Genomic DNA, 70,877 nt, shown 5'->3' with positions numbered 1-70,877 from the left:
CATAACATTTTAGTGAGCATGAAGGTCAATTGCAAAAAACTGTGTAAAGATCTGAGAAGACTAATAATGTCATGTTCAATCATCTGGATGCTTAAAAAGGGGTAGGAAAAGTTAAGACATTCAGTTGTTGTTGGCTACCATTTTATGTGAGTACAACAGTTGATGTTGGCCCTGCACTGGCAACCGATAAATATCATTAATCACTTGGTAAATTATGCACTATAAATTTCGATTATGCCTACCTTTGCTATATCATTCCAAACTTCATCAGTAAAGTTGATGACTTCAGATACTTTAGGATCTTCACGAACATAGTTGGGAACACCTGAACCATCTGAAGCAAACAGACTGCAATGCTCTTTTAGCACCTCATGGCTAATGAATGGATCATCTGCACCCACGGGTTGAAAGTCTTTAGATGGTGGCCTGAAAACCATTGAGAAACATATAACTAAAAAGATATTGTCAAAAACAATTACCAGCTAAAAAATTTCCTTTATGTAATCAGTTTTACACATGCTACCAACAATGTTCTAAATATATGCACAGTCTGTAAAGCTGTGAATTACAGATACAATATATGATCTATCCATTCATATCTCTGAAACTTGTTCTCTTCTGGAACTCCCTCAAGGGGGTGGTTATGGCAACAGTCTCCATAACAAGTGAACTCCAGTGCTATTTCTTAGCCTTTAGTGCTTTGCCCTTAACAGGCCACTGGCACAGGGCAAATCTAGCACAATGTTTATAGAGGCTCCTACCAAATAATCCCACTGACTACTTTAACCTAATTGCTCATGCTCAACATTACTATCTGCTACTTCTACCTCATACTCCTACCTAATTGTTTCAACCCACTTCTTTTATCTACTGCTTTTACAATTTTGCCAAAAGGCACTCACTAAAGGAAAATCAAAAGTTGTGAAGAATGAGCTGAGTTAAGTGCTGTCAAGTGTTAATAGTGTGTGTGACAAGGAGAGATTGTATGTTTGTGGACAGAATGTCAGTAGTCCACATGTGGGTGAGGCAGAAAAAACAAGACATCTACCTGGGTCACAGGAGTGCAACTTGACAACCACTGAAGTGCTGGCTCTCTATGCAGTTGTCACTAACCTTCAAAATACCCATTTGGGTAGTGCTGGTAATATACCTCCTGGGTCGTTGGCTGCCTACCAACTACTACCTATATAATATGATTTTCCTGCAATGAAGATACAGTAGCAAAGAGGAATCCTCCTCACAGACAGACACAACTTCATGTTAAAACAAAAAAATTACCTTACAAAGAAAGAGACACCTTTCACATGTTTATACACTAAAAAGTACACGTGTTTATACACTAAAAAGTAAAGTGTAAAAGTAAGGAATGTGAAGCTAGGGGTGTACTATAAGGGGCTGACAGGTGAGGACTTTGAGGGTGTAGTTGGTGAAAGGTGAAAGGAATGACACTGGTGTACAAGGTGTTGGAAAAGACAGAATGCAGCCAAACAATCCCTGGCAGCAGATGACTTTCATGCTAGCGCATCTTTATTATTGTTCTGGCAACTAGGTTAGGTTAGGTTTGTACACTGTATGTTCTGTTGCTTTTTACAAGAATATTACCTAATTTTTCATCTATTATCCTCACATTTTCTGAAACGAATATCCCTTATCATCCACTGAATAATGTTTAATGAAATGTAATGCTCAAATTCATGTTACCGTATTGTCTAAATACTACACAATCATTGTAAAACAAATTCAGTATCAAAGCTAAAAATGATGTGGAACTAAATCTGAGTCTTACCAATTAAAGCTCTAAATCATACACTCTCGGTCTAATTCAGTTTTACTAAGTGTGAGGACTCCACTGATATTTTTCATCTAAGTCCATGGTTATTTCCGAGTGTGTCTCTTTAAACAACAAATATCACTTAAAAACTTTCAATAAAATCTAAGAGGATAGAGAAACATTCCCTAAGTTTATTATGTATTCTAGCCTAAAGAATCGATATAGGTACTGAGAAGTTATATTAGAGCGTGGCATTTTCACTTTTTCCCTGAAAATCTATCTTTCAACATCAAATAGCTCATAAGTGGTAGGATTATCAGGGAGAGGGAAAATCTGGGCTCAGATAATACCTAAGTAATGCAAAATATCGAAAATTATACAAAACCTAACCTGCCTGTTTTAATGCTAAAAATGTCTTGTGGGTTCTAATTGGTGAAATTTCATCATTACCAAAACACAAATTTCACTTAACAGTGTCATGACTCATTTCATGCAGAAGATAAGCATTGAATTCAGGTGTTGCCAGAGATATAGGAAATCAACTGTCTGGGACAGATCTAATAGGTACTAATTATATCTACATAGATATCTACTATATCTACATGGCCATCTGAACTCACCCAACACAACTGATTCAGCTGGAGTTAAATGCTTTGAAGCATGGTGGCATTCAGTGGAATGCATCAATAATAATGGAAATTAGGGATTTCTAGACTCTGCAGTCATGTTTCTTTGCATTAGCTTCACTAATTTGTACATCAACACACAACCCAAATAAAGCTCTATAGGAGCCGTACAAGTGCCAGGTAAATGATTTTGTCTGCGGTCTGCAGGATGGTCTGATGTGTAGCATGAGGACATTTAAAAATCACGTAAGATAGCCACAGGCATCCCTCCTCTTCATTTACTATTTGCCAAAATTACCCAAAAGTACTACAAATGCATATTTTTCTCTAAATCATTAACTCTTGAGTGCTTTTACCCCACAATTTCCTTCTCTTTCATAGCTCTTCCCACTTAACAAAACTTAAAATTTCTGGAATGGAGGTGCTACATCTATTATCCCACACTTGTTATCAAGTTTACACATTGTAAAGAATCACCGGTAAATGCGCTTCAATAATCAAAATTTTATGATACACCCTTTTTTCAACTGCATCATTGAGCTGGAGTCACGAATTCTATTCTGGTTCATAAAAATACAAAGAGAAAAGTAATATAAAGTTAATATAAACGTGATATTCATTAGTAAACTGAGACTTCTATAGTATCACGTCACAACGTAATTATCTGAAATTTCAACGTTTAAGGACTCCATTTCTGAGAAGCCCCTAAAGTAGAACTTAAGGAAAATGACTCATACCTAAAGCTCGTTTCCGTGCATGGCCTGACAGATATTTTACCACTTACAGGTTACTAACGTCTTCCTGGCTATCACTCTTCAAATCCATACATGAACATTTACTCAAGAGATAAACTTTGCCAAACTCAGTCTAATACATTATGTGATTCATTAAACGAATGACAACTTACCTAAAGAGTCCAGGTATAAATGTTATCTTTTTAGGATCCATTTCAAATCAACAATTTCATATTTTCTAGAACTAATCATAAATCCACATGGACACGTAGAGCTTGCGGTTTTGTTTACGATTTGTGTTGTCAGTTTGTTGACATGGTAGCGCACATACAACGGGCAAATCCACTGGCGAGCACACAAGCGAACGCATATAATTGCCAGCAAAGTAACTTATCATCTTGGACCCGAGTGCTATCTGCACAGTAGAAAAAAATATGAACGGAAATGAATAACTTGTGGAATCGTCTGCTGGAAAATGACTGGAGACTGGGGACACCTAATATCATAAGAGAGACATACATGAATATACATGGGTGAATGAAATTAATAGTTAGCAGGCATTATTAGATTTTGTGCTACAAAATGCTAATGAGAGACTTTTGGACGATAAGATCCTTACTAGGAACTGATTAATCCATACTGTAAATTTTCTCACCGAGTACACTAAGGTTTGATTTTCTGTGACACCACGAACTCGTCGCCATGAATCATGGATGCAGCCAACAACGACACACAACCTCCAGCCTGTTCACAATCTCTGCCAATCGCAAGTCTTTCCTTCCCAGCTTTGATATTCACCCCCTGGGAAAATAGCGATCAATGGTGGGTTAGGCAAGATGATGAAGTTTGGTGTCATCGGTCCCTCTGACTGAGTTGGGCCTCACTTCTCCTATGGGAGTGACGCCTCAACACCACAATTGAATTGCAACCCCAACCTTCAGGACTTCGAACACGATGTCTTAGGATTTAAGGTCTTCCCTCAAAAGTAAGATTTGATACATGCATTCATCCTAATCCCATTGGAACCTCTTGACAATCCCAAAACCATTGTTCTAACTCCTGACTTTAGTCCTTCTTTTCCCAAATGCCCCGTGAGTAAGGGCCAAGCATCCCAGCGTCTTATGAATGAAGTTTTCCAAGATTCTTCCCTCCCTGGAACGCCTATTTTCACGGCTCAGGACCTCCGAAATCATGTCTGGTGGTGGAGGACGAGGAGGTCGACGCCATCAAGGAAAGGTTTCTCGTCGCAACGGAAGCTCTGAGAATCCTGCTGGGGAATAGCCATCTTTTGTCGTTGCTACGCGGACATTCGCTAACCTTTTCACTGCCACCTGATGATGGATAGAGAACGACCGTGGGTCCTTTGCGTGAAGCCGATCGCAAGTATCGTCACTGCAGTCAAACAGGTCATGAAGCACCTCATACGCCAGCCCTTCTGCAGGTAATCACTCCAGCTACGACAGATGCCTCCTTGAACCTTCAGTGGTGGCAGTCTTCATCGCTTTCTTTTGCCGCCACTCAACACCCACAACTTTCCTGAAGGCCAGGAGATCCATTTCTTCACCAGCTATAAGCCCCTGGCGTATGCCACTGTTGCCAAGGATATTTTGCGCTCCCTTCGATGTCACTCGTCAGCTGGGCTACATATCACAGTGCAGTACGGACTATCTGCCACATCGAAGGACCTGAAAAGGGTGAGCGCTGACGCCCTGTTAACACCACTTTTTTCAGTGCTGTTCTCCACAACCCAAGAGCTATTTGACCACTGTTTAGTAATAGGTGCTCGGCTATGGGACCTTGACATATCCCGCCAACAGAGAACTTCCTCAATGTTTTAGGTCAACTATTACCAGCATTGGGCCTGTTCCTTTCTCCATTGCCAGCGGTTCTCAAGTTCACTTTCGCCCGATAGTGTCATTCCACCACTTTTATTTACCCTCTTGCGGGTTCGTTGTGTGCATGTTGGTATTGCTGGCCATCATCCCCCGTCATATAGTCTGCTACTTCCTGACCCTCAGTGATTGTTTCTCTAGATTCCCCAAGGCTCTGGCAATGCTAGAGATGTCTGATGAATTCTTTACTTATACCTGTTTTCATAAATGAGTCCCTGTGTTCAGTGTGCCTTCTACCAAGGTCGTATAGTTTGAGTCCCCTCTCTGGAGGACCTACATCAGTCCTTTGACACCACTCCTTATCACACAGCATTCCACCCAGCCAGTGTTCCACTCCAAGAAGGAGAGATTTCTCTGGCAACTCAAGATCACGCGTAAGACGTACCCTCGTCCCGAAGCTAAGGTAGACAACCTTCCTTTTGTTCCTTCTCGACATCCACTAGACGACGATGGGAGACAGGGGTTGAACAGACCTATAGCACCACTACTACCCAGCCCTCTGGGAAACTCTTCTTTCTTTACCTACGTCTCCTGCTGCTCCTCCCGCACCTCCAACAAGCTTTTGTTTTCACCGTCACCCATCATCCTACGACGCCTGTCTCTTCAAGGCCATCCCTTGCTAGAATGTCCTGCCCAAGCTGTCCATCCCCTCCATGTTGGACCATCCACTCCCGACTGCAGTCTTAAAAAAAAAAAGATAAGAATAATCAAACTAATCCAGACAAAGAACAAGAAAGCCGAAATTGCTTACAAGTTTCGGCGAGGCTGCTCCGTGTGGCAGGACTGGACAGGTGTTCTGCTTTCACAGTGTTGCTCTTTCTTGCTGTCTCGCCCATTGCGCAGTTAACTAATATTCATCCGGAATATATAAATGTATATATATATATATATATATATATATATATATATATATATATATATATATATATGCCTGTGTTCACTGCTAGCTGGTATTTTACTTCTTTGCATAAAAACAGCGAACAATCTCTCCAATCAGTCTTGCTAAGCTCTCAACTTTTCTTTGTTTTGCTGTACCTCTGACATATCCCAAAGGATTACTTGTTGATTCTATTTGTCTTATCCACATTGCAAAGCTTTTAATGCCAAGTTCTTTATTTGCTGCCATACGTAAATTATCACATATCATAGTAGTTCCGTGCTTCATATCTTCAGCGCTTCTCTATTCAGTCTCGAAGAGTAGGTGACTTTATAGAACACAGCAGTATATATATATATATATATATATATATATATATATATATATATATATATATATATATATATATATATATATATTACCGAATATTCGTCAGCAGCAGTTTTGAAAGTCTCGTAGGAGAGAGAGAGAGAAAGAGAGAGAGAGAGAGACCCACCTTCCTCCAATGTACTGCAGCTTCTGAAAAAAAGGGGAAATCGATGTTTTCCCCCTAAGTGGAAAAAAAAAATAACATCAAACGCTGGCAGTCTCAAATGTCAGTCCCTCTGAAAATAGAGTTGAAAAATGGGTTCTCCCCTCTGAGAGCTCAGTCACACCGCCCTCTACCGAACACTCCCCGCAAGCACACATACCCTCACACCCTCCAACCCCTTGACGAACACACTACCCTGGATCACCTCCCGGCGGCTAGGAAGCAGTCCTCTATGAACTGTGCAACTCCAGTGGGTGAGGCGGTGTTAATGAAAAGAAATGGACACAGTATTTCAACCAGGGAAGGGAAATGGGTGACCTGTATTGTCATCTGTTGTATTATCTTAATGATTTTTGTGTCAAAATAGTTTGTAGAACACTTCTCTGGTTGGACATCTGGCATGTAAACAATATCGCCAGGGTTCCTACACTTACCACATCAGATTTGATCGGGCTACCGACGCATAAACGAGTCATTACTACAATAATAAACAGAATTATACCATTGCCAAGCAGACTGAGTAGTGCAGATGTAGATACAGAAACTTATTAAGTAACCTGAATCGATTACCAGAGAGAGAGAGAGAGAGAGAGAGAGAGAGAGAGAGAGAGAGAGAGAGAGACCGCCCGAATCAAAAGGGCAATGAATACATCCACCAACCGAGCTTAGTCGTTGGGGCCAACACGCGTCTCGGGTCAAGTGCAGAGCCACTTTGCTATGTAGTGGCACCCCTTTTGGCGAGAGGGAAAACAAAAAGAAATTGCCTGTGGCTGGAAGGCTGAGGGAACAGGTGAGGTGACCTGGTCAGCAGGGGGACGAGTGAGGGAGCAGGTGGAGTGACGTGGCCAGCAGCAGGAGGACTGAGGGAGCAGGCGGAGTGACGAGGCCAGCAGGGGGACGAGTGAGGGAGCAGGTGGAGTGACGTGGCCAGCAGCAGGAGGACTGAGGGAGCAGATGGAGCGACGTGGCCATTAGCAGGAGGACTGAGGGAGCAGGTGGAGTGACGAGGACTGCAGGAGGACTGAGGGAGCAGGTGGAGGGACGTGGCCAGGAGCAGTAGGACTGAGGGAGCAGGTGGAGTGGCAGTAGGACTGAGGGAGCAGATGAAGCTGCGTGGCCAGCAGTAGGAGAAGTGAGGGAGCAGGTGGAGTGACGTTCCCTGGCGCTCAGGGCTACGGGAACGCCGCTACAGACTGTCTACGGTGTGATCCATGTGACTGCGACCCAGGGCAAAACACTCTGAGATCACAGGTATCATGTGTCACGGGCCTTGTACCAGTCATTAAGAGGCTCAGCTGGTGCTGGATGTGCCACTGTCACACTGGATATGTTTTTGTTCGGGCCCTTTGATGCATATATATATATATATATATATATATATATATATATATATATATATATATATATATATATATATATATATACTAACCTTCAACAGCCAGGATCGAACCCGGGACCCCTGTGCAAGAGGCGGGAATGCTAACTGACTGTTGGAGGTTTGTATGTTCTATAAAGGTGCGCGTTTCTATGCACTATGTTCGTGTATATATATATATATATATATATATATATATATATATATATATATATATATATATGTATATATATATATATATATATATATATATATATATATATATATATATATATATATATATATATATATATATATAAGGCTTCATATTCAAGGGTTAGTCAAGTCTATCTGGTGATTAAGCCACATGAATCAGACCTGACATGTAGACCCTCGTAAGGAAACTCACCTCGACTTAGCTTGAGAAACCACATGTGACGTGTGTTCTGCGCTTCGCCCCGTCTTAGTTGCCAGCTAATTTAAGAAGTCTTCCTCTATACCCGGCATGAAATTCCAGCTCCTTGAACCCTACCGTGAGGAGGTGTGTCAGCATCAAGGATCTTCTGGCCGTCGAAACACAAGCGGCCCATCGTCTCTCTGGTCCAAGATGTTTCTTAGATGATGTCCAGGAGATTAGCTACGTGTGGCGTCTTCTAACGCTATATTGCCTCTGTCTTATATATATATATATATATATATATATATATATATATATATATATATATATATATATATATACATACACTATTTTTTTTTCGCAGTAGCCTACCATGGCTTAGCTCTCTCTCAAAGCGAGGGGAGATCCCCACACTACAGGAGGCCCATACAGCACAATAGACTGCGCTGATTGATCACAATCATCTTTACTATACGCTAACTGTGACCTCTTCCCCTTGACCCTTGGGAAATAGTAGCGCTCCTCATGACGTGGGTGTCCCATAAGGTACCTCCTATACCATGATAGCATTCCTGAAAAGGGCCATATCTCTCCCCCTTATCTCCCTTATCTCCCTTCCCTTTCAACACAACACAGCAGATCTAGCGATAAAAGAAAAACACTTGTCTCCTGTGTTATAAGAAAACCCAAGCTATACAACACACTCCTCACATGTTATACGACACAACCCTCCATGCTATACAACAGAGCACTTCATGCTATGCAACATAGCCCTCCATGCTATACAACACAGCACTTCATGCTATACAACATAGTAGCAATCCATGCTATACAACACAGCCCTCTATGCTATGGCACACAGCCCTCCATGCTATGGAACACAGCCCTCCATGCTATACAACACAGCTCTCCATGCTATACAACATAGCACTCCATGCTATACAACACAGCCTTCACATAATGTATTTGAACCTTTACAATAAGACTTTGCCCCTCTCGAAATGACGAAGCCACAGGAAGATTCCACGTCCCCCAGAACTTAACATATGTCCCTCACGGAACGTGATAAAGAATGGGGCTCCCACAAACACACCTTCCGAAGAACGACACAAGGCCACCATAAGTCACAGACGCCCCAGATATCACCACAGAGTCCCACAATCAACCATTACGATCCGACACAAAGACGTGTACAGCCCCACACACGACACGAGTGGAGTAGAGTCTCCCACAGTACGACAGGATCCAAGAAAATCCCTTCCCCTTTGCCAAGGCAAGACCCCGTACACACCATGCATGCAAATGACCCACACTGTGAAAGGACCCCATCTATGTTTTACTCCGCTTGACGTCGTTTTCCTCATCACGGCATAGCCCCCTCCCCACAGCATGACGGAAGCATAACACAACGGGTACCTCCTCACAGCATAGCTGTCACGCTTCCTCCCCTTCCCCTGCGGATCATTCTCCTCAATATGACAGTCTTCCAACAAGAGGACTAATCCCCCAAGAAGAAGACAGGTCCTCCTCAACGTCAGAGGTTCGTGAATATGACCATTACGCTCATAACATGAGCGTCTCTCATATGTGAGGGAAGAGTACGTCCAACATGACAGAGCATCGACGACATGAGCGTCCATCATATCTGAAGGAGTACGTCCAACAAGAATAAGCTTCGACGACATGAGCGTTCCTCATATCTGAGGGAGTACGTTTTACATGGCTAAGCTTCGACGACATGGGCGTCCCTTATATCTGAGGGAGTACGTTTTACATGGCTAAGCTTCGACGACATGGGCGTCCCTTATATCCGAGGGAGTACGTTTTACATGGCTAAGCTTCGACGATATGGGAGTCCCTCATATCTGAGGGGGGAGTACGTCCAGCATGGCTAAGCTTCCACGACATGACAGACGCCTCTTTAAGCGCGCTAGGTCACTCATTCTCAGCATCATAAAGGCTTCCTGTACGTAGTGAGAATACTCACTTCAGTATGAGGGAATCCCCGTGGCATAGCACAGCCCCCCGCCAGTGTGACATGGCATGACAGAGAGCCGCCCAGGGCATGGCGGGGTACCGCCGACAACACACGAGACTTCCCGCAAGCGTGACATAGGGCCTTGTGGGTGCGTGAGGTGGGACTACCCCCGGGGTATTTTTGGCCTGACGGGGGCGAACGTGTGAGTGTGAGGGACACCGTCCGAGGCCTCCGTGCCAAGGCGGCGCTGCGCAGTGCCAGCTTGGCCTTACCTGTGATGGGACCTGTGTCTTCCCCTTTACCGCAGGCGTCCTACTCGGTTGTTTATCCTCCTGCACCCAGACCCTGGGACCAGGTGAGTGTGGCGGAGTCTCTACGGTGCATGGAGGGGCTCCCCATCAGTGCTCCCAGCCCTCCCTCAGCGGTGTTGGTCATACCGTTTCTCATAAGCTCTCTGTTCATTTACGCTCTGTAGTAGACCCCTCGTTATGACCCCAGCGCATGATATCTCTGGGCGACAAGCGTGACGGAAGTCCTTGATGTCACAGGAGCGAACGAGTGACGGGTACCGCTTCCTTATTAGGAGCGCTGGGAGAGTGGGAGCGAGTAGGGTGTTCGTTGGGTGGCGGCGGAGGTGGCATGGCGCGGGTCGTCCGCCCAGTCACCAACACTCGCCCCGTCCGCATCCCATCTGTGCTGTGTGGTGTGAGGAGTGATCAGGCTCTACACGGTAATGTTCCTCAGGAAAGCACCCAATGCTTGCAACGAGTGAGAGAAAATATCCCGTACCAATGGTCGTCACAATCACAATGTGGTGAAGTCCCTCCCTCGCTGCGATATGCGCCAGGCTTGTCTCTCTCTCTCTCTCTGCCTTGTACGGCTCCTGCCAGTGATGCTGACCACTGACAGTGCATTTAAAGTACCAGAATTATTAAAAGATGACAGCAGGTCTTTTCGCGCTCAACGTGCGTGGTTTACCAGGCCGGTGCTGAGGATGAGAGCAGTTCAGAACTCACTCACCAAGCCTCGTCCCCGCCCCTCTCCGGTCTCACAGACTAGACGGAATATTTCTTAATGGACATACGAGAAGATACAGATGGGGTGATGCGGGTGTCCATCCTTTCCTGGTATGCTCTTGCGCCCGTGTACTCCACCTCCCTGAGGTTGTCTCAGATCGCGTAAGACAACAAACAACTTAAAGCCTCGAGATCTAAGAAAACATCATAATGAATAAGGCAATATTTACAGGGTGATTTACATATGTAAATTGCATATTCTCTCCGTTATCAGAGATTAATTGCTCGTCTAACAGAGCCTCGTATCTCAAATTTCAAGCAAAACACATTTGATTGCAGAGGAAATACTGGTTTTCTTCAGTAATTTTTTCATATATTCTAATCGCTGGGATGCGTCTGATTGTATTTCCAATCGTAGGTAGAACGTCCACCGCTAAGCACACACACCTGTATTTCATTCTTCGAATGACAGTGTCATCTGTCTGACGGGGAATAACAGCTGACAGTCACAGGTGGTGGTTGGGCCAGACACAGTGTGTGTGACATGGCTAACAGCTGAGTGGCTTGGTGGTGGTCGAGGGAGACACGAGACCAACACCTGGGTGTCGCAGGGAGACACGAGGCCAACACCTGGGTGTCGTGGGGAGGGTGAAGTCGAGGGAGACACGAGGCCAACACCTGGGTGTCGTGAGGAGGGTGAAGTCGAGGGAGACACGAGGCCAACATCTTGGTGTCGCAGGGAGGGTGAGGTCGAGGAAGCCTTACCTGACCTACGTTTACACAGATCCTGCCGTCCAGGTCATGACACTCCAGATATCCCTTGAGATTTCTGCGCGAGGGAGGCATGGAACCGCCTCGACTTGAGGAGAACCCCCGGGTCGCCTATTGTCACCATTCTCCCTCCCTCCCTCTGGCTGGAGGTAAGCATAAGCTGAGCACTCAAGGACCGGAGGGGCTGCATTGCTCCCTCCCTCCCTCTGAGATCTCCTAACCCGAGGGACAAGGAACCGCTAAGGAGATTCGATTCCCCTAACAGTGTACAAAGTTAATATCAAGGCGCACCTCCCAGAATAAATGAAAAAACTGATTTTAAAAAAAGTTCCTTATCTTTCCGATCCAAAATCTATTTACGAAGGATTTAAAAAAAGCAATATATGACATTTAAACGCTTCAGCGGAATGCATTCAATGCCGTTCTCGTTATCAAATAATCATAAATGATTTAAATTCTTTATCTTATGCTCAGAGTATTTTTTAAGTATCTGGTTTTCCTCATGATAAAACATTTAGAGACATAAATCATAAGGAAGAAATTCGAATAAGAATTCTAAACTTACCATCTTGACCAGCGTGGTTAAAGGAAGACTGGAAATTCCACCCTTCCTCTCCTAACAGTGATTTACATTGTACTAAAAAAACTAGAAGAGAAGGAGCCAAGCGAGGAACAGCAGGAGCCAAGCGAGGATCTTATTTCTAATTCGAGGGTTCAGGCTGGTGGGTCTGACTGTGCACGGATGCAGCCAGGATAAAAAGACAAGGGAGAGACTAGAGCTTTTATGTCTGATGATGGGAAATCTGGATGGTCTGTCTCTGAGCGACGCAAAGTTGAGGGATACGGTGTGAACGGAACAGGAAATGTGCGTAGGTTACAGACCAGGTTTAGTGAAGGAAACAAGAGAGAGCGAAAGGCTAGTGGTCCCTTTTAGAGGACCGAACTGTGTAACTGTGGGAGGGAACACAAAGGAACGAGTTTATGGTTGATGCAGAGTAGACTATAAGAGGTGGAGAGCTGTTAGTGTTTATGCACTTGGAAGTAAGAGGTGGGGTAAGAAACGGAAGTCTGTTGGGAGGATCTGAGTGACTACTTTGGCAGTTTTGATGCAAGAGGTCGAATCCTATTACTCGGGGGTCGAGATCTAGTTCTTGGGTATCTGAATGTAATAGCGGATAACATTCTAGGATTAGATTGGCCTCATAGACTCCCTAATGTACATGAAAATGAGGAAACACTTGTCGAGTTGTGTGCTGAAAGAACAGTTCCAAGAGGTCGTGAAATGGAGTGAGCTGGAAATGATACTGGGTGAGAGTAAATGAAATTAGACGTGTGGAAGAAGAATGAGAGGTTTTTAAGAAATGATTGGGAAGATGGGATGTGAACATATGAAAATATGTTGTGGGGAATTCATATCTCTAGAGAAATAGAGGAGCGGGGTATATGGACTGTGTATGCATGGAAGGAGTGCAAGTAACTGGGAGGAGTACAAAAGTAAGCAGTAGGTAAAAAGGTATGAGAGCTGAAGATAAGATGCAAATGAAATGTTGGGAGAGTGGGGGCATCGATGAACTTCGGGGGAATGAGAAAGTCTTTTGGAAAGAGGTGATCACCTCGAGGAGAATAAGAGACCAAATGGGGTGTTAACAGGTAAAGAAAATGTTATAAGGAGATGAAATGAGTATTTAGATGGAATGCCGTAAGATGGCATGAGGAGCGAGGTTAATAGGATGTAGTGAAAGCCTTGTCCAAGATGAGATGTGGGAAAACGTCGACATTGGATGGATCTGCAGACGAGTTTCCCAAGAAATGGGAAGACAATCTCGATGATTGATTAGTCAAACTGTTCGACATTGCAGTGGGTACTTAAAGACTGTTGGAGTGCATGTATGATGCAATTGTATCAAGCCAAAGGGACAAAAATGAGCGTTCAGATAACCGATCTACATGTCTGCTGAGTATACCTGAAAAGGTGTATTACAGAGTGGGTACTGAGAGGGTGGTGTCGTATGCAGACGAGCTGAAAAGGGGACTGAGCACTGTAGCTTTAGGAGAAGTGGAGGGGGTGTGTGTGTGTGTGTGGGTCAGGTGTCTGCTTTAAAGAACTTCGTTAGAAATACTTGGAGAGAGAGAGAGAGAGAGAGAGAGAGAGAGAGAGAGAGAGAGAGAGAGAGAGAGAGAGAGAGAGAGAGAGGAGCTCCTGAAATTGGTGACACTTTAAGGGAATGGACAAGAGAAGAAATTCGAAAGTAGATGTGGATAAAATGATAATAAACAGAGAAGGTTTTGTGTGTGTGTGTGTGTGTGTGTGTGTGTGTGTGTGTGTAAAGGGGAAACAGGCTGGTCGGGCGTGAGTTTAAATGGGGACGACTTGGAGGAATGAAGGAGCCTTTGGTCAGAGCTTTCCAAACGGGCTGAAGCCGCAGACCTTTCCGCTAGAAAACGAGATTAATGGAGGCTCCAGTAAAAGAAAACGGTAAGAAAAAATTGACACATCACATGCAGTTCCTTACTAACGCTCTGACAGGATCCTGTATATATATATATATATATATATATATATATATATATATATATATATATATATATATATATATATATATATTTTTTCTTTTTTCATACTTATTCGCCATCTCCCGCGTTAGCGAGGTAGCGTTAAGAACAGAGGACTGAGCCTTGGAGGTAATATCTTCACTTGGCACCCTTATCTGTTCCTTCTTTTGGAAAATTGAAAACGAAAGGGGAGGACTTCCAGCCCCCCGCTCCCTCCCCTTTTAGTCGCCATCTACGACATGCAGGGAATATGTGGGAAGTATTCTTTCTCCCTTGTCCCCAGGGATGATATATATATATATATATATATATATATATATATATATATATATATATATATATATATATATATATATATATATATATGAATGATTAGTTTCTTTATGTAAGCACTCATTTGCATATAAATAGTCATCAATTCCTATTCTCCCATCAGAAAAAAAAAAAAAAATAGACAAGCAGTCTATTGGATGTAAATGGAGGGGTGGCTGGCGGAGGGGCTGGTTGGGGGAAGTGTGGGGGGTAGGTTGAGTCGCATTTTGATGGGCGAAAATGCTCACAGGGTATTGTGTGTGGGGGATCGTCCTCGTGATGGGGGGTATTGTGTGTGGGGGATCGTACACAGAAGAGCAATCGTAGTTACAAAACTATTGTTTAGTGACCTTGGTTATGACAGTATTACGTGGGCGTCGCCAGGTGATCGTAGTTACGACGTGCCGTTCAGCGATCGCAGTTACTGTAGCGGTGTGTGCGTGGAGGTATCGTATCTAAGAGATCGTAAGACATGAGGCGTGTTTTACGTTCTATTTAATAAGTAGCAAAAGATTCTTCAACTTCGTTATAATCGTGCTCAAGGGTCGTACCGTCGTGCTCAAGGGTCGTACTGTCGTGTTCAAGGGTCGCACCGTCGCGCTCGAGGTTCGTGCCGTTGTACTCAAGGCTCGTAATGTCGTGCTCAAGGGTCGTACCATCCTGCTCAAGGGTCGTACCATCCTGCTCAAGGCGGGTCGCACCGTCGTGCTCAAGGGTCGTACCATCCTGCTCAAGGTGGGTCGTATTAGTTTATCCTGTGACCTGTAGCAACTGTTTTACCCACACGAAACCAGGGACCTTATGCTACCTTCCCCCAGGTCACTATACCTGATTGAATCTTTGACTAAGGACCCAGCCTAGCCACCTAACCACCTAGCGTCAGTTCCAATGTGACTTGTTGATCCTCTACGTGCGCCCAGGGCGTCGCCAAGTAATTTGAATTTCTTGACGCTTCAAGAGCGGGAAGAAATATTTGTTTTGAAAAATTCCGTGGTTCTTCTTTTTTAATGCGCAATTTGGAACGCTCTCAACGCCTCCCGCCTCTCCTCCCACGAACTCTTCCGCCACATTCCTCTCTCAAGTAGCAATGCCCACATTAAGAACTTCCACCTCAGCGGTGAGCGGATGTGGAGCTTGTCTGTAGCACGCACGGAGGCATACCAGTGTTGCGTTTCCCGTCTTGCCTCGAGCCTGTGGGTTCTTGTTGACAACCTAAGTGAGGCATTTGAGGCAGCCAGTCATACACTCCTGAGCCTCACCTCAGTGGATTGTAGAGATGTGTTTGTTACAGTGCAGCTGGGCGATCACGAGAGGGATCTTCCGAGCTATACAATTATGTATACGACCTCCTTTCGAAGAAAAAGACATCCTTGTTGTAGTTTTTCACAAAGACACTCTTGCTATAGTTTTCCAAAAAGACACTCTTGCTATAGTTTTCCAAAAAGACACTCTTGCTATAGTTTTCCAAAAAGACACTCTTGCTATAGTTTTCCAAAAAGACACTCTTGCTATAGTTTTCCAAAAAGACACTCTTGCTATAGTTTTCCAACACTCTTGCTATAGTTTTCCAAAAAAGACACTCTCGCTATAGCTTTCCAGCTCTGTCTTCTATGGAAGTACCATCGTTTTTAATCAAGGGGTTCGAAGTGATGCCTAGAATTCATCTTACACCTTCTGTGTCAGTCAGTAGGGTGTGGACAGCAACCATCCCCAGCAATGCCCTCGTCTCCACACATTCTCTCTCTTATTCTTTCTATTCTCATTACCAGTTATTGTTTCTCTGAACTAATCATGCTGGTAACATGTAGATTATGGACATATGTATGCGAGCGAAGCCTTTGACACCCACACACACACACACACACACACACCCACACACACACACACTTCAAAGCTTCAAGATGTCGCTGGAAGAAAGCAAAGTGTCGTGGAAGTGGAAAAAAAGTGAGCGTCGTACCCCTCTCGAAGAAAGGAGGCGGGGAGGGTGAGCTGAACCGTACGTCAGTCTGTCTGTGGCGCGTAATTTTTTGTTTTACCCGCAAAGCTAACCACAGGCATCTCCTCACCAGACAGTGAGGAAGGTTCTTCCTAAGTCAACCTCGGTTTAAAGTATAACCTATACACGTTTGGTATCCACACCCAATTGGCAAATGTGTGTTGTTTTGGCAGCCATGAATATAACTCATATCCAAATTCTTATCTAAAACTTGTACTGTTTTGGCATAAGGATGCGTAAAGTTCACTTTCAAGATACTTTACTACTTTAATATCACTTATATCCTGCACGTATGAAGTTGAACTTGAGTTTTTTGGGGTCTACGGGTGTGTGTGTGTGTGTGTGTGTGTGTGTGTGTGTGTGTGTGTGTGTGTGTGTGGTTATTATTTGTGTATTACAGGGAAAGAGTTTACACTGGTGTTGCCCCGTCTCTTAACCTTGTATAAATGTATCATATCTTTACTCGTATGTATGCATACATACCCTTACACGCACCCCAAGGGGAGGATGAAAGCCTAGGTTGGGTGTGGGCTGCCTGCCACGCTCAGGATTCGAACCTACGCGTGTCCGACTCCGGGCTGGGCCGTGGTGGCTCACGGGTGTGTGTGTGTGTGTGTGTGTGTGTCTGTTGACGTAGGTGCTTGCAGGCGTGCTTGTGCTTGTTGTTTAAGTCTGTGTTTGCAGTCTTGGGATAGTTCACGAGTGCAGTGTTACCCATGTTACTGGGTACACCAGAGTTCAGGCGCATGACTGGGCTGGCGCCTCACTAACCAACGGGCAATGTCATGCTTTGGCTTCCAATACTATTGGCGACCAGAGATGTTGATGTTTTGGCTTCCAATACTATTGGCGACCAGAGATGTCCCTGTTTCCCCCACTCTAAATCTATCCCATTTATCCCAAATAGAGAGATGAGATAAAAGGGGTCTTAAATAAGGACGTGTCGTAAATAAGAACTATTTTACGAGTACCCAAGGCAATTTTTGTTATGTTATTCATTAGTGTATAGATGTTTTTCATCGTTCTTCATAGTGAAGAAATATCTGTATCAGTTCATCATTACTAAACAGAAGGGTACTTTACCTACTTACATTCATGTTCTGAAAAGAATGTTGTTGATTTATTCAACATTTGAAGATACTGGAGACTTTGGCAAGGCTCGCTGGAATCTTTTTCCCTCATAAGTTTGCTTGAGAGAATACATAGCTATTAAAAAAAAATTGCCGTCCCAGCCAAATTGATGTGCCACTGCAGGCAATAGCTAAGCTGTTCTCTTCGGAAATCTGGTCCTGAAAGTATATATATATATATATATATATATATATATATATATATATATATATATATATATATATATATATATGTATATATATATATATTATTTTTATTTTTTTTTATTATACTCTGTCGCTGTCTCCCGCGTTTGCGAGGTAGCGCAAGGAAACAGACGAAAGAAATGGCCCCCCCCCCCCATACACATGTATATACATACGTCCACACACGCAAATATACATACCTACACAGCTTTCCATGGTTTACCCCAGACGCTTCACATGCCTTGATTCACTCCACTGACAGCACGTCAACCCCGGTATACCACATCGTTCCAATTCACTCTATTCCTTGCCCTCCTTTCACCCTCCTGCATGTTCAGGCCCCGATCACACAAAATCTTTTTCACTCCATCTTTCCACCTCCAATTTGGTCTCCCTCTTCTCCTCGTTCCCTCCACCTCCGACACATATATCCTCTTGGTCAATCTTTCCTCACTCATTCTCTCCATGTGCCCAAACCACTTCAAAACACCCTCTTCTGCTCTCTCAACCACGCTCTTTTTATTTCCACACATCTCTCTTACCCTTACGTTACTCACTCGATCAAACCACCTCACACCACACATTGTCCTCAAACATCTCATTTCCAGCACATCCATCCTCCTGCGCACAACTCTATCCATAGCCCACGCCTCGCAACCATACAACATTGTTGGAACCACTATTCCTTCAAACATACCCATTTTTGCTTTCCGAGATAATGTTCTCGACTTCCACACATTCCATATATATATATATATATACACATATACATATATATATATGCCCATACACGCATATATACATATATATACATACATACCAACACATACACGCATATACATACACATACATACATACATACATATATATATATATATACATATATATATATATATATATATATATATATATATATGTACATATTCATAATGGAGTGTATTAACCTCCGAACCACCAGATATTCAAGTATACCCTAGAATTAAATAGAATTTTTTTCTCTCCTTTTTCTAAGAAAATGTGTGGGTGACTCTCGAGGGCTAACTAAAAGATCCAAGACCTAAGCATAAATAGTATTGGATCGTATCGGTCAAGAGGGAACTTAGCTACTCACAAGGGAGTGTATAGACTCAAATTCCATCTTTAGGCAAGTTTTATGTGAGTTATAAAAGGATATGTAACACGACGTGCATCTACAGAAAAGTCATCATATCATTATTGATATTCTTCTTCTTCTTCTTCTTCTTCTTCTTCTTATTATTATTATTATTATTATCATTATTATTATCATTATTATTATCGCTGTTTCTCGCGTCAGCAAGGTAGCACCAGGAAATAGACGAGGAATGGCCCATCCACACACACACACACACACACACACACACACATATATATATATATATATATATATATATATATATATATATATATATATATATATATATATATATATATATATATATATACGCACATAAAAGTGAGCTCATATTATTCAAAGCTTCTTTTTGATACGGCGAAATGAACTAAAAAAAATTTGTATCACATTTCGTATAAAAACTGTCTTAAGTTTTGCAGTTTAACATCTTGACGTCTCCCCAGCGAACGAAGTAATCCGAAGGGAGAGAGAGAGAGAGAGAGAGAGAGAGAGAGAGAGAGAGAGAGAGAGAGAGAGAGAGAGAGAGAGAGAGAGAGAGTTATCTGGCGTAGCTCCAAGCGGGTAGATGGGTTATAATATTCTACTTCAACCCAGGTCCACGCGTTTCAGCTCTTGAGCGTGGTAGGGTGCGTGGCGAGGCGCGGCGCGGCGCGGCGCTGGGCGCGGGGTGGGCTAGAGATGGAGACCTGCACGCCTCCAGCGTTTTTCATGGGTTGGGTCGGTTATAACCCGGGCCCCCACGTGCCAAGTCGTGACGTCACCACCAGGAAGAAATAATCCCCCCCCTTTCTTCATAAACTGTTGTTATAAGACTTGTGATTCATTTATTATAAAAACTATTTTTTTTTTATTCTCTCACATAACTGGACATGCTTTTAAGTATGCATATACGTATATACAACAAACGAATAGATGAATAACTATACATATACATACTTACACACACAAGCACACACACACACACACCCGCGCACTTGTTCGCCGTTTCCTGCATAGGGAAACAGCGCCAGGAACGGATGAAAAGTGGCCATAATGCCTGTCTTGTATAATGCCAGAGCTCGCCTCTACTCACAGAGAAACCCAGATAGACCCCCCCGTGGTTTCCCTTGACCGCTTTATATCCCTTGGTTCTGTCTATTGACAGCACGTCTCCCCCTGTATACCACATCACTCCAGTGTGTTCTGTCCCATGCGCGCCTCACATTCTCCTCCATGTTCTAAGTCCAATTACTCGAAGCATCTTTTCACTCCATCCTTCCACCTCCTTCTCCTCTCTTCCCCCACCCATTATCTCTCTTCCTCCCTCTATTTCCGATATGAATTACCCGCTTTGTTAGTCTCTCTTCACTCATCCTCTCCATATGAACAAACATTTCCAGCACACTCTTCTTACTACCACACTTTTTCTCTATTCTAATATCTCTTATTCGATCAGTCCTCCTCACACCACATATTTACTCTAACCACATACTGTTCTCACACCACATATTGTCCTCATATTACATATGGTCTTCACACCACATGTTGTCCTCACGTCACATACCCTCACACAACACATAGTCCTCACATGTCTTTACACCACATATTGTTCTCATATCACATATTGTCTTCACACCACATACTGTCCTCACACCACATATTGTCCTCACACCACATATTGTCCTCATACTTCATATCGTAGCGCATGGAAATGCTTTTTGTGACTAACGATGACAAGGAATGTGTTCGAGGGATGTTGCAGCTGCAGCTGAGAGAAACTGGTTCTGAGAAGCCAGACTTCGAGTGAGCGTTGGTGACAACTGCAGATCGATACGGGGCATGACAGTGGAAGGTGGGGGAGGCGGTCATTGGAGGCCCATTACCTGGTATGACAGTGGAAGGAGGTGGAGGAGGTGGTCACTGTGGGCCCATTACCTGGCATGACAGTGGAAGGTGGAGGAGGTCGTCATTGGGGGGCCATTACCTGGTATGACAGTGGGGGGGAGGAGGTGGTCACGAGAGGCCATTATCTGGCTTGACAGTGGAAGGAGGAGGTGGTCACAAGAGGCCCATTACCTGGTATGACAGTGGAAGGAAGAGGTGGTCACGAGAGGCCCATTACTAAGCATGACAGTAGGTGTTCATGGGAGGGAGACCATGACGTGGCCTGATATCACCTGACGCGACTCACGAGCCGGACGAGCTCAAATTCATCATATCACCTAGAGCGAGCGAGCGAGCAAATGGTGGTACCTGGGACACAGGTACGGCTTATCTGAGTTTCTTCAGCTTAAATTGGTAACCGTAGACTGTCATTTGTTCACTGGTGACTCGCACTGTTATCAAAAGGCTTCGAATCACTCACGGGTCTTCAGAAACTTTGAACGAGCGGCTTGTCTGAGTTCATCCACCTTAATTTGGCAAAGTAAGACTGTCATTTGTTCACTAGTGACTCGCACTGTAATCAACAGGTTTCGCATTACTCACGAGTCTTCTTTCTCTTTCCACATTCTTCAACAAATTCTTGCTCTTGGGCTGAAGTCTGGCAACAGTTCTGTCCGTACTTATGTTTCTAGGTTTAATAGGTATCAGTAGTTGAGAAGTCAAGCCAAAATCCGTACAATGTGTGGAAAATGAACCTCTTGGTTCTTTCAAGGTTAGAGGGATCACGTCGATCAGCCAGGATCCATAGAATACGATAAATTACACAAAATACAAAAATTTCTTTTGTTCTATCTGTATGATGTTGATTCAGTGGCTATTTTGATATGTATAGACGGCAAAATGGTAAAAAAATAAGAGAATCTAAAACACAATGATGCCTGTTGGGTTCTGATCCCCCAGGGCCTTCGTTCGGTGGCTTTGACCCTTAGCCTTAGACGGCACTTGTTCTTCCTTTACCCTTAGACTACCAATCATTCAGGCTGGGTCAGTCGTCAAGGTATAACCACCAATAACCACCAGTCGTTAAATACTTGAACTCCTTCTTCAGGCGTTCAAGATGATTCTAAGACCATAAAATCTTGAACTTCTTTTTCAGGTCTTCAAGATGATTCTTAAGACCATAAAATCTTGAATCTCTTCTTCAGGTCTTATAAGAATTTCACACAATTTCGTCTCCTGATATTATGAAATATAAACTCATAAAAATCAGTTTGTATGTGGCTCAGCCCAGGTCATTCGGTGGTATATGATAATAGGAGTGTCATTTGGTCTCATTCTCCTAATAACACTGATCAATATGATTATAGATATTCTTTTTTCCTTAAGTAAGAATTCGAGAACCTGAAATATTACTGCAATACGTCAAGCTTCGCCTATTCATTCACAGAATTGTGTACACATTGAGCGAGTCGGACATTGATGGAGCGATCGAAAACGTGGCAAATATACTTTTATGCAAACAGGTGCAAAGTAATGAAATATAGGCGAGACAATAATAAATTACGTATACAGAAAGTTCGAGTAAGCCACTATACGATGAAAAAAGACATCGGAATGATAGACAGTCAGTATGTTCTTGAATATGTCATACAGTGCCTAGCAACACATGATAAAGCGAACAAAAATATTAGGCTTTGTAACCTGAAATGCAGACTATTAATGACGGATGCTCCCTGTACCCTCTACCACCTCCTAGGTTAGGTTAGGTTAGCCAAGGGGTTAAGATATTCAAAATGATCACTTAGGCTAGCGCACCATATAGGTTAGTGATAGGATAGGGAGTCAAGTGGACAGAGCAAGGTTGGTGAGTGGACACCCATGTTAGGCTAGGGTGTAGTAAGGGAATGATCAAAGAGGATAGAAAGCTAGATTGTGGACGGATCACCCAGGATAGAGAGCTAGGTTGTGGATGGATCTCCCAGGATAGAGAGCTAGGTTGTGCACGGATCACCCAGGATAGAGAGCTAAGTTGTGGACGGATCTCCCAGGATAGAGAGCTAGGTTGTGGACGGATCACCCAGGATAGAGAGCTAGGTTGTGGACGGATCACCCAGGATAGAGAGCTAGGTTGTGGACGGATCTCCCAGGATAGAGAGCTAAGTTGTGGACGGATCACCCAGGATAGAGAGCTAGGTTGTGGACGGATCACCCAGGATAGAGAGCTAGGTTGTGGATGGATCTCCCAGGATAGAGAGCTAGGTTGTGGACGGATCACCCAGGATAGAGAGCTAGGTTGTGGACGGATCACCCAGGATAGACAGCTAGGTTGTGGACGGATCACCCTGGCTAGGAGGCCAAGTTTTGGGTAACTGATGAGGATAGGAAGTGAGATTGTGGCGGGTCGGCCTTCTATGCCAGGAGGACAACTGGTGGTCGAGTGGCCTACATAGGCTAGGATTGCGACACTGTGGGTGTGCGAATCTAGATCCCCAGTGTAGGAGGCCAGGTGGGTATATGAATCTCCCCAGTGTAGGAGGCCAGGTGGGTGTATGAATCTCCCCAGTGTAGGAGGCCAAGTGGGTGTATGAATCTCACCAGTGTAGGAGGCCAGGTGGATGTACGAATCTACCCAGTGTAGGAGGCCAGGTGGGTGTGCGAATCTCCCCGGTGTAGGAGGCCAGGTGGGTGTGCGAATATCCCCGGTGTAGGAGGCCAGGTGGGTGTGCGAATATCCCTAGTGTAGGAGGCCAGGTGGATGAGTGACCTCCCCATACTAAGAGAGATGAGTTATGGATGAGTGACCGTTTAAGGCCTGGCGACCAGCTGGATGAGTGACCCTCCTGGGTATGAGGAGCCAGGTGACAGTTGAGTGTCGTGTCTAGGTCAGCGGGCCAACAAATGAGGGAACTCACGAGGTTCGACCAGGAAGATGAGTGACTAGATGGGCGAGTGAGTGACCTCCTCAGACCAGGTGGAGTGGTGACCTCCGACCCACACTACAAGACCAAGTTGGTCAGTGACCTCTTGATGTTCAGAAAGTCAGATTTTGGATGAGTGACCTCTCCAGGTTAAGGTCAAGTGGTTGTGTGACCTAAGGCGGCTAGATGACCAAGTGGGTGACTGATCCTTGGGATTATGAGGCCATGTTGATGGCTAACGTATCCCAAGAGTGGAGTGAGTGGGTATAGTGCCCAAAGTGAGGCTCGAACAAGCTAGACGTGGGAGTGAGTACATTGACCAGGTCTGGACTAAGTGCATTGCCCAGGTGCGAACGTCTGAAGCTGTGGGTAGTGGGAGTGGCAGCCTTTGCGAAAGGCGTACGTCTGAGGGATTTCTCTTAGAGGTGCTGGGCACAAGAGAGAGAGAGAGAGAGAGAGAGAGAGAGAGAGAGAGAGAGAGAGAGAGAGAGAGAGAGAGGAAAAGGTAGAATAATAGTCAAAGAACAATGTATCCTACAGCCTCAACCGTACGTGCTCCGTCATCGGTCTGTTGAACCCCTAGTGCTTACACAAACCTCTGCATTGTGTATTTTGGTCATGCCAGGCTTGCCATTACTCCCTTTCGTGCCGGTATGCACCTACTCTGAACTGATGAATAAATATATCATATTCGGTGATAAGGAGAATCAACAAATGAACCTTATTTTTGCTGTAAATCTGTCGAGAAATGATAATTCTGGTGCGTTTTCTATGTCCGTCGAGAAATGATAATTCTGGTGCGTTTTGTATTTCCGTCGAGAAATGATAATTCTGGTGCGTTTTGTATTTCCGTCGGGAAATGATAATTCTAGTGCGTTTTGTATGTCCGTCGAGAAATGATAATTCTGGTGCGTTTTGTATGTCCGTCGAGAAATGATAATTCTGGTGCGTTTTGTATGTCCGTCAAAAATGATAATTCTGGTGCGTTTTGTAAATCCGTCGAGAAATGATAATTCTGGTGCGTTTTGTAAATCCGTCGAAAAATAATCATTCTAGTGTGCGTTGGGAATTATGACACAAAGGGCCTCCTGGCATCTGAGTTAAAGGGAGGCGCCCTTGCGAGAGAGAGAGAGAGAGAGAGAGAGAGAGAGAGAGAGAGAGAGGGATTCCCATCCGACACTGGAGCTTCGAAGGTGACGGGATTACCAGGAGAAGCGCGACACTTGGCACTTGCCCCAGGCTTTGTGTATGACCTTATTTCCCTCCTCCCAAGCCCTCTCCACCCACCCTAACAAGAGTCTTCCTGGGTCGTCTTCCTTTTCGGATAGTCGCTTCCAGGGAACGTACGACAGGGATTTGCCCGGAGTGAGGTGGGGGAGAGACGGTATGATGTCCAAAAGAAAACGGGAGGGATGTGGAGGGGGGACTTGCGAGGGGCGACAGTACATGACGAGATGAGATGGGGAGGAGGAGGAGGAGCTTGATCACTCAGCAGTGGGTGGTGGGGAGAGTACTTTACTGTGAGCTGGCAGTGACGCCTCGGGTGTGCGCGAGCAGACTGTGGCCGCCGGCCACTTCTGCCACATTTAACCACAGTGGTGGGTGGCGGGGTTTATGACACGCCTCCAACACACACACACTACTACCTCCCGCCCACCACCAACGAGAAGACTCCCCCACCACTACTAACCCCCCTTTCCCCCCTAACCTCTCTCTCTCTCTCTCTCTCTCTCTCTCTCTCTCTCTCTCTCTCTCTCTCTCTCCTTCCCCCACCTCCAACCTCACCACACCAGGAAGGAGAGGAAGATTGCCCCCCTTTCCTCATCCTCCTCCCAAACGAGTGGTTTTGTGCGACGGCAATTTTGGCTGGCTGTTTTGCCGTCTTTTTCCCTCTCTTCCAGTGAACGAGAGAGAGAGAGAGAGAGAGAGAGAGAGAGAGAGAGAGAGAGAGAGAGAGAGAGAGAGAGAGAGAGATCTATGCACGTGTGGGTGTTCACATCAGTGTGGCAACAGCAACAGGTACTAGATCGGCCACAGATAATAGCGCCGATGTTACTCTCCCCGGGGCCACTCATGCCCGATAAGGTCAGTTGTTCATGTGCCGATATAGCCCGTCCGATACACTAAGGTCAGTTGTTCATGTGCCGATATAGCTCGTCCGATACGCTGAGGTCAGTTGTTCATGTCCCGATATAATCCATCCGGTACGTTAAGTTCAGCAGATGTTTATGTCCCGATAGCCCGTCTGATACGCTAAGGTCAGCAGATGTTCACGTCCCGATTACCCTTCCGATACGCTGGGGCTGAGTGGTGGAGTCTCTCTCTCTCTCTCTCTCTCCCTCTCTCTCTCTCTCTCTCTCTCTCTCTCTCATTAACTGGGGATCCGTTGGCCCCCCCTCTCTTTCTCTCTCTGATTAACTGGGGGTCTGTCGGCCTCTCTCTCTCTCTCTCTCTCTCTCTCTCTCTCTCTCTCTCTCTCTCTCTCTCTCTCTCTCTTTCTCTCTCTCTCTCTGATTAACTGGGGGTCTGTCGGCCTCTCTCTCTCTCTCTCTCATTAACTGGGGATCCGTTGGCCTCTCTCTCTCTCTCTCTCTCTCTCTCTCTCTCTCTCTCTCTTTCTCTCTCTTCTCTCTCTCTCTGATTAACTGGGGGTCTATCGGCCTCTCTCTCTCTCTCTCTCTCTCTCTCTCTCTCTCTCTCTCTCTCTCTCTCTCTCTCTCTCTCTCTCGCCGATGAACTCGAGGTCTGTCGGTGCCAGCCTGCCTGGTGCCCACAAGGAGGGGGCGGCTGGGCTGGGGAGGAGCGGGGGTTTATACACATATAGTTAACATCTGACATTCCTGATCACATTCATTGACATTTTCTTTCTATATTTTTTTTTTCTATTCATTCGAGTGACACGGAAGGTGTTGTAAGATCACTACAACACTCGTAAGTCAGAAGGGGTTGTACTTTCCTGGGCACAGCTGCTATCTACACCCTACTGACACGGAAGGTGTTGTAAGTTGGTTTTGGGCCATCACTACAACACTTGTAAGTCAGAAGGGGTTGTACTTCCCTGGGCACAGCTGCTATCTACAACCTACTGACACGGAAGGTGTTGTAAGTTGGTTTTGGGCCATCACTACAACACTTGTAAGTCACAAGGGGTTGTACTTCCCTGGGCACAGCTACTGTCGACACCCTACTGACACGGAGATGATGGTTTGGTAATGGTGTAAGTATAGAGTCAGCAGTGAGGTCTGAAGTAGTCAGAAAGTTAATGGCACCTTCGGTGTCAGCTTCAAGTGTCAGGAAGTTGCTGACACCCTCGTTGTCAGCCTTATGACTTAGGACGTGACTGGCAAATTTACCAAGTGTCAGCTGCAGGAATCAGGGAACTAATGGCAACTCTTGCGTCAGCTGCAGGAGTCAGGAAGCTACTGGCAACCTCCAGCGTCAGCTGCATGAGCGAGATGACAAGCAACCCTGGTGTCAGCTGCAGGAGTCAGGAAGTTACTGGCATCCTCCAGCGTCAGCTGCATGAGCGAGAGGACAAGCAACCCTGGTGTCAGCTGTAGGAGTCAGGAAATTACTGGCAACCTCCAGCGTCAGCTGCATGAGCGAGAGGACAAGCAACCCGGGTGTCAGCTGCAGGCGTCAGGAAATTACTGGCACGGATCTTGCACGGGTCGAGAGTGCAAGTCATGGGCTTCTTGTAAACAGACTGTCAGCACCTGACACCTGGCTGGCTGCTGGCATGACACCTATGCGTCATCCACCTCCCCCTGTCAAGTGTCATCCAGTGTTATGATCTTAAGAAATGCCATGCACAAGTCGATGAATAAACGTAAAGTGTATGTATATATATATATATATATATATATATATATATATATATATATATATATATATATATATATATATATATATCCTTGGGGATAAGGGAGAAAGAGTACTTCCCACGTATACCCTGCGTGTCGTAGAAGGCGACTAAAAGGAGAGGGAGCGGGGGGCCTGGAAATCCTCCCCTCCCGTTTTAATTTTCGAAAAGAAGGAACAAAGAAGGGGGCCAAATGAGGATATTCCCTCTAAGACTTAGTCCTCTGTTCTTAAAGCTACCTCGCTAGCGCAGGAAATGGCGAATATATACAAAAAAAGAGAGTAAATGTGAATACGAGCAATCTTATTAGGTACAGTAGGGTTGAGGGACAAGCCAATTGGGAGGTAAGTTTGAATGGAGAAAAACTGGAGAAAGTGAAGTGTTTTAGATATATGGGAGTGGATTTGGCAGCGGATGGAACCATGGAAGCGGAAGTGAATCATAAGGTGGGGGAGGGGTCGAAAATTCTGGGAACGTTGAAGAATGTGTGGAAGTCGAGAACGTTATCCTGGAAAGCAAAAATGGGTATGTTTGAAGGAATAGTGGTTCCAACAATGTTATATGATTGCGAGGTGTGGGTTATAAATAGAGTTGTGCGGAGAGGGTGGATGTGCAGGAAATGAGATGTTTGAAGACAATATGTGGTGTGCGGCGGTTTGATCGAGTAAGTACTGAAAGGGTAAGAGAGATGCGTGGTAATAAAAAGAGTGTGGTTGAGAGAGCAGAAGAGGGCGTTTTGAATTGGTTTGGTCACATGGAGAGAATGAGTGAGGAAAGATTGACCAAGAGGATATATGTGTCAGAGGTGGAGGGAACGAGGGGAAGTGGGAGACCAAATTGGAGGTGGAAAGATATATAAGATATATAAGATATATAATTTTGATTGGTCTATGGTCCATTTTTATCATTATATAAGGGCTGGAGGAAATACTGCTAGTAGAAATATAGTAAGGCACGAATTTAACATCAAAGTACTGTTGGAAAAAGTTATGAACTTGAGACGTCCACAGTTGAGGAGAGGTGTAAGATGGGGGTTGACATGGCTGGGAAAGTCCTGCATTTATAAGGTTTTTGCGCCTGGAGGTGACAGGTGGCTTGAGGAAGGAAGGACGGAGGTATTTCTAAACTTATCTAATCTTGGTGTTTGAAATTTCGGAGAGTTGCTCTTTAAGACTTTAAAATGACGAGCTAAAACCCTCGAGAGAAGTTCACTGGATGATAAGAAAACCTCAGCACTTATAATGATAACGCTGTTTCCCACGTTAGCGAGGTAGTGCCAGGAACAGACGAAGAAAAGCCGCATTCGCTCACATCCATTTTCTAGCTGTCATGTGTACTGTACCGAGACCACAGCTCCCTTATCCACAACGAAGGCTCCACAGCTTCACCATGACTTGGTTCAGTCCATGAACAGCACGTCGACTCCTGTGTATAACATAATTCCAGTTCATTCTCTCCCATGCGTACGAAGGATATATATGTATATATATATATATATATATATATATATATATATATATATATATATATATATATATATATATATATATACACACACACACACACACACACATTTACGATCATAGCCTAGCAGTAGCGCTCCCGCCTGCCATGCAGGGGTCCCGGGTTTGAGCGTGGCTGTTGGAGGTTTGAATGTACTATGAAAGTGCGCGTTCATATGCACTACATTCGTACCTCCATTGGATGATTACCCGCGACTGCGCCTGCGGTTGCGGGTGTCTGGCAGCAGCAGAGTGAGTCAGATGAGGCCCCTAACTACTGTAGTGCTTGTTATGACTGTACTGTTCATCATCGTCACCTTCTCTTGTACCCTCGTAACTCCCTTCCCTGCACAGCTCTATCCTTCAGAGAGGAGGCGTGATGCACTAAGCTGTTCATAACTGCGTGGTTTTAGGCGAATTGTTATTAATGAGGTCAGTGATTGTTTGCCTCGTCTAGAGGGTCTGTGGGACGATCATGTGAGTAGGAAGAAAGCCATTTAGACTGGCGCATCGACATGTCTAATTGGCAACAGTGTTATCATTCATGATGCCAATTGGTCGTACTGAGTACAACAACAGGTTAGGATAAGAAGGCCTCTCCAGTGAGCGTAGGTTGGTAGGCGATGCCTCTCTGCACTAGAAGTCAGATACCTTTGTTGAATGTTCCTCCTCAACACATCTTTTTCAGCTTTGATTCAGTAATGAACTGGCTACTGTTCCCCGTTACAATAGGATGGGCTGACTTGTCTTTTTACGAATGTATGTCTGACATCAGTTCGAGAGGGATTTGTATGGCCTAGCCGTCATCTAGATAACACAGATGTCCAGCAGCATCCACAAACCATAGTCCCTGAGTTAGGGGAGGATACACGTTAATGATAAGGAAGTTTGTATTGCCGGATAACATACTGTAACACCAAGGTGGTGCATGCGCAATATTGTTGGATCCAGCACCATGCATCGTCTTCTCTTCCCTTTCGCGGAGCTTCACCAAACCCCGCAAATACATCAAGTAACTGGATACTCCCCCCTTTTACATAATCCTCCCTTACACAACATGCACGGTGCAGCAGCCGAGGTCTTTGCTCACGTCTCTTTCAATTATATATCCCTCGCTCGCTCCTCCTCTAGTTTTCTCTTTTCCTATCCACTTGATCTCTTAAGAGTTGAGAATGGCTCTCCTACTGACGTGTGTGTGAGGGACCTTCTACTCTTTCCTCGCTCCACCATAGTTCGTGGCCTTGAAACAACAATTTTCCCCCAATTTGGTTTGCGCTTTTATGCCTCCGCCCATTAGAGGGGAAGGATACTGTTCTCTGTTTAGTATTTCTTTTATCCTTCCATTTAATAACACCTTTCGCTCGATACGTAGCGAAGATACCATTCGATCCGACCCGTCAGGGTGTAGTGAAGATGAGAGTGTATTGATGATGAGGGAGCAACAGAGATGAAGGCATGGTATGGCCAATGACCAATACGGTATATCAGTTTTCATATTTGTCATATTTGATTCGTTAATAGTATTCTTCTGTCGCGGAATTACGGAATTTTACTGCCTCACTCTTGATATTTTGAATGATTTTTATGTTTTTATATAAAGTTCCTTTGCAATAAATCGTACCCTTCGCTACTCCTCATAACCTCCCTTCAAATTTCAGGCATCTTTTGGAACCATATTCAAGTATGAATCGACTTTATTCTGATAGATAATTTATGAGTCGACTTTATTTTGATAGATGATTTACGTAAATAGAAAATAGTACTGGGTTTCATACCAGAGCCCTTATAGATCTCACTTATTAAAGTACCGTTATCATTTATAATTATTCACACAGCACGGGAAGGGGATTCTACATGGGCGTGTATGTTGGTGTTTATATACTACGCGTATGTATGAATTACATGTGTATGCTATGTATACGCTGTATAGTATGTATGTGCAGGTGTGTTTGTATATGGATACTAATGGCATGTCTGGTCGGCAGGATGGGGTACCTGCCGTGTCCCGTGTGTGAGCGGGAGTCGCTGGCGAACGTGAGCGACCTGCAGCTGCGTGTGGCCACCGCCCTAACCCGGCCCTTGCCCTGCCCCATCTGCAGCGCCTCCGTCAGTGGCCTGCAGGCCTTCCACCATCACCTGGCGGCACACTTGCCCGCCCAGCACATGCAGTACTCGGAGGCGGGCACGCCCACAGCGTCCCTCAGCGGGCCTGCCTATCCTCCCGCCAGCTCCCCCGAGGCCATTCCTATGCTCGAACGTCTGGAGATTAACGACGGTAGGACCTCGCCCCACAGCCCAGCCTCCCTCACCAGACCACTGCCGGAGTCGAGGGAGTCGACCGTAGACCGGATGACGGGCGTGGCTACAGCCAGTAACGGGAAAGTGCAGCCGGAACCCAGTCCCACCCACGCCCCCGACCACACGCCCACACAGCCCCAGAACTGTGACCTCTGCGGGCTTGTCTTCTCCTCCGAACATTTCTTAAAGATTCACAAGGACATTATCCACACTAGGGGCAACTTCTTCGACGTTACTTGTAAACTGTGTAAAAAGAAGTTCAAGGACTTCGAAGCTTACAGAAACCACGTTCGTGAAGACCACAGCGACCGGCGATACATGTGTGACCAGTGTCCAAAGACGTTCAAGATGAAGGGCAGTCTGCTGGTGCACACGCGTATGTTCCACGACCCAGCCTCCCCTGGCACCTGCCACGTCTGTAAGAAGACCTTCACCACCAAGGCCAGGAAGGAGCTGCATGAGAAGCGTTACCACGGCATTGGCATCGAACGCCTACCGTCGGGGAAGACGTCTCCGCCTTCCCCTTCTGGCAAACAGCAGAAGACCAAAAACTCGACCCTGGGGGACGCCAAGAACTGGCTGGAGACGTTGATGAACGAAAACAAAACTACGACGGAAGCGGGTAGTGGGCAGCGTGACCCATCGAGCCAGCAACATCATTTACCCCACTCGCTCCAACAGCAGCCCGAGTCGCCTCCACAGTACTCACCCTCGCAAACAGTTAAACACAAGCCAGAGCAGAGCACCACTGCGCAATACCCGTCACAGCACCAGTGCATGACTCCACAACAGAGCCAGCAGCATCAAAACACGGAGCAGCTCCAGTCGAAGGAACACACGCAACAGCAGCCAGCACCTATGCAGCACTCGCTCTTCGAGGCACAACAGCTCAGCAAGCTGCAACCGAAAGAAGCCCCGGACCAAAATAGCTGGGGACAAGACGTACAGCCGTACATGAGTCCTCAGGATAAGACACCCTCCCAGCCTCACAGGTCACCTTCAGAGATGTACTTCCCGCCGTATAAAAACAACATCGTTTTTCCGTGTCAGATGCTGCAGCCGAACGTCGGTCGTCCGCGACTCGAGTATGGCGAGCTCAAAGAGGAGAAGAAAGTGTCCGTTTCGCCGCACGCTTCGGTAGCCGAGGCAGCAGCTGTCGGGCGGATGGTGGGCGGGACGCACTCACAAAACAGCCCCGTGGCCGTCGTGTCGCCACAGCCTCATAAAGCCGAGACTCCTCCCGCAAACAACCACGCCCAAGAAGCCTTGCACACCCACACCGACATGAGACGCAATAGCTTCCCTCTCGTGAACTTCAATAAGCTGGGAATTCCTCCGGGCGACCCAGGGCGTCTCCATTCGGGCAACTACATTAACGAGCTCTCTCTGGCGGGGCCTGAGGGCGTCTCGCTGCCGAGTGGGCAAGCGCTGGGCATCCCTGGGCTAGGGGACAAGATACAGAGCACCCTGGCCGTGTCGCAGCAACTAGTGTATCAGCACTGCCACAGCAACATCATGCCCAGTCTGAGCCAGAGTGTGGCCCTGCTTGGCACCGACAGTAAGGCGGGGTTGCGAGTGCCGCCCCTCCTCATACCCACGACCCTCTACCCGACGGAGAAGATGAAGGAGTCTCCCGAGAGTCCCGTCCAGATGGATGTGCAGAAGGAGGCGGTGACGTGCGAAGTACGGCCCATAACGGAGGGGGATGGGTCAGAGAGCGCGCAAGAGCCCCGACAGGAGAAACGAAGCGACCAGGGACGTCCTCAGCGTCAAGCAGCTCCCACCGGCAACAACAGCCTCTCCAGGAAGGTCAGTGACCCTGACGCAAGTGTTCATAGGTTCACACACACACACACACACACACACACACACACACACACACACAGTTAAGAGAAGGGGCAACACGAGTGTCCAACCCTCTCCCAGTAATATGCAATTATCAATCACATATCTCATCCACAGCCAAATATCATTGCTAGAACCTATATGAGACACTGAACATTCAACACACACACACACACACACACACACCCACCCACCCACTCACACACACACACACCCACCCACCCACACACACACACACACACACACCTACACACATTGTGTGTAAGCAAGAGAGAGAGAGAGAGAGAGAGAGAGAGAGAGAGAGAGAGAGAGAGAGAGAGAGAGAGAGAGAGAGAGAGAGGCATGTAGATCAGCTTTCTTTCTACCTGCAGGACAGTGGGAACGGGAAGGCAGACAACAAGCAGTGGGAGTGTGAGGTCTGTAGGAAGTCCTTCACGACCAAGTATTTCCTGAAGAAACACAAGCGTCTTCACACAGGTTAGTGGTCACCGCCCATGACCCTCACTTGGCCTCTGTAGCTATTACTCACTTCATGACCTCTGTGTTAATTCTACCTCTGACTCTTGACTTTTACATCACACACACACACACACACACACACATACACACACATACACACACACACACACACACACACATATATATATATATATATATATATATATATATATATATATATATATATATATATATATATATATATATTCCCACGAGTCCACGGGGATATCAAACAAAATTCCCAAGTGCACTTTCGTGTTCCCAAGTGCACTTTCGTGCAATAATCACATCATCAGGGGTAGATACAAGAGAGATATATAGCAGTCAGTTGACATACAACGAAACGACGTAGCTAGGACGCCATTTGGTAAACAAGTGACTACCCCAATGGAGGTCGGGTGCGTTCAAGTCTGGCAACATGCGTATCAAAGATCTATTAATTGTGGGCGAAGTGAGACAAACACTTCAAAACAGACGTAGCCTTACGTTCACTGGAGATAAGACAAAGGAGTCTTTCCTCCACCCTGATCAAACTGGACAAAATGAGAGAGGAAGAGGAAGGAAATACAAGTAGGTGTATGTTAGGAAAAAGGTTGAACACGGGCCTCACTACTTCAGCATTGGCATTAAGGACGCCAGTAATGCAGTGGCAGATTTGAAATAGGACATCAGATTTACAATAGGACATCAAATTTGAAATAGGACATCAGATTTGAAGTAGGACATTAGATTAGAAGTAGGACATCATATTTGAAATAGGACATCGGATTTAGAATAGGACATCAAATTTAAAATAGGACATCAGATTTGAAGTAGGACATCAGATTTGAAATAGGACATCAGACTTGAAACAGGACATCAGATTTGAAATAGGACATCAGATTTGAAGTAGGACATCAGATTTGAAATAGGACATCAGACTTGAAACAGGACATCAGATTTGAAATAAGACATCAGATTTAGAATAGGACATCAGATTTGAAGTTGGACATCAGATTTGAAGTAGGACATCAGATTTGAAACAGGACATTAGCTTTGAAATAGGACATCGGATTTGAAATAAAACATTAGATCTAAAATGGGACATCAGATTTGAAATAGGATATCAGATTTGAAATAGGACATCAGATTCGAAATTGGACATCAGATTTGAAATAAGATATCAGATTTGAAATAGGACATCAGATTCGAAATAGGACATCGGATTCGAAATGGGACATCAGATTTGAAATAGGACACAATCAGATTTGAAATAGGACATCAGATTCGAAATAGGACATTGGATTCGAAATAGGACATCAGATTTGAAATAGGACACAATCAGATTTGAAACAGGACATCAGATTTGAAATAGGACATCAAATTTGAAATAGACCATCGGATTCGAAATAGGACATCAGATTTGAAATAGGACATCAGACTTGAAACAGGACATCAAATTTGAAATAGGGCGTCAGATTCGAAATAGGACATCAGATTTGAAATAGGACATCAAACTTGAAACAGGACATCAGATTTGAAATAGGACATCAGATTTGAAGTAAGACATCAGATTTGAAGTTGGAAATCAGATTTGAAATAGGACATCAGTTTCGAAATAGAACATCAGATTTGTAATAGGACATCAGATTTGAAATAGACCATCGGATTTGAAACAGGACATCGGATTTGAAATAAGACTTTAGATTTAGAATAGGACATCAGATTTGAAGTAGGACATTACAATTGAAATAGACCATCAAATTTGTGCCCGTAACCCCGGCTTCTTTATCATGCACCCCCATGCTCATCCTGTGAGCGGTAGCGCAAAAAGGATTACGAGGGTCACATAGGCCTATTGTCAGCCCTCCAGTGGGCTGATATTATTACATACATCATACCTACTTAGCCACCTTAAAAAAACTAATATATTTATTTATATATTTATTTTGCTTTGTCGCTGTCACCCGCGAATGCGAGGTAGCGCAAGGAAACAGACGAAAGAAATGGCCCAACCCTCCCCCATACACATGTATATACATACACGTCCACACACGCAAATATACATGCCTATACATCTCAATGTACACACACACACACATATATATATATATATATATATATATATATATATATATATATATATATATATATATATATATATACACACACAGACATATACATATATATACACTGCAATCTCCACCTTTTTCTTTTGGCATGTCAGGTTGTAAAACACAATCACGTAAAGTGAACACGTAGGCAAATTCAATTTCTTTTGGCATGTCAGGTTGTAAAACACAATCACGTAAAGTGAACTCGTAGGCAAATTCGTTTTCTTTTGGCATGTCAGGTTGTAAAAAACAATCACGTAAAGTGAACACGTATGCAAATTCATTTTCTTTTGGCATGTCAGGTTGTAAAACACAATCACGTAAAGTGAACACGTATGCAAATTCATTTTCTTTTGGCATGTCAGGTTGTAAAACACAATCACGTAAAGTGAACACGTAGGCAAATTCATTTTCTTTTGGCATGTCAGGTTGTAAAACACAATCACGTAAAGTGAACACGTATGCAAATTCATTTTCTTTTGGCATGTCAGGTTGTAAAACACAATCACGTAAAGTGAACACGTAGGCAAATTCATTTTCTTTTGGCATGTCAGGTTGTAAAACACAATCACGTAAAGTGAACACGTAGGCAAATTCATTTTCTTTTGGCATGTCAGGTTGTAAAACACAATCACGTAAAGTGAACACGTATGTAAATTCATTTTCTTTTGGCATGTCAGGTTGTAAAACACAATCACGTAAAGTGAACTCGTATGCAAATTCATTTTCTTTTGGCATGTCAGGTTGTAAAACACAATCACGTAAAGTGAACACGTATGTAAATTCATTTTCTTTTGGCATGTCAGGTTGTAAAACACAATCACGTAAAGTGAACACGTATGTAAATTCATTTTCTTTTGGCATGTCAGGTTGTAAAACACAATCACGTAAAGTGAACACGTAGGCAAATTCATTTTCTTTTGGCATGTCAGGTTGTAAAACACAATCACGTAAAGTGAACACGTATGTAAATTCATTTTCTTTTGGCATGTCAGGTTGTAAAACACAATCACGTAAAGTGAACTCGTATGCAAATTCATTTTCTTTTGGCATGTCAGGTTGTAAAACACAATCACGTAAAGTGAACACGTATGTAAATTCATTTTCTTTTGGCATGTCAGGTTGTAAAACACAGTCTTCTTCTTGTCGATGACCCGGTGTTAACACTTTAGTTAAAGGCTAAGTTTAACATTGCTCGATGCCCCAGTCTGGCCTGCTCCTCCCGTCTGTTCTGTTCCTCCCCGCCTGATCGGTTCCTCCCGCTTGTTCTGTTCCTTCCGCCTGACCTGCGTCTTCTACTGTCTGACCTTTTCCTCCCGCCTGTTCTGTTCCTCCCGTCTGACCTGCGTCTCCTCCCGTCTAACCTGTTCCTCCTGCCTGATCTGGTCCTCTCGTCTGACCTGCTCCTCCTGCTTGATCTGTTCCTCCTGTCTGTTCTGTTCCTTCCTTCTGACCTGCGTCTCCTCCCGCCTGATCTGTTCTTCCATCCTGATCTGCTCCTCCAGCCTAACTTGCGCCTCCTACCGCCTGACCTGCGCCTCCTCCCGTATGACCTGTTCCTCCCACTTGACCTGCGTCTCCTCTTGCCTGATCTGTTCCTCCTCCCGCCTGACCTGCGCCTCCTACCGCCGCAGGGGAGACGCCCTACGCGTGCGCCGAGTGTGGCAAGACCTTCACCTTCCAGCAGAGCTACCACAAGCACATCCTCTACCACTCCGATGACAAGCCCCACCAGTGCTCCTACTGCGGCCGGGCCTTCAAGGAGATGTCTACGCTCCACAACCACGTCCGGATCCACACGGGGGAGAAGCCCTTCGTGTGTGAGACATGCGGTGAGTCCCTTAACAGTGTGGCGCTCTGTGGGGGGTTGACATCGGAGTTGACTTCGCTCTTGGCCTCCAACTAGCCCCAATGCTGAAGCTAGGTGTATGCTAATTCTTACGTGTAGTTGTTGTATGTAATGATGGCACAAAAGTACACTCGCTCTAATAATACAAAAACAAATAATAATTAATAATAATAATAATAATCGGATAACTTTGATTTATTTATTTATTTATTTTCTCTAAGAATACTGTATACTTACGTTGATTTTGTTTTGCAGAGTCAAATACTAAATTAAGCTGCGTTCAAGTGACTAAATCAAGGTACATTAGCTTCTTTCCTGCAGCTATTTTTTTTTCTTCTCTCTGGGTGACTGAATCGTCATGCACAACCTTACCATAATACATCAGTAAGAGAGAGAGAGAGAGAGAGAGAGAGAGAGAGAGAGAGAGAGAGAGAGAGAGAGAGAGAGGGGCAACAGGGGAGAAGAAGAGGGTTGATAAAAGAGAGAGAGAGAGAGAGAGAGAGAGAGAGAGAGAGAGAGAGAGAGAGAGAGAGAGAGAGAGATGAGAGAGGAGAGAGGGACATGTTGTCAGTACGCGTCATGAGGCCCTGCACACTAGCCTCGGCCAGCGTGCCAGGTGGAGGGTGGTGGGTGGGCGCGTGCCGTCCTCGGCCGGGTGTAACCAGAGGTGTGTGTCGGCAGGTAAGGCGTTCCGGCAGCGAGTGTCATACTTGGTGCATCAAAGGATCCACACCGGCGTCATGCCCTACACCTGTGACGTCTGCGGCAGGTCCTTCAGGTACAAGGTGGGTTTGCAAGACGACCCCCGCCTTCCTCTTCCTCCTCCCTCCTCCTCCTCCTCCTCCTCTCACGGCGGCGGCAGAAGAGGTGTTTTGGGGGAGGGGGTTGGTGGTGGTTTTGGCTGGTGTTGGGGTGAGGAAGAGAGGATCTCGCTGCTTGCTAACTCTGGAGACGCTGCTCGACCACGGTCTAACGAAGACACGCGTTCACATCTCCTGCTGAATTTTCAGCCTTCATAATGCTTCAGTATAATCTATTCTTTTTTCCCTCCCTCCCCCCTGTTTCATTTCTTACTTTATATATCCTTAAGTTCTGGCAATTATTTATGATTTATTTCCCGTCTATCATTAATCGATTCATCTTGAGGATCTTTCCATAAGCCAGCATTTTAACACACGACAGGACTAAGACACTGTCATAGAAACCTCGAGTTCTTTTGAACAATATATGAATTATAAGAACTTGTCCATATACCTATATGATCTGACTATACTCTTGTTTGACTGAGGTTCATATATATATATAATCATATAAGAGAAGCTTATAGGAACAAGTTATATATATATTTTTACTGAGACGTGTGACAAACTGGTTCTCCTCTGCAGGTGAGTCTTCGGTCACACAAGTGTGAGCCGGGCATAGCAGCAGCGACGTCTGGCGGCAACGCTCCTCCACCTGCACGGAGAGATGGCGAGGGACGCGCCTACCCCAGTAAGAACGGCACTGGCAGTGGCAGCAGTTCCCCTCCTGCCACACCCGGCGTGGCCACCACACCCGGCGTGGCCACTACACCCGGCGTGGCCACGACACCCGGCGTGGCTACACCCCCCAGCGTGGCCACCACACCCAGCGTGGCCACCACACCCCCACACCTGCCCCACATAGCGACGTCTGGAGCACCCCCGACGGTAAGTACCACCAGCACCCGACCCTCCTCTCCCTCCACGTACAGAGTATCGAACTCAGTCACTGACTGGGTATGGTGGTCTGACCTTTGACCCTAACCCACGAAGGTCAGGTTCAATAGTCAGGTCATCATACACAAGAGATTAAGACTGTCTTTAGCTGGCTTGTAAGAGTTCACTGTTACCACAAGTAGGGTTTATATAGACCAGGTGATCAGACTTGTAGTTTACAGGTCCACACCTCCCACACACACACACACACACACACCCTAGTATTCTATGCCTCACCCTCACTTTTGAAACAGGCCGCTGTGGCCCACACAGCCCATACATTTCCTGACGTGAGCCGGGCGGGAAAGATGTTCACCTCGATTCTCGTATGTTATAAATCATCTGGTGTTCGTACGCTGTAAGGGCCTCGCTCTGGCAGCCCTCCGGCATTCACACTGGTGTGTGTGTGTGTGTGTGTGTGTGTGTGTGTGTAATGTACTGTACCAGATGAGGCGAGGGAATTTCTTCACCTTTTCTTTTTAAGTGGCTGAATACGTCGACCACCTGAAGAGAATGGGATCACATGGCTTCCTTCTTGTTCATTAGATTCCCTAATGATCCGTTGGCTCTCCTATTCAGCCACAGACGACCTTACTGTCGAAGGAATTATCTTACGATAGTGCTTGACAAAGGCGAAAAGGGAGAGGGTTCTTGTAGACCTCCCTAGGGAACAATTACGTTATGGAGTATTCAGTGTAGTGCAGAAATGTAATCACTCATGGCAATACAAAAGAAGAAGGCAATTACATTATGAAGTATTCCGTGTAGTGCAGAAATGTAATCACTCATGGCAATACTAAAGAAGAAGGCAATTACATTATGGAGTATTCCGTGTAGTGCAGAAATGTAATCATTCATGGCAATACTAAAGAAGAAGGCAATTACATTATGGAGTATTCCGTGTAGTGCAGAAATGTAATCATTCATGGCAATACTAAAGAAGAAGGCAATTACATTATGGAGTATTCCGTGTAGTGCAGAAATGTAATCATTCATGGCAATACTAAAGAAGAAGGCTTGAGCACCTGCTCCTAAATGGAGGAGCATTTGCAGTACCTTACAGTGTAGGTACTACCACAATATTACCTCTATCGAGGGGCCTGTGCGTGTGTGTGTGCGTGTTCCCTCCAGGTTAGCGAATTTGCCAGTATCGAACTCCTTGAGTAGCGTCTATGTGGACACTGGCGAGGTCTTGAGGTCCCTTTCCTTGCGTACTAGCTAGTGGCTATAAGATGTAACTATAAAGTGAAGAACTGAACATGTACCTCAACCTTATCACTGCTAAAACAGGAACATCTGACTATCAAGTGGCTCTCGGGTCATTTCCTCGAGGTGTAGAAGGGGCATCACCTCTCAGTGCTTGAGTACTGGAAGAACCAGCAACGTCTTTTGTTACCGTGACTTGGTAACATAACATGAAACAGTAACGCTCTGCTCAAACACCTGAAGACTGATTCACATATAAAACACTTTATCACAACTTGGTCCAATTATTTTTCGTCTTTCGTGAACGGGAGGACTGAACGCATCTGCGCGCTCCCTGGATTCGTGTTCTTGACATCTCACTATATGTTAATCATTCACCTCTAAGGTGCCCAGAGATTCGAACCTGTGTCAAACAATTCTGTGGCGCACATACATGAATAGTTTACATCAATGTCGTGTGATAGTATGACAAATCTTTACCATGTAATACTTGTTTATCAATGTCCAATGGCCGAATCCGTTTTAAAAGGATGTGAAATCATTTCTGCTCCTACTCCACCTGCTTTTCAGCGAATGGAACAACACCCTCTCTGCATAATGGTGAAAAGAATATGTTGACATTGGGGTATATGCAAAGGTCAGGGACAGAAAGATTCTGGGCCCAGTTCACTACTAATAGGTAATGTTAGACGAGTCTCTTAATGCTGTACAAGTATTCCCCAGGTAAAGATGTTGCCCAGAAGCGCGGCACATTGTAAACAATACCATGGCTCATAGATCATTAGTGGAAACACAGTTTTATGGTCGGCGGTGATGACGGCACTGCAAGGCCTTTTTCTAACTGATCCTCCCATAGTTTCCACCCTCTGCTTCCCGGCGCGAAATATCAGGGCAAGCGACTGGACGAACGGAATCGAACTCTGTGTCCTCAAACTGTAGGTTTATGAACTTATAAATCATGACAAGTTCCAGAACACTAGAGCGATCCGCTCTTGTTTTATGGTGAGGCCGATACGTGTATATATATATATAAGGAAAAAAAAACCTTGCAATCAACGTGGTGTAATGTATGTGTTGACGGAGATGACTGGGCGGAGGTGATTTACGGGGGCGTCTACACCTGAGTTGCCATTGAAAATACGCTTGGCTTGCGTCTGTTCGAGGTGTGGTATAATTCACGACGTGTGGGGGGGTTATAATTGGGGCATTACGTGGACCTACTGAAACGCACTGCGTCAGGAGATGTATAATGATGAGCCCAAGTTTCCTGAGGGAGATGGATCTACTGAGGACGACCATGTGTGACCCGTGTCCACGACGGTAGATACGATCCTTGAATGTGATGGTCTGGCCTTCTAGATTGGTTCTTAAAGCTCCAGGTCAAAGGTCACAGCAGCATGGGTCGTACCTTAGTCGTCCTGGGGCGGGAGCACCAGAGGATTACACTCAAGCACGGCGGTTAAGATGGTCATAGTAAGTTTGTTTGTGGGCGACGAGAGGCTGGTCGGGGTGGGGTCTGGGCAACACCGCTGTGAGTCTGCTTCGCAACCACGAGACCTAAGTAGGTGGCGGGTGCTTCTTTCGTCTCTGCCTGGCGGTGGCGGAAGTCAAGTCTGAAGTCAAGGACACAAACACAGCTCAGTTCAGTCAGCTCTCTTATCAGTTTCAGAGAGAGAGAGAGAGAGAGAGAGAGAGAGAGAGAGAGAGAGAGAGAGAGAGAGAGAGAGAGGTGTATTGACTAATTTCTGTGTGGATCACTCGATTCCTGTACCAGTGGTGAGGTAATTTCCGTCAGATCACACTGTCTCTTGTCTCTGGTATAGCACTGTTTACATCTCCCCCTCCCTACTGCCCAAGTCTGGAGATGAGACAGTGAAACAATGTGGTACTTACAACTGATTCGTAAGATCATATCAACCCGGACCAATGACCTTATCTCAACAAGCAATTAGTACGTTCCCTTGTTTAAGGAGGCCTTCACCTCACCTCTGAGAACCTAACTCACATATATACAACCCATATATACGGAGGCTGACCCAGTTTTCTACTATATCTGGGTACTTGAAACATGTCGCCCTCTGCCCACCTTTGCGACTTGCCTCGCACTCACCTTTGTATGTATCTGATGGTTCACTCTGTTCAGTGTTTGTGATTTGTCTTGCTCTTGACTGTGGGATGGTAGGGAGCTCAAGATCACCTTGTGACTCCAAGGCAAAATATAGTCCCTTGAGCACGACGGTACGACCCTTGAGCACGACGGGACGACCCTTGAGCACGACGGGACGACCCTTGAGCACGACGGTATGACCCTTGAGTACGATGAGACGACCTTTTATCCTTAAAACGACTCGTAAGGGCCAGATGAAAGGCCAGGCCATCGTATCCAAAATTCGTACTCTCGTGCACAAGGGACGTCCCATCCTATACAAGGGGATAATAAACATTCGCCTTTGATATGTGTTAAAACAACTTTGAACGTACGGTTCCTTGGTGATGCGTCTAAGCCAAACTTAGATTTAAGGGAGGAGCGCGTCTACATCCCAAGGGAAATTTAAGACACATCAATTCCTAGTTTCATCAGTTCTTAGTTAGAATCACTGATCATCTGAAAGTTAGGTTTCTAACATTTTCGCATCAAACGCTTTCCATTTTTATGCTAAAATCGCCCTGTTTCAAGATGCCGTTGAAATTACATTATTCTATTCCCTCACAGGTCGGAGTGGTGACCCCAAACTGTGGTGGCGTCATGAACAGCCGGGGTAGCGAGGACGTCGGGGGCGGGTCCCCCATGCTGGTGGTGGGGTCGTCAGACGAGGCCAACCAGTCCGCCCTCACCGCAAGCCCCCACCACCCACAGGAAGTGACCAACATGGGCGGCAGAATGAAGACGCCCCTGGAGACGATCGACCTGGCAGCGATCTCTTGCGAGAGCCTGAGCGTCCCACAGGACGGCAAACGCTCTCCCCACAAGACGAAATCCGCGTCGCAGGGGGCCAGGTCCTCCTCCTCCGGCAGCGGGGGGTCATCCCAGGCATGCCAGGACCCTCTTTCCATGGCCTTCCTACACGCCCTGGTCGATCCCCAGCAGAGCCGCATGCAGGGAGAGTGCCGACCCCATGTGTCCGGACCCCAAGACACACTGCCCTTCCCCAGCTTGTCCCCAGGGGCCATGGACACAGACATGGACCACGATAGTTTCCTTACTAACCTCTTGATGTGAACAGTCAATCTCCTTAGCTCAAGATAGCCATTAACAAAGGTACATAGCCATTAACAAGGTACATAGCCATTAACAAGGTACAAATTAATATATTTCTCCCGTTTATGATGTAAGCAACCACTGTGTATATGTCTGTTTGTAACTCACAGTCCGAGACAGGTGACAGTAACGAGACAAAGACACACACACACACACACACACACACACACACACACACACACACACACACATCTTGACAGTACAAGACACGATACGTCATTAGGCATCTCTCCTCGAAACCGTGAATATCCCATTCTAAACGATCCTTCTTTAAGTCCACTTGGGTTTTTAAAACATAACGAAGCATAGCAGAACCTTTTTTTTTACTTACTGGAAAGTTACAGTGGCATTAGAATGTCTTCGAATTTTCCGAAACACAGATTAGAAGCGAAACTTATGTAATCATACCATTAACATTACTGTGATAGGGGAACTATTGTTTTTGTAAAGGATCTTTCTATGTGATGGGGACATTGAGGTGGTAACATGAGCGTTGAGGAAGGTCGCTTTGGTAAGGAGACGTGCGGAGGTATGCTAGAATCTGTGGAGGGATATGGTGGGGCTTAGAGCTAGCAGAAGGGTAAAACATTTCGACGGGGAAACGTATTGGGGGAACACCTGGAGGTGGCAGAAGACGTGTAAAGTACTGAAGAGACGCTTGGAAGACAATGGGAAGAGATAAGACCTCTAGTGAGATAATGAAGAGTTACGTCGAAGTCAAATGTAAGGCAGTGGAGAGATGTACTAATATACAATGAGAGCTAACGTGGTGATAGAGGGTTGAAAGATATATATATATATATATATATATATATATATATATATATATATATATATATATATATATATATATATATATATATAACACGTTAAGTCAGATATAAGGGAGTAGACAGATGCACTGAGATGAAGTGGAAGATGAAAATGACGTGAGAGGCAGTAAGAAGATGTAAAGTAACTTTAGCCGTAGATGAATACATGGAAGAACGTGAGATGTAGTGATAAATGAGTGGAAGTCAAGCGAGAAGTTACGGCCGGACGTAGACTCACTTGGAAAGTGGTCTAGACATACTTAGAGGCAGCCAAGAGGCAGTTAAGAGATGCTCGAAGGTGGACTAAAGAAAACGAAGGTAGGGATGACGGATGGTGAGAGGCAAGGGTGAAACGCAGTCATGTGAGGGGCAGTGGAGAGGCATGAGGTCAAGGAAAAGGCAATGGAGAGGCATGAGGTCGTCAGAGGCAGTGGAGAGGCATGAGTTCGAGTCAGAGGCAGTGGAGAGGCATGAGGTCAAGTAAGAGGCAGTGGAGAGGCATGAGGACACGTAAGAGGCAGTGGAGAGGTATAAGGCAAGTAAGAGGCAGTAGAGAGGCATGAGGTCAAGTAAGAGGCAGTGTAGAGTTGCTTGAAAGTTGAGAGGCAAGGAGGGAATAGCGTGCTGGTCCCTAACAGACAACCAAGTACATTTTCGTTAGTGACGGGAACAGAAAGTGGGAAACTGTATAGATAAACAATGAAAGCTTTAAAGAAAACGAAGAATTAAGAAGAACAAAGTTAGGGAACTGAAAATTAAAAAGAATGAACTTGAACAAAGACAAAAGAGAAAAGAGGGGAAACAAGACACTGGTGAATATAAACTCAGATTGAAAAACGCGATTTCCGTACGACTCACTCCACATCACACACACACACACACACCACTGGATCACTGATAGTCACCTTCAAGCAGACACCACCAGCACTCTAGGCTTGGACTGATGGTGAAAACCTGCCAATCAGACTGTGCGAACATGTGATTGTCTCATGTGATTGTTGTATATAAAAGACGTCTGTAATATATACATGTATATGTACAAGCTGGTATCATTTACCTAGACACAAGCACAAAGAAAAACTTTATATAGCTTGGGAAAAAATGCGTAAGTCAAATATTGGCTAGAAATACTATTGTAGTTTATAATCTTTTGATACACTCTCTCAGCATCTCGTTCCTCTTGTAAAACACAGATCAGAAAACCTAGCATTGGTCACTCACATGTCAGTTCACTTTGAGATGCACGTACGAGGTCATAATACCAAGAGACCTGGCCTTTGACCTGTACCTTATGTGTCAGGTCAAAAGCCAGGCCATCATACCTAAAGGTTGTAAAGCTGTGGTCAAGAGGTCGAGCAGCGCTCGTCCTCAGTCTGTCCATCACCAAAAGCGAAGCGGATGAACAGGTTGGTAGCCTAGTCCCAGTTCACAACCGCCTGTCTCCTTTAGGAACCAAACTTTTCATATATATATATATATATATATATATATATATATATATATATATATATATATATATATATATATAAAACCCTCTGCCTACATTTCTTCGTCTGGTGCTATAATGTGAGGGCTGATATGGCCAAACGTTAAACATCTGTGGACACCATACCCGCGCGCTCCTACGATGCTCCGTCCAGTATTCATAAGACACTTAAAAGGTGTGTGTCCAGCAGAGGGTAACTTTGGTAAGTGGCGACATGATTGTATCTTCTTAGGCCACAGAATCTCTATAAATACACGTCCTATGTGTAGCCAGATTCTTTTGCGTTGTTGGAGTCTGAATATAAACATCCAGTACACCAGCTCAAAAAACCAGAGAGTGGGGAGGAAGGGCTTTGTTGTTGTACACGTCACCAGTTGTTGTACAGCAGTTAACAAATCGCTCTTAAGTTATATCAAAAGGCCTCCTGGATATTTGGTATCCATAAATGGCAATGGAAGTTGTAATATTCGGGGGGTGACGCTGCCTGCCGGCCAGCCAGCCTTACTTGAAACGAGGTTATTGTTTCATTACCAGTGACTTTATACTTTGCTCGAGCTGGTGCTGAAGTCCCATTATATTCCTTCTTTTATTGGCAATGGAGTTTTGCTAGTGTGGTTACTATTTCCCACCCCCCCTATATGGAGGCCATCATATCATCTACTCGCAAGAGAAGACAAAAAAGAATATTGAGGTCGTGATCAGTTTGTTTGACTAGGCTCTCGTACGAAAGCGTAGAAGGTGTGGCTTCACCCGCCGACCATAGAGAAGTAGGTATTGTCTCGAATATATATACCCGAATATTTCTATCCCTCAGCGGCATTGATCTGGGATTACATGACATAGATAAGGCGACCATAGACATATATTACTGTTAGATCTTTCTGGTTGAAAAGATTTAAGATGACCTTTACTGCTTATCAGAAGTGATAGAGGATCGAAACCTCTGACAATACTCTTATTTTCTTGTATATGATTACTACTTATATTAATTTTTTTTTGCCCAGTTCATCAGATATGCTTATCAATTCATGATAAATGGGACTGCGTGACTCCCAGTTGTTAGAGAGAAAAAAATGAACAGCATCTCTTTAAGGAAAACCTCATTACATGGACCTGAAACCACAGACGGCCTTCTATGATCATGATCTAAGACATGCGCTACACTAGTGAAATCTAGACGAATCTGGCAAAGCCCCCGAGTTTACTGCCGAAGTCAAACTGTGTGTGCAGTAGCGAGCGATGAAGAGGCTAGCCCATGATCCAAGCCTAGCTCTCGCCCAGGTTAAAAGCCTAGAATTTCCACAGTGCCTACCAGAGAGAGAGACCACCTTAGCCTCGTCAAAGCTCTGTTCACCAGCGGCAGGAGCGAGGTAGTGAGGCGAGACCCGGGACATTAAGGGTTCTGTATACGGGTGTATGATTCGCCTTTATCGTGTCGTATGGATATGATGTATTCTGTTGTATGAATATCGTCCCTAGTTACTCGTACGGTGGTAGGGACTGGGACAGTATGAGTTATGTATAGATCTGTACGAGTGTCCTGTACTGACGTGCACAGGTATTCTGTGCAGCGGTGTGTGGTTGTTTTTACAGCGTCATCAGGAAGGTGGTGAGGGCTAGGGTATACATGCTGCTCTATGAATGCATCAGAGTATTATGAATTTTGGTGTATAAATCTATATTCTGGTTTATGGTTGATTATCGCGATTGGCCTATATTTCTGGTGTATAAATCTATATTTGGTGTTTGATTCTCTCGTGTATTGGCCTGTATTCTGGTGTATCAGTATTCTTTGGTGCATGACTAGTGTATCTGGTGTAAGGCTACGACGTATTAGTGTGTATGACTGTACTCTAGTGTATGACTGCTAAGTGATGCAGTTATTCTGTACTCCAGTTTATGTTTGACTTCTCTCTTTGGTGAATAATTTCTACTCCAGTGTATAATTGCTTTGTAGTTCTTCGGACGGCTTTTGTGTTTTGTATATCAGTGCTTCCCACTCTCTTGTATTTAGCTCTTTGTGGTACTGTAAGATCGTTTTCTATCTTCATGCATTGGCTCTTCCTTAACCTCATGTATGGTTGCTTTGTATTATCAATAGTCGTTTGATATATTAGTGTATATTTTCGCATTGCTGTGATGTTTGGTTGATCTGTATACCAGGGTATGACTGCTCTGTACTCCGTTGTATGAGTACTTCCTAATGTATTTTGTAGTCTTATCCGTACTCTGACATATGACGATCATGTAATATGCTTGGGTCATGTACTCTGTCTGCTGTGTGATTATTTTGTGTAGTTATCATTTACAAAATAAAGGCGAGGAAGAGTCGTAGTGGTGAGGGATGCGGGTGTCTCGGGCCTCTTGCCTCAGCGTTATTGTTCATAACAAGTGACTGTACAAGGTGGTTTCCAACTGACGCTCACGTCCCACTGGAGTGTTTATTGGAAAACAAAGTTCCGCTGGTGTGTGTGTGTGTGTGTGTGTGTGTGTGTGTGTTGCTCTTTATTGCTGGTGCGTATACTCGCGTGGAAGGAGAATGAAGTTCTTGCGTTTGTGTCGAAGATGTTTTCACTGTAGTGTAGACCCATGGTTGTGGCTTCGGCAACACAGGATTTCCCCGAGAACATACTGAAATTCTCGAAGATCTACGAGTATTTCTCCCTCCCTCTGTCTCTCACCACCACACAGGAGCTGATGTCGGCTAGATCATTTCTAACACGGGCCATCAACGTCCCCAGAGAATGTTATATCACTGCCTATTGTGTTTTTAATCAGAAACATCAAAACTCCGTCACAAAGGGCAAGGCTAAGGGGGGAAAAAAGCGATAGGATGTAACAATGCTTTAGTTTTTCGTACAAGCATTGTTTCTATTTACAATTCTTTGTCCAGGCGCAGCTGATATTGAGGTTTTTTGGCTACTATGGAAGTCTGCGTCTAAATTTGTCACAGAAAAAAAATTGGAAAAAAAATATATTTCAATGAAGAGATGGAAAAAGACTCAAATTTAATGGACATGAAACTTATGTGGTTTCTATTGTTCAATCCATACAGGGCAGTCTTGGTGGCGCAGTCTAGACTGACTTGGCGAAGCCCATGCGCTTGTTGCCGACGTCGAACTCGGTGTAGTAGCGAGCGATGAAGGGGTCTCCTAAGATCCAGGCCTCGATGTTACCCAAGTCTAGGCCTAGGATCCCCACGATGCATACTCGAGTTCCCGTCGACTCGTCCACGCTCTGTTCATCAAGAACAAGTCAGGAAGGAAAGAAAAGAGGGGGCCAAGTGACTATCACAAAACAAGTCAGTGAAGGAAAGAAAAGGGGAGCCAAGTGATCATCACAAGATCTATATGCGGACATAGGAGTCTTCTTGCATACTGTGCCTAGTCAATCCTGGTGTATGTTCTTCGTAAAAGAACACCGGGAGGGTGTAGGTGTAGGAGTGTTCTTTGCATACTGTGTCTTAGTTACTCCTGGTGTATGTTCTTCGTAAAAGAACATCAGGAGGGTAGCTTAAGTTATATCATCATGGATTATGGATACGGGTCTGTGGCCATTGTCTGTTGTCAGGTGCAGTTATTCTATACCGAAACATATTCATGAATAATCAATGATGGGGTTAGTGAAGGCTTGGCCACAAACAGGCTGTGGTCTACGAATGCGGTCGAGTACGTGTTTGAGGACTGTATGTATCTTAGTGTACACCATTTCTCAATCGTGGTTTATGGGTGTGTATTGCTGTGTCTGAACTTTATGTCACCTGGATTATGATGGTTCTGGTGTGTATGGTCATCGTGTACTCTGATGCGTTATTCCCCGTTCCCTTAAGGAGACCTAACCCCTCCATGACCTACCTCGATGATCAGCTCGGGGCCGGTGAGGTCGAAGTCCTTGCCGCTGATGGTGAAGGTGACGACCGGCAGGGTTTCTACCTTGTTGCAGTTGATGAAGTACTCACCCGCGATGATAGGGATGGCGCCCAGGTCATGCATGATGCTCTACGTTGAGGGAGAAAGAGGGAAGGAACGGGTGAGTGAGGGTGGCGGTGAGGGAGCGTGGCGGCGAGGGAGCCTCGCGGTGAGGGAGCCTCGCGGTGAGGGAGCCTCGCGGTGAGGGAGCCTTGCGGTGAGGGAGCGTGGCGGTGAGGGAGCGTTGCGGTGAGGGAGCGTGGCGGTGAGGGAGCGTTGCGGTGAGGGAGTGTGGTGGTGAGGGGAGTCTGGCTACGAGGGAGCGTGGCGGTGAGGGAACGTGGCGGCGAGGGAGCGTATTACTGTTGAGACACTGTGTTGAGACTGTGATGCTAAGAGACTTTCAGAGTTCCCATCTCAGAGGTATATTCTCAGTAGACAAGGGGACCCTAAGCTACAATACGGTGACGTGCAGACGCTGAGACGTCTTATAAATCCTAGTAGTACGGAGCTGCGGCTTGTGATGACGAGGTATACATATAACAGTGTTACACTGAGGACGTGTGGCCTACTGTACACTTGGTGAATGCTTGTATACCTAACACCACGTCTATGATAGAACACATGGTGCAATGAGACCATAAAGCTACGTAGCACGATTCAGTAACGTCATACAGAAATGAAAAATTAACATCTTAACGCTTGATGCTGAGCGATCAAAAATGCTGGTGGCCTATGGCAACCTGTGTATGCTCGGAGCAAGCATGGGTCTCGCTGTGTGACGTCATACGGAAGCTCTTACCTTCACGTCGTCCTTAGGGCCGGCGATGAGGGAGGTGCCTGTGTCCACGATGGTCTCACATGGGCTGCAGAAGGGCTTGCTCTCGCCCCCGACCTTGATCCTGCCAGAGACGCGTCAACCAAGGTCAACGAAAAGTAACCAAGTAATATTATAAGTCAGGAAAAGGGTCAACATAGGTCGACATGCATGAGTAAGGTTCAATATAGGTCGACAGGCATGAGTAAGGGTCACTATAGATGACAGGCACGAGTAAGGGTCATTATAGGTAGACAGGCATAAGCAACGGTCATTACAGGTCTGATATGCATGATTGAGGGTCACTATAGGTCAACAGACATGAGTAAGGGTCGTTATAGGTCAACAGACATTAAGAAAAGGTGGTTCTCCTGTGGCATCAGGCCAAACAAGGCTTTCCAGATACTGTGATGAGGAACGATGAGTAAACTACTAATTAAGGGATAAGGCACGTGATTAAATCACAATATAAAATCAAGGTGGTCAATTCCTTACTGCAGGGAGGACAGCACATACCAGACCTCTGCAACAAACACACACACACACACACACACACACACACACACACACACACACACACACAGACGGGTTCAGATGTTAACTTCTCTTCATCTCTTTGGTTGGGAGAGGTTAAACATCTGCCTCACCCCTTCAGAGGTGGAGTGACCCCCTCACTCACCCCTGGGCTGTGACCTGCCAGTAGCCGACGCGGGAGACGGGCACGTAGTGGAACTCGCCCTCGTAGTGGTTGGGATCCGACCCTCCAAGTACCAGCTCTCCTCCCACACTGCCTTCCATGTCGCTGTGGGAACGCGAGACGCGATCATACCTTAATGCTATGGTCTACGATATATCATCAGGGACTATACCCAGTTAACATTATACTTCGCAAGACGCGATCATACCTTAATGCTATAGTCTACGACATATAGAGGACTATACCCAGTTAACATTATACTTCGCAAGACGCGATCATACCTCATACCTTAATGCCATAGTCCACGACATATCATAGAGACTATACCCAGTTAACATTATACTTCAATTAAGAATATTAGGTACTGATAACCTTAATGGTACTCTTTGGTATGTTTGAGACCTCGTACATTTGTCTTATCCTAAAGCGAGAAAATAACTGATAACTGAAGGAACCCATTTATCTATTTACTGCTGTTATCATTCTAATCATTATATCTAGATTTCTTTTTAACTGCATATAACTTGACACTCACAGACTTTACTCACAACAATTTTCCTCCTAGGAACTTAAATGCAAGTTCGGTATCTGTTCTGTTGCCTCATAACTCAAAAACAGACCCACTACCTCACGAATCACGCAACAGTAGTGATACAAACCAGTCCCTCTTTTGGACAAGCCTATACCAAGCACTTCCCACTATAGGACGACCTTATACCTCGTCCTTCAAACCAACCCTAAGCTTCTGGGAGGGGGGATGGCCCTCGCTGGTATAAAACTATACCGTTATCGACTTGGTCGCTTGCTTTCCACCCTCTATCTGGCGTGCCCACTCACTGGTTGAGGTAGAAGGAGAAGATTGGTTGGTCGACGGTGCCCTGGGCGACCATGGTGTCAAACACTGTTGGTATGCCCATGACGGAGATCTCCGAGAAGGACATGCCCATGATACCATCGAACTGGCCCATTATAAAGGCTATGCCGGGCTCCTGCGTCGCTTCGGCGAAGGTCTGGTCCTTAGCTAAGGCGCCTCCTACATCCACATGGTCACTGGTGAGATAGGAGGCGGGAGCGTGTTGTCACGAATCCGTTATTGCATGAAAGATGAACCCAAGTGCATGAGTCAATTGTGATCATGTGATGAAATCCCTTAAAGAGTATATTCATATACGGTATACTGTGATATGATAAACAGCAGCTAGCATTACGTAGAAACATTGAAAATATCAATTTCTTTTTCTGTGTGGAAGTGGTTCTCGAGGGAGAGACGTACCGAGGGGCTGGACTTACCTGGAGAGGAAGCCGTGGAGGGAGCCAGAGCCGTACTGAATGTCGAAGTCGGTGCCATTGGGCTTGTAGGTGGAGGAAGTGGACGAGTCGTAGCGGTTGTGGAGTTCTGTCGAGACGATCACACTGGTCACAAAACACACTCCAAGAGTGTCGCAAGGTCACAAGAGACGCTACGTAGTGTGTCGCAGGTCACAAGGGGAACAACGCACGCTTCTAGGGTGTCACAGCTCACAAGAGGAAGAAAACACACAAGGGGAACAACACACACACTTCTAGTGTGTCACAGCTGACAAGACCAGAACTCTCTTCCAGTATGTCACAGCTCACAAGACCAAAACTCACTTCCAGTATGTCACAGCTCACAAGACCAAAACTCACTTCCAGTATGTCACAGCTCACGAGGGGAACAGCTCACACTTCCAGTATGTCACAGCTCACAAGACCAGAACTCACTTCCAGTATGTCACAGCTCACAAGACCGAAACTCACTTCCAGTATGTCACAGCTCACGAGGGGAACAGCACACACTTCCAGTATGTCCCAGTGGACAACAAAAACCTTCTAGACAGTTTACACGAAGGTCAATTTGCTGAAGTTGAGTTTTTTGCCTTCAGACTAAGGAAGCGTGACATTGGACGATGCCTTGGCGACAATAGACGCATAACCTGCATATACAAATTTGCAGAGGGAGTTCGAAGATGGGAAAATATACTCCTCTATCTAAACGACGCTTAAAACAATGAAGAGAAGGTCATAGTCTATCAAAATTGGCTACACACAGGTTCTTACTACGTTATTAGGAAAAGGGATCCGTTTTTTTTTTTTTTTTATCAAATCTGTGAACTGTGAGGTAGGAGATTTATATCATTGGAGATATACAGATAGACAGACAGACAGACAGATAGATAGATAGAGATAGAGAGATAGAGAGAGAGAGAATCTACATTTTTAGCAGCTGTTGGTTGGTTGTTTGGGCTTAAGGCCATTCGACCGACACCAAGACCTTTTAAGATCACAAGCTATCAAGTCACAGTCACCTGCCGGAGGGAGGGGAGTCTGAATCTCCTTCAAGTCTCTTTATGATAATCCTTCAGGCCATATGTATATGCTCTCTCTCTCTCTCTCTCTCTCTCTCTCTCTAAGGGTCAGCCCTGGGGGGAGGTTAAATACTCACGACAGGCGAGGTTGATGATGGAGCACTGCTCTGAGGGCACCCACAAGTTGGCCGAACCAGTGTCGAAGATCACATTGAAGAACTGGCCGGGCGTGCCTATGTAGAGGGGACCGTAGTACTGGGCCTGTAGAGGGAGGGGGCCATAGGTGATTAGGCGGTAGTGATGATGGTGTGGGTGGGTGTGTGATGACGTGGTGGGGATGCAAATGGTGGTGGTGTTCGTGGACGTCTGTCTGGCGGTGATGCGAGTGATGTTGGAGGTCTGTTGGTGATTATTTGGTGGTGGTGGGTAACTGGATGGTGGTGACGATGGTGATGGTGGTGGTGATGGTTGTGATTGGTGGTGATTGGTAGTGTTGGTGATTGGCGGTGGAGGTGATTGGTGGCGGAAGTGGTGTTGGCGATTGGTGGTGGTGTTGGTGACGTGGTGGTGTTGGCGATTGGTGGTGGTGGTGTGATTGGTGGATGAGCAAACAGGAGGAGATTAATCTTCTGAATTGGACATGACAGTGGATGATTGGGCTGGGGTGGTTAAGTGCTAACCCAATCCTTACATCAGGCAATGTTTGTTGAAATAAAAAGATAAGTATAAAGATAATCTGTTGAAAATCGTCGTCTTTTGTATTTTCTGCACTTATTAACATCGCCAAGAAGCACTTACATTAACCTATATGTTAAATACGAAGTAACCAGAAGCACTTAGATTAACCTACAAGTTAAATACAAAGTAACCAGAAGCACTTGAATTAACCTATAATTCAAATACGAAGTAAGCAGTAGCACTTAAATTAATCTATAAGTTAAATACGAAGTAACCAGAAGCACTCAAATTTACCTGTAAGTTAAATACAAAGTAACCAGAAGCACTTAGATTAACCTGTAGGTTAAATACAAAGTAACCAGAAGCACTTAGATCAACCTGTAATTTAACTACGAAGTAACTAGAAGCATTTAAATTAACCTATAAGTTATATACAAAGTAACCAGAAGTACTTACATTAACCTATAAGTACAATACAATGTAACTAGAATCACTTAAATTAACCTGGAAATTAGATACAAAGTAACCCGGAGGTTAAGGTTCTTAACACGTAGAACTCACATCCTGAAAGTTGTCAAGGCTAATGCTGGTGTCCTTGTTGGCATACCGCTTGGTGAGGAAGGCGCGGGAGCGTCGAAGATCCTGTAGCGTCCTCTTCCGCTCCACCTTCTTCAGCGGGACTCTGGCGAACGACAGACACACACCCAGTCAGAACCTACAACTCTCAGAGCCCAACCTAACCAGCTACCACGAGAGGTGGTACGAGTCTACACATATGCCAAATCTACTCCCAGATATCTAAAACACTTCACTTCCGCCAGTTTTTCTCCATTCAAACTTGTAACTCCCAAATGACTTGTCCCTCAACCCTACTGTACCTAATCACTTTGCTCTTATTCACATTTACTCTCAGCTTTCTTCTTACACGCCATGTATGATTAGGTAATTACAAATGCGAAGAGGAGACGAAGGAGACACACACCTACCCATTCATGGGGTCGATGGGTATCGTCTGTGATGCCTTGCTTGTCTCATACCTACCACTGACGACCTAATAGATGGGGCAGCCAGTGCAATGGTCACCTAAGCTTCAGAGGCAGAAGGGAGCGGAGGCTAGCCTCGCAATACTCAATGGCCTTGAAGCAGCAGACGACGTATGTTAATCTATGCCACTCACTCATTGCATTACGGGAAATGACTCCTGTGAGTGGGTGAGGCTACGAGGGACTGAAACAGTCCAGCAAAATATGCAGCTCCCTCACTTCGTCCATTGGTATCTTGGTCCAAATGACATCACTGGCTTTATGACTTTGAATGGAAGATATGCTCATTGTAGCCTCAACTTGGTCTGATGTTCTTGTAGCTCACGGAGCAGCATTGGCCCCGTTGGAGGTGCTTCTGTGCCGTTGGCTCGGAGCACACATAAGGCCCGGTCATTCGTCCAATGCCAAACTTACTCTGGCCCGAACATCGGCTTACGTCCAACTACTTGCACATGCCCAGGTTGGGATATGCAAGTCCCAATCAATATAAACATATTACTTGTGAAATCTATGGGAAATTCATGGGATGTAAATAATGTTATTTCATCTTTGTAGACTTTATATATCCCTGGATCAGTGTCTCTGTCCACGTTCATGGTATAATCTCTCCTTCTCTCTCGCTCTCTCTCCTTTTTAACCAAGACGAAGGTCTAGCGGTCCAGTGCGATTCCATAGCCTTAGCCCATTGGATCGGCCGTGGTGGATTCATGAGCGAGTTACGCTTACCGGGTTCATCAGCTTATTTTACGACTAGTGGGGTTTGTCAGCCTTAAGTTACGACTGGCGGGGTGTCATCAGCTTCACTTACGATTGGTGGGTTCGTAAGCCTTAGTTACGCCCTGTAGGAACACCAACTTAGATCACGATTGGTAGGATATTTAAACTAAGTTACGGTTTCTTGGATGATACACAGACTAAGTTACTGCTAGTCTATGTACCAGCCGAAGTTATGATCTTCTGGTACAACATCCCAAGTTATAACCGGCTGCCTATTATCCAAATCCACTAGTAATGGTGAGCCACAGTTATAAATGGGCGGTGCACAAGAGCTCAAGTTCCAAGAGGCAAGTACCTCAGAATCACAAGGGGCTACATTGAATCCCTTCCCATCTGTTCGAGTTAGGATCACGAGAGGAATGTAAATCAAGAAACTATTATAAGACTTTAGGTGAAAATGTTTCATCTTAATTCTATTCCACTTTCCTCTCTCTTACCCAGTCTGTTCCGTCGCTTTCTGCTTGTTTCCTAGCCTGCCCTTGTGTGCCACTGTAGGCCTCAAGGCAATTCCATACCCTTGCGTATGTTTATATAATCCTTTATCCCCTATTTCTCCCCCTTCTATCTCTTTCCTTCCTGTGTGTGTTTCTCTATCCCTTTTCCCTCCCTTTCTGATGGACGTACCTGTGTAGTTCGGCAGCGACGAGCGCCACCAGTAGCAGCAAGTAGACAAGGGACCTCATGATGCGCGTGGTGTGTGAGAGTGTGGCAGTCTGGCTCCCCTCCTCACGTCTCTTATATCCTCCAATCGGGGGGTCCTTATCTCCCGCTGTACCCCGGACCACGACCGACCGACCCACCTTTACGAGAGGGGCAATTCTCCCACGCCTGGTGCTATGGGAGGCCCGTCGCACCGGCCAGACCTCCCTCAGTCACGCGTGTGGCTCTTCCTTGGCAGACGACAAAGGCTTCTTCTCCCCTCACGTCCTCGTGTTTCACTGGCGAGCCTCGGTACATCTCATACGACGGCTTGGCGGTGTAAGCAGACCTACACAGGATCCTCGGGACCACTAGGGATGAACAGAGGAAACTTATCGAGTATTATAGCCACTGCTATCAAGGCCCCAGGTGGAAGAATACCCATCGCATATCCCCCCACGAAATGCTATCAAGCCTCACGACATATCCACTGGGAATTCGATAACGTGAATATATCTCTTCACACGGGGCTCTTTTCCAAGCTCGCTCACTTTCACCACCCGCTTCCTACCCATATCATTTCCTCATTTTTCTAAAGCCTCTGCCAATATTTACCCCTAGCCTTTACCAAGTATTGATTTGTGTCGGTAACCCAGACAAATTCACTGTGCACCCCATGCTCATCCTGTGAGCTGTAGCGCCGAAAGAATTAGAGAGAGTCGCAAAGGGCCTTAGTCAGACCCCAGTGGGTTGATATGACATAGGTTGTTATAAGGTTGATTCATTATACGAGCTCACTGTTTACATTTCTTAGTTTCATACGAAAGGGTTTACCGACTAGATACAAACCGTGGAAACAAACTTGTGATAAGACATCCTACCAGCTGCATCTCTCTCTGTACATTTACATACTCAAATCTCTCTCTTCAGCACGCCTATCTATTCGATCATAACATGACAGTACCTGCTTTACAATTACTCCTCTCACCCACGTATGCATATGTATGTCCTTTTTGATAGAGGTATTCCCAATCATGTATCCTCTTCCAGCGTACGGCTCGACAAGCTATTCACCATTTTAATCCACAGTAGCTACCCCATGCCACTATCTTACGGTCATCTGCCACATTATCCCACTCCTACATTCAAATCACCCATTACTGGTAGGCGATCCCTCACATCACAATTGCTGATGCATTGACTGTGCTTCTCCCACAATACTTGACTCCCTCCCACATTCCCCCTCGTTACCAGGTGTATAAACGCTCACAATCATCCACCCCTTTCTCACCCACATTAACCTGAGATTCACATCACACTCCTTCACACTTTCCCATCATACCTCCCTTAGCAAAAGTGTCACCCCACTTCTTTGCTCTCGCTATCACATTTATCGACCAATGCAATTTCAAATTCTTCCGCCTCCCCCTTCAGCTCTGTTTATCACAAAGCCAAGTAATCCAGACCCATTTCGTTAAATATACCTATCTCTTCCTTTCATCTTATCTGGGTTACATCCACACAAACATTCAAACACCTCAGCACGAGCCTTCGAAGAGGATGAGCACTCCTCACTCGGCTCCTTCCTCTGTTCCATCTTTTAGAATCTGATATACAAGAGGAGGAGGAGGGTTTCCAGCCCCTTTTACTCGCTTTCTCCGGCAAACAAGGCATACGAGGGTACTTCATCATCATCATCATCATCATCCCCAGGGATATGGAACACGATTGGTTTCCTCGATGTCTCAAAAGACTCAAAGAGATGCTCCAGTCATCAGTCGGTGTACGTAATGAACAATGGTTAGCTTTGCTTAGCGAAGCTCCTCTCGCGAACCAGTAGATACAACGTAACACTACACACACACACACACACACACACACACACACACACACACACACTTCAAGCCTGCCCGGAGAATGAATATAAGGTACCAAAAACACAATTCTATTAAACACTTGTCCCTTTCTCTGTCTAACCTCTTCTTCTCCACTCATCAGTCTAGTAAAGATGAAAATAGAGATAGAGTCTCCGGGGAGAGGAGGAGGAATGAAGAGGGTCCTAGAGAGAGACGGGGTGGAGTGAAGAGGAAGGGAGTCTAGAGTGAGGGAGGGATGAAGAGAGTCCAGGGAGAGAGGAGAAGGGATGAAGGAAATCCAGGAGAGAGGAGGAGGGAGTAAGGAGGAAGGGAGCCGAGAGTGAGTGAGTGAGGAAGTGAAGGAGTGAGTGAGGGAGTGAAGGAGCGAGTGAAGGAGTGAAGGAGTGAGGGAGTGAAGGAGCGAGTGAGTGAGGAAGGGAGTGAAGGAGTGAGTGAGTGAGGGAGGGAGTGAATGAGTGAGGGAAGGAGAGAGCCTAGATTGACGAAGGGAGGATAATGAAGGACCGAGGTGTTTCATCACATTCTTTCCCCTCAGTTCAAGACCTGACACTTCCCAAGACTAGATTATTCCCCGATATTTGAGCGGGAGCTCCTGGTCCTGGCGAGGCACGACGCGCGAGCGAGCGGCTGCTGTAAGTAATGCGCTGCCAACCAGTCGGCTCACATACGAAACCAACACACAATAATGTCCCAGTTGAATTTGTTCAATGGAAATAGTGCCGAGGCATTTCTCCCCAGGGAGACACCGACACACAGACAGACAGATGCGGAGGGACCGACCCACACACACACGCGGAGGGACCTACCCGCCCACACATAAAAACACACGCGGAGTAACCCATCCACCCACACACATACACGCGCGGAGGGCCCACCCACGCACACGCGCGGCGGGAGCCACACGCGCGGAGGAACGAACATACACACGGGCGCGGAGGGACCTACACACACGCTGACGAAGAGTTTCCAGTTTACTTCATCGCCACGGATATTGTCTCCTTCATCGTCGGGTCTAGTTTGGTGGACGATGTGTTCGAGTCTTTTAAAAGGACATCCGGGGCACTGGCGAAGGAAACGTCTCTGGTTGGGGTGGAGAATCACCTCTCCACTGAGGTGTGGTCGAACTGTGAACTCGGCTTAAGGTAGTTTCTTTCTCTACGTCCGCGGTGATTGCATCTGCCGATATCGTCCCTCTGCTCTCAATCGGGAACTTAGGAAGCGGCGGAGTTGAGCTCGTGGTGGCAATGTTGGCTGTGGTTGTGGTGGCGGTGGTGGTGTTGGCGGTGGTGGCTGTGGTTGTGGCGGCGGTGGTGTTGGTGGCGGTGGTGTCTGTGGTTGTGGTGGTGGTGTTGGCTGTGGTTGAGGCGGCGGCAGTGGTGTTGGCTGTGGTGGTGGTGTTGGCTGTGGCTCTGGGATTACAATGGATTATAAAACCTAGGTTTACAAGCCAAGCATTGGAGCATCCAAGGCTATTCATCGCTCTTCATACAATTTAGAATATTCTTAAATATTCATTTTTTTTTTCTTTAAACTCAAATGACCAATTTCAGTTCTGATAAACCATGAAGGAAAGAACGCAAAGTATGGGAGGAGAAAATAGCCGACGTGTGTTCGTGTGAGAACTCAAGCTTGACCTTTGCAGCTTGGTTAAACCGCTGCCAATAGCTCAAAAGCCATCACTGCTCCACAGAAACCCCACCACCGCGTTAAGGCCCATGTAGATCGAGGGAGGGAGGGGTCGGATCTAGTCGGGTGTGCTAGGAAGCGCGGAGGTTCCCGAGGGACTTACGACGGCGGTGGGGATCATCGGTCTCGACCACACGTTCGCGACGTAGCAGGAGGGGGATTGGTTGAGGGAGAGGGGTAGTAGTTTCCCGGTTTGGAGAGCGCAAGTCCTCCATACCGGACGAAAGACGACGAGAGAACCCTACTGCGGAGGCTTTATGAAGAACCTCCCCTAACAGCCCTAATTTCCTACGACCCTCAACCGTGGGTGCTCCCGCACGATCACGGGATCCCACGGCGACTCGGTAGGCTGCTGCTGACCCCTTTGTGCGCACACGAACCCACTCTAAGTGAGGTGCACGTCACTCCGGGCGCTTCGGAGCGAATACAGACCTTACTCTCACCGTAGGATCCAGTAGGCCCCTAGACGACAGCGTAAAGTGAAAGGTATTAGTGCGAGAGAGAAAGAGGTCTGAATCAAATTCCACAAGACCAGGTTTGAATGCCAGAAACCCTCAGCAGCAGAAGGGGTTCCAACGGGAGGTCCTAATGCCGTAGGAGAGTCTCTGTATATCAACCCCCAACCCTTGCTTCTCAGACGTGGGTTGTAGTATCTATGATCGTTTTTTATAGAGTCGGTGATACCTCGGCCCCGGGTGGGTCTACTAGAGAAAGGCCAGGCGAGTCTGCTCTCCTCTGTCTGCTAGAATCAGTTGCTCAGCTGGAGAAAAGTGACTGGAGCTAGAAGTGGAAGGACGGATGGAATTGCTACTGCTGCTGCTGCTGCTACAGCGGCGAGCCTACTGACCAAAAGGGAACAGAGAAGTTCTGCGGAGAGAGCAAGCGGACGCTAGCTCGAGCCGAGCTGTACACTAACGCTTGAGAGGCGGGATGCTGTCGCTGCGTTGATCAGCGAGTACAGCGTGTCGAAGAGAGACACAGGAGAACAAGTGGAGACCAAGCTTTAAAAAGACTCCTCAACACTGCCGACAACGCACTCGCTCTGCCAACGCACTCGAGAACGAACACAAGACTCATACCTATCGCAGGACAACCCCACACACTTGGGTGTACACATATGACAACGTTACGACGAAAAACGTGCGAAACAAAGCTTTACGTCCCAACGTTTCTCAAGTCACAACTACCAACTTACGACACGTCCAAAGTCTCAACGTTTCTCGAGTCGCTATACCAACTTACGACGTGGCCCAAGTCCCAACGTTTCTCAAGTCGCTACTGCCAACTTACGACACTACCAAAGTCCCAACGTTTCTCAAGTCACTACTACCAACTTACGACACTACCAAAGTCCAAACGTTTCTCAAGTCGCTACTACCAACTTACGACGCTACCTAAGTCCCAACGTTTCTCGAGTCACTACTACCAACTTACGACACTACCAAAGTCCCAACGTTTCTCAAGTCGCTACTGCCAACTTACGACACTACCAAAGTCCCAACGTTTCTCAAGTCACCACTACCAACTTACAACACCACCAAAGTCCAAACGTTTCTCAAGTCGCTGCTACCAACTTACGACACTACCAAAGTCCCAACGTTTCTCAAGTCACCATTACCAACTTACGACACTACCAAAATCCCAACGTTTCTCAAGTCGCTCCCACCAACTTACGACACAGCCAAAAATTCATCATGTGGTACCATCTGGCAGAATATGTGATCAAATCTACACATGAATTCCTCCAGATCCACTTCTCCACTACTCCCGAAAGGCTCATGGCATTTCGAAGCCAAAAAAGCCTATTCGCCAATGTCATCTTAAACACCACAACCATCATCCTTAACAACACTTACACAACCGCCCAGAACCTACCAGGCATCCAAGCCAAGCTCGTTATCTCCACAACCAACCAAACAACCTCATCGTGAACAATCTTTAAAAAAATATATCAAAAAAATCCATAGTAGTTTATGAATTCTAGTGTCAGCAAGGAGACTTGTGAACGCCATACCAGCAGCATCACAACCGGAGATATACAACCTGTGCACTATCCAGGGAACTCGCCCCCTTACTTACAACAAGTCTCCAAGAAGTACAACACTGCCCTCATACAAAAAGACAGGTGTTAAACCAAGAAGAATATTACGACAAGAACGAGGTACAAGACGCCTGCCTACATACATCACCCAAGCACTAACAAGGAATAACAACCCGAAAGAAACACAACAACAATCATAACATGGGCCAAGACAACACTAAGGCTACAACCATCCCCATCTCCCGCCTCCTCCCATCGCGTCACAACTTGGCAATGAGCGCGCAGCCGTCTCATTGCACGTCCATCTACAGGTGTCAACCTTGGCGCATCCTGCTCCCTCCAGTGATGTCCACCTCCTCCACAGATATATACTGATTACAGTCGGGCATCACCAGGGGTTGGATGAACACCTCTGGCTTCACTGGCTCACGTTTCGACGTATACCATCATCAGAACCTATAGAGGAAGATACGTATGTAATATATACATTGTCATTTGCGTAAGACAAAGTCTAATGAAGTGTAGATATGTTACTTAAATAAGGCACAGGTACATACCATAAGATCTCGGCCTATAAGGAATTATAAGCATAGTTAACAATGAATGACAATCCTACGTTAATTGACAGTAAAACGGGATTATTATGAACAGAAGCAAGACTCCCCCAGTCAAAAAAAAACTATCCAACAATTCACATTGTTTAAAACACTTAAAATTACTCGACGCCTCTACTTTAGATTTAGTATAGCTTATTCACAAACACAATAACTCTGTCGATATTCTTTTGTTACTCAGAGCGGGTGTTCTTAAACCGTTGCTGGTCGTGCTACTGGGCTGGCAGAGATGAAGGCTAGACGCCACCAACATTGGGGTCGTCATTGTCTTCAGGGCAATTCTGTATAGCAGAGAAGGTGGGAGTGATGATGAGTGGGGCAACTTAGGCAGTTCGTTCGTACTGATCACTTAAGGATTGACGACTCTACGTCCTGAGGAGAGTCGCATCGTCTTAGCCAATGTGCAAAGCCTGAACAGTTGAACCGATTCAGTCAACAACTATAACCCCGCAGGATTAGATGATGGGGTTACATGGTAGGATCTTAATCATGATGAGGGAATATTGCCTCTACGTGTATCAGTCACCTACTGAGAGGTCCCTTAACTCAGACTTCCTGTGAAACAAGAAGTCCAAACCAACCTGCGCAAACCCAGACTCGCTACCAGTGTGTCTGCCACCGCCAAGCGAAGCGGCTTGCCAATTGGTGAGGTGGCGTATCCAAAATATGGTTCTTTTTCTTCTTTTACATTTCTACAACTATTGCAGGCTATGGATTTCCCCCTATCATGGAAAGGGAGAAGAGTTATAAGTGACTGGATCCTAACCTTCAAGTCTCTCAATTTGTTTGATAATGACGGTGTGGGTGGACCTCCGTCACCACTCGCCAGTGAATCACCAGCAGCTGAGGGAGGTGGAGCAGCTGAGGGAGGTGGAGTGAAAGAAGCTTCGAGAGGCCAGGGGGCGGGTTATCTGCGTGTGATCCACCCACCTGTCATTGTCGCTGACCACGGTACTCAACCGACGGTCCCACTTACCCACTCCCATCACACAGTGGCCACGGCAGCACCACCTCAGAAACACATGCTCTAGTAGGCCATGGTAGTTAGGAGGTGGGTGGGTGGGGGTGTTGATGGATGTAGGCCTATTTCCTGATGAGGGTGATGTGGCGATTCGGGGTGGGGGGGGGGGGATGTATGTAGGCCTATTCCCTCATAAGGATGGTGTGGTAATCTTCACTATGGCTAGTAACAGGTGTATCGGAGATGTGACACATACTGACGCGTCTACGCCCTACGTGGAGAGGGGGAGATGTAGGAGGAAGCGATGTGGCTGAGGTGCATCGATGTTATGTGTAGTGGAAGAAGTTGTCGAGGAGACTAAGTCCAGGGATAGTAATCCCACTGTGTGGTGGGACCGGGTGCTGGGGGAAAGTATCCCAGGGTCAGGTGTGGGCATGGCAGGTCTGAGACGAAGGGGAGACAGGTGTACCAATATAACAGTTACCTCACACGGTCGACATTACATTATGTGACAACCCAGAGCTCCTAGCCCTCGGCTGAGTCACATAGGAAGGCCTCAAATGGTGTAACACGCGGGAGGGGTAGGAGGGAAGCTGGCCCAGCAATGAACAATAAGTTATAGTTCAACGTGCAAAAACTAGTCATAAGGATCGGTTCATCTCTTTCTCCAGACGTTCTAAAACTGTACAAAGAGAGTTACATCCACCTACTCGTATGTAGCAACTGTACACACACGCACACAGTCGTCATACCATTGGCCTTATACTTGCTCCAATCCAGGTGTGCTTCTCCAAGTGTATGTTCGCTAGCTCAAGAGGCATTAAGTATCTTTTGAAAAATACCTAAAGCCAGAAGATAACTCCCAGAGTGAAGCTTTACTTTAAAGCCCTTTTGGCCACACCATATCCCAATAGAATCATCTGGTGCAAGCCATAAGAAAAGTCCTAAAGTGAAGCTTTACATTGAAGACCCTTTGGCCAATCCAAGCCCCAGCAGAATCGTCTGGTGCCTGCTAGAAGTCCCAAAGTGAAGCTTTACTTTGAAGCCCCTTTCGCCTCGACAGACCCCAGTAGAATCGATCGGTGCCATCTAGAAGAAAGTTCCAAAGTGAAGCTTTAGTTTGACGACCCTTGAGCCACTAAAAAGCTGAACAAAATCGTCTTGCGTTCGCCGAAATAAAAGTCCCAAAGTGAAGCTTTACTATGATGACCTTTCGAGCCAGCTTATGCTGAATAAGGTCGTAAGGTGTCCTCCAGAACAAGATTCAGAGAGTGAAGCTTAATTCTGATAACTCGTGCAGCTCGCTAAAGCTGAATGAAGTGCGTTTGGCGTCGGCCAAAATTCAGTTTCCTCAAAGAGACCGCAAAAGCTTCATAAAATCGTCATGAGTCGATCGGGAATAAAATTCCCTAGGTTAAGCTTTACTTTGACGACCCTTATAGCCCACAAAAGCTTAATGATACCGTCAAGTGTCAGCCAAGTAATATTCCCAAAGTGAAGCTTTGCTTTACTGATCCGTAGAAGTCACAAAAGTTCAACAAGATCATCTGGCGTTGGCCAAGATCAAATTCGAAATTGAAGCTTAATTTTCATGATCCTAAGAGCCCGAAAAAAGAGAGAATAGGTCTGGCCTCAGTCAAAAGAAAATTCCCTAAGTATATTTTTTTGTGACACTTGGAACCTTCAAAAACGCTGAATAAAATCGTCAGGCATCAGTCAAATCAAAATTCTCTAAGCGATGCATTCCTTGCATTACTCGCTATAATAAAATTCCAAAAGATTAGCTATATTTTCACAAAGCGTGGAGCCCATAAAATTGGATTACCCGCTAAAATGAAATTCCAAAAGATTAGCTATATTTTCATGAAGCTTGGAGGCCATACGAGCCAAATATAATCGTCTGTCGTCGACCAAAATATGACTCCCAAAGTCAGGCTTTATTTTGATGACTAGTGGAACCCGGAAAAAGCTGCAAAATATCGTTTGGCATTTTGGATGGAATGAAATTCATAAAACTATTCTTTGATCACCTGTAGAGCCCCTAAAAGCTGAATAGAATCGTCTGGCTTCGGCCAGAATAAAGTTCCCAGACTGAAGCTTTACTTTGACGAACCCATAAGCCATGCAAGTTGAAAATAATCGTCTGGCATTAGCTAGAGCAAATGTCCTAAAGGGACGCTTTAGTTTGGTGTCGTTGGTTTACTCCACGACCATCTATTTCGACTACTTTGCGTACACACAACGGCGGCTTCCTGCCTGTCACACACTCCAGAGGCAAAAGTAATTGATTATTCCCTAATAAAACGTCAGTAGCTTCGTCTGTAACATACGTCGTAGTTCACACCACGACACAATACATAACTAACTCCTTGATACACAAGGCTGGTTTCCTGCCTCACACTACTACAGTGGCGACAAAAAACCGCTGCTCACTTCCTAACACTACCGTGGCAAAGAAAAGCTGCTCACGCTGACAGATTCTCTGGCTTTGTCTCTAGCACACGTCGGCACCTCACTCTAGGACACACTTTTACCACTAACTCCCTGGCACACAAGAGCGGCTTCCTGTCTGACGGCGAAGAAACGCTACTCACTTCCTGACAGACATCTGTGGCTTCGTTTCGACCACACGTCGTGGGCTTATGCCACGATGTGCCATAGTTTACTATGGTGGCTTTTCTCTGGCACACGAGAGGTTCTCCCCTCTGAACCCTGAGAAACAACAACGTCAGATTCGCCCTAACATCGAAGTCGCTCGCTTTCAAACGACCGTCTCACCAGCTGACATACGTCTGTGCCCTCATATCCCGGCACATTGGCACGTCCCTTCCTGATACACTACGGCAGATCACTGCAAAGGCAGACGAAGACGCCTGACACATCGTAGCGATTCATTACCCGACACACAACAGTGTCTTAGTCACTGCCACCCGGTGGGTTTCCTCCCTTCTCTTTCACTCTGGGATGCTATAGCAACACTCTCCCTTATGCGTAACTATAGCCTCCCGGGTAATACCCTGGGAGCATATCGCTCCTTGAGGAACCAACGCTACGAAACCTGACATAAGTCGGAGGGTCCCAGTCTGCCACATACCGTCATGTCAATCACTTCCTTATATTGATGGTTCACGCCTCGACTCGACGAAGGTTTACCCCCCTTATCAAACTTACACATGAAGGAGGTACCGCCCTCCTTGACTCGACGAAGGTTTACCCCCCTATCAAACCTACACATGAAGGAGGTACCGCCCTCCTTGACTCGACGAAGGTTTACCCCCCCTCTATCAAACTTACACATGAAGGAGGTACCACCCTCCTTGAGGCAAGACACTTGAGTGCTCTAATGACGGCTTCCTCCCTCCCTCTTGCGACGTCAGCAGGCGACTGAGGGTGACGTGGTCCTCGATGGAAGGTCATCACATCCAACCCGTCGTTTGACTGGAATTCTGTAAATGAACGGTGTTTCAATTTCTATTTCAATTTGAGTACATTAGGAAATATTTTTATATTAAGTTGATCTAATATGTGATTGAAATCATCCCTAGATACCTAGTCTAATAAAAGAATGGAAAACAGACAAATTACAAGAGTTATAATTCTGATATGATAAATTATAATCAAAGATGAATAATGGAAAGAAAAGATTTTGTGGCTATTGAGCCAGATTTTGTGGCTATTGAGCCAACGTGGCAGCAAACACCGCCCAGTCAGCATAGCACACGCAGTTTACCCTAGAGTGCGAAGAGATAGGACACACTAGACATAGGCCTCCACCTCCTCCTCCGCCGGCTCAACCCCATGGCGCAGCTGCCCCAGAGGATACTCACCCCTCAAGGCCGACCGTCTAATGTGTGAACATGTCCACCCACCATGCGACCAGACCAAGGAGGAGGAGGAGCCTCACACACAAGCCAACCCCGCCACATAGAACAACCCACGAACCACCTTACATCATCTGGATCAATTGTTTCTGAGTAAGACCATCAATTCGCCAATAGTACTAAAGTTGTCCCCGAGTACATTGACAATGTTAAAACATATGATTTTCTTGTCGTAATAATATATTGAAGGTATCCGGCGATGACAAGGATAAATCAATTGCCGAGATATTGCCAGTCCTGTCATCTACACGAGTTCCACTACCATCATTCGGAAGAGTGAGGTTAGTATTGATCATAGAAGTAACCATTTACTCCCCCACTGGCGTCTGGCCGGATACTTCCCCACTGATAATGATGAACGTTAAAGTCTCCTGAAACCACTTTACGGTAAATGATTAACAAGGAGATTCAACTCATCATTATCAAGTGCATTGGAACCGGAGCAATATATCGAACAGATGGCCAGTTATGCGTTATTAGATTTTACATGAGACAGCGTCTAGAGTAGAATTTAAAGTCACTAGTGTGTGAGGTGAACTTTGGTGTACATAGATAGCCACCCCACGATTCTCGTCTCTTCTATACGAGTGATAGCTACCTAAAACGGAAACAGTCTTCGACTGTGTCATATAGAAGGGTCTCCTGTAAAGAGATCTCGGCTGGCCTATACAGTGCAAGCAACAGTTGTCGTGCTTGCTTATGCCTATGTCCTCTATAGTTCCTCTGAAGGATATTGAACGTGTTGGTTTAAGAGTTATTTAATCGACCAGCTTTCCTAGCTCGTTTATGTGGTGACTTGGGCGAGTTCCCCATGGGGAACATGAACGGTGGTCCCTGGATGTGCATTGTCTGGCATCCATCCATTCTATGTCCTCCAGCAACGAGGGACCTGTGAACTACAGGCCTCCTTGTTGGAGGTACCGGAACAATGACGTGCGACGTCGTTATTTCAAGTTTAGTCAGGTTTCAAGATACATTAGTTTTGTTCTCTTTCTTTAGGACGGAGAGAGGATGTGGTATTGGCATTAAGATTTGCTATGGGCTGTGGTTGGAGGATTAGGTGTAGGGTTAGATGGAGCTGGGTGTTTGGAACGGACGGTCGTCGTGTCATAAGGAGGCTGTCTCGAGATTGTTCGCATAACCAGCTAACATTTCAAAGGCGACGCGTAGTATTCATAAGGTTTAGGGGTCTCATAAGACTCCTTCATCCTCCTCCTCCTAGCTTCGCTATATGAGATGTTATTTTGTGTCTTGACTGCACAGACTTGCTTCTCAAACTGGAACCGAGGACAGGTCCGGTCCGAGCTTGGGTGGCTGCCATCGGAGTTAACACACAACATCCTATTAGCCATACACTCCTCAGCGGTATGACCCTCCTCAGCACATTTCCCTCCCCTAACTTAGCAGAAAGAGTGCAAGACTTTAAGGAGTGGCCAGATTTCTGGCATCTAAAACAACGTAAGGGATTCGGAATGTAGGGACCAAGTTGACATCGCAAGTAACCAATAGAGATATTGTCCATTAGCCGAGCTTTCCCAAAGGTTAGGTTAATCAGGGAAGTTCTACGCCTTTTGCCATTGACAAATATGGTGATGATCCAGGCAGCGATAACGTCCTCGTTTGCTAGTTCCTTCACAGTGTCGTCCTCTGACATATCCATGACATCAGTGCAGGAGATGACTCCCCTGCATGAATGCATGGCAATGGGTATCAAAACCACGTCATGAAATAAGGAACTTCAACTAAAGTAGTTCCGCCACCTGTTTCGTCAACTTATCAGCAAATCACCACTAACCAGTTTCCTGATCGTTTCAACATGCTCAGACCATCCATCAATAACCTTCCTGATTAGAAAGGGATTGAGAGAGGCAAGAATCGTTGCTCCAATCGCATGGACCAAAACAAAATCAGCATTCCTATTTTTTATGCATGGTCCGTCACCATTACCTTCTATGGGGGCAGCGGATGGCTTTTCTGGTTCATCCAAAAGAGGCCTAACCCCAAAACCTGGGGTGGCAAACCACGCCAGACATCCTTCAATGAAAGATCGATTTTGCATAAAAAAAAACCCTATAAAAAGATCTTGATGAACAATAACTTTCAAAAAACCTTCAAAACAAAGCAAGGTTAGCGACAACGCAGGGACGAATGGCTACAATCTAGTTCTAAAAGAATGACAACACCTCATTATAGTTCAGTAGCTGGTACAAGACTGTGGTCGGCACAGCTACGATTGCACACTGCCTTGCGCAATGTCACTGCGCATCTAGTTATGGCTACCACCGCTAGGGAGCAGTAGTGGCTTGCCTGACTGGCGTCTCTCAGTATGTTCATCCTGACCCCAGCCCTGAGCATATACGGACAAATAGCAAAGTATTGCATCAAGTTTTGAAAACATTTCCTTTGGAAACACTTCACCGAGGGAA

General features: G+C 45.7%; 3 protein-coding genes across 4 annotated transcripts in view; 1 reads left to right on the top strand and 2 right to left on the bottom strand.

Annotated features, from left to right (window-relative positions):
- The window catches only part of LOC139756986 (little elongation complex subunit 2-like), a 42,499-nt gene extending 39,050 nt beyond the window's left edge, over window positions 1-3,449 (bottom strand). Inside the window, exons 1-2 of the mRNA XM_071676927.1 lie at window positions 3,305-3,449; window positions 243-426 (exon numbers count right to left, since the gene is read on the bottom strand). Coding sequence (XP_071533028.1) covers window positions 243-426; window positions 3,305-3,345 — 225 coding nt within the window. The 5' untranslated portion in view covers window positions 3,346-3,449. The remainder of the gene's footprint in view (window positions 1-242; window positions 427-3,304) is intronic.
- Window positions 3,450-10,373: 6,924 nt separating this feature from the next.
- LOC139757011 (uncharacterized) lies at window positions 10,374-45,001 on the top strand. Of its 2 annotated transcripts, none has more exons than XM_071676967.1 (7): window positions 10,374-10,516; window positions 31,409-33,530; window positions 33,938-34,043; window positions 37,792-37,989; window positions 38,688-38,791; window positions 39,392-39,694; window positions 43,662-45,001. In XM_071676967.1, exons 2-7 carry the CDS (start codon window positions 31,410-31,412, stop codon window positions 44,166-44,168), a joined length of 3,339 nt encoding a protein of 1,112 aa, XP_071533068.1. In that variant the 5' UTR covers window positions 10,374-10,516; window position 31,409; the 3' UTR covers window positions 44,169-45,001. The 2 variants fall into 2 exon arrangements, with proteins under 2 accessions (XP_071533068.1, XP_071533069.1); XM_071676968.1 differs by lacking the exon at window positions 10,374-10,516 and adding an exon at window positions 10,781-10,891.
- A 4,335-nt stretch (window positions 45,002-49,336) lies between these two features.
- Window positions 49,337-57,534, bottom strand: LOC139757012 (lysosomal aspartic protease-like). Its single transcript, XM_071676969.1, has 9 exons — window positions 57,377-57,534; window positions 55,494-55,614; window positions 54,392-54,515; window positions 53,218-53,323; window positions 52,765-52,977; window positions 51,910-52,032; window positions 51,216-51,315; window positions 50,360-50,503; window positions 49,337-49,742 (listed from the first exon to the last, which is right to left on the bottom strand). Exons 1-9 carry the CDS (start codon window positions 57,433-57,435, stop codon window positions 49,581-49,583), a joined length of 1,152 nt encoding a protein of 383 aa, XP_071533070.1. The 5' UTR covers window positions 57,436-57,534; the 3' UTR covers window positions 49,337-49,580.
- Window positions 57,535-70,877: the final 13,343 nt, after the last annotated feature.

Source organism: Panulirus ornatus, chromosome 24 (genome assembly GCF_036320965.1).
Source record: "Panulirus ornatus isolate Po-2019 chromosome 24, ASM3632096v1, whole genome shotgun sequence".
Classification (NCBI taxonomy): Eukaryota; Metazoa; Arthropoda; class Malacostraca; order Decapoda; family Palinuridae; genus Panulirus; species Panulirus ornatus.
Note: the sequence above shows the minus strand (reverse complement) of the source record. Positions and strands in the feature narration are given on the sequence as shown.

Coding starts and splice junctions, on each gene's coding strand:
- LOC139757012 (XM_071676969.1), bottom strand. CDS start 57,435: ATGAGGTCCCTTGTCTACTTGCTGCTACTGGTGGCGCTCGTCGCTGCC. Junction 52,978..53,217: donor CTCCACGGCTTCCTCTCCAG/GTAAGTCCAGCC, acceptor CTATCTCACCAG/TGACCATGTGGATGTAGGAG. Junction 50,504..51,215: donor GCCCTAAGGACGACGTGAAG/GTAAGAGCTTCC, acceptor CCCTCAACGTAG/AGCATCATGCATGACCTGGG.
- LOC139757011 (XM_071676967.1), top strand. CDS start 31,410: ATGGGGTACCTGCCGTGTCCCGTGTGTGAGCGGGAGTCGCTGGCGAAC. Junction 38,792..39,391: donor GCAGGTCCTTCAGGTACAAG/GTGGGTTTGCAA, acceptor TCTCCTCTGCAG/GTGAGTCTTCGGTCACACAA. Junction 39,695..43,661: donor CGTCTGGAGCACCCCCGACG/GTAAGTACCACC, acceptor ATTCCCTCACAG/GTCGGAGTGGTGACCCCAAA.